This window comes from Dromiciops gliroides, chromosome 1, assembly GCF_019393635.1.
Source record: "Dromiciops gliroides isolate mDroGli1 chromosome 1, mDroGli1.pri, whole genome shotgun sequence".
In the NCBI taxonomy this organism is placed as follows: Eukaryota; Metazoa; Chordata; class Mammalia; order Microbiotheria; family Microbiotheriidae; genus Dromiciops; species Dromiciops gliroides.
This window is the reverse complement of record NC_057861.1, coordinates 418,762,057-418,834,145: the sequence shown is the minus strand read 5'-3', so window position 1 is coordinate 418,834,145 and position 72,089 is coordinate 418,762,057. Positions and strand designations below refer to the sequence as shown.

Below are 72,089 nucleotides of genomic sequence, written 5' to 3'. Positions count from 1 at the left end.
TATCAGTCTCTCCATAATTAGATTGCAAAATTCTGTTATTGGGACTGTTCAAATGATAGAAACTGCTAGATCATGCACTAAGCTGGCATAGCCTTCAAGAACCAAGGATCACTGCTGTGACATCATAAAATGTAAGTATATGAATTTGTGTGTGTGTGTGTGTGTGTGTGTGTGTTTGTATTGGTCCCTATCATAGGAAAATGTGAAAACTCTTTGATTTTTGAAGATGTGCTAACTCCTTCAGGGTGGTACTGTAGCTAATTTTAAGATTAAAAATGGTAATGTGACAAATTCATTCATTTATTCCACAAACATTTATTTAATTAGACATTTATCATGTACCAATTTTTGCACCTCAGAACACTGAGCTATGTCCTTCTCTTCCCATCAATATTATAACAGAATCACAGGATCAGAGTCAGAAGGGTCCACAGTAGCTATTTGGTTCAACTTGTACCTCTATGACATGTATAGTGGGTAGAGCATTAGAATTAAAGTCTGAAAGACCCAACTTCATATCCTGCTCCAGACATTTAGTAGCTCTGAGATTCTGGGCACTTAACCTCTGTCAGTCTCAATTTTCTTTCCTTTTAAGAGCTCAGAAAATCAACTTCATACTCATATGCAAGTGTTTTGGAAACCTTAGAGCATTATGTAAGTATTAGCATTTATGAGCATTTGAAAACCTTAAAGCATCATGTAAGTGTTTAAGTATGAGTATTTTGCTAGGAGACCTCCAATAAGGAAGAATCTATTACCAGCCACATCAACCTATTATTCTACTCTTGGACAGTAGTAATTATTAGGCATTTTTTGCTTAGAGCAAAACTAAATTTGCTTCTACAATGCCTAACTGTTGATCCTACTTCTGCCCTCTAGGGCCAAGTTGAACAAGTCCAATCCTTCTTTTATGTGACAATCCTTCAAAACCTTAAAGGCCACCATTATGTTTCCCCAAAGTCTTCTCTTCTCCAAAATGAACAGAAGCAGTTCTTTCAGCAGGCTCTCATGTCCTTCATTATCTTGGTTGCCTCCTCTGGATGCAGTCTAGCTTATCAATATCCTTCCTAAAATATCATCCCAGAAACTCAACATAGGATTCCAGATGTGGATATTGAGGGGAATGGAGTAAGCATTTATTAAACCCCTACTATGTGTCAGGCACTATGCTAAACATTTTTTTTAAATACTATCTCATTTGATCTTCACAATAACCCTATAACAAAACTTTTTATAGTTGATGAAACTGAGGCAAATAGGATTAAGTGGCTTGCCCAGAGTCACACAGCTAGTGAGCATCTGAGGCCATATTTTAAGGTGGTACAGTGGGTAAAGTGCCAGGCCTGTAGTCAGGAAGATGTCTTTATGAGTTCAAGTTTTTTCATGGTTACTATTTCACAGTCTTGACTCATATTGAGCTTGCGGTCCACAGAATTCTCCAAGTCTTTTTCAGAATTGCTCCCTAACCACACCTCCCCATCTTGCATTTGAGTATGAAGTTAATTTTCTGAGTTCTTAAAAGATTAATCTGTTGAATTTCATAGGGCAATGAACTTGAAAGCAAGAAGGCACTGGCACTGGCTCCTTTCCTGCTACCTTTTCCTTACACAGTTGACAATCAAGAGTGGGCTTTATCCCACTAGACACTTACCAGCTTTTTAGCCTGGAGCAAGTACCTTAATCTTTCTGTGCCTTAATTTTCCTCATCCTTAACATGATAGAATTAGACTCAGTAGCCTAGATGCTCCCTCCTAGCTTCAAATATATAACCCTATGCTGTTATCAAGGTCTTTGCAAAATCTTCACTTAGTCCTTCAGTGTTTTTATTGTTTTTATTAGAAAAACAATCATTACTTTGGTAACCCAGAAGTCAGAATCATAGACTCTCGGCATTGGAAGGAACCAGAGGTCATCCAGTCCAACTCACACCTAAACAGCCCCATTACCATATCTCTGATAAATGGTTATTGAACCACTACTTGAAGACCTTCAGTGATGGGAACTCACAGTTTCTTACAACAGCTCATTCTGGTTTAGGGATCACACTAATGGTTAGGAAGGGGGGGGGGGTTTCGGTGTACAGATTTGAACACTATATTCTAGATGTAGTGTAGCCCTACATCTAGGTGTTAGACTTCAGCTAATCAGCTATTATTTGCCCTTTTTGCTACCATACCACAGAGTTGACTCATGGAAAGTTTGTACTTGACTAAATCACCCAGGTTTTTATTCTCTTCTATTTTTCAGGCAATCTAGTACTTGGGTCACATTTTCTACCTTCTGTCCCAAACCATTTGTTCTCATTCTTTTTTCCCCTCAATCACTCTGATTTTATTTTTTATCTCTTCATTTCTTCCATCAACTCTAATAGAACATGTAGGCAAGACATTCCCCCTACCTACCCTGCCCTCAGTACTTCCTTGTATTTCTTGTGAAGTTACTCTCTTCTCAGTTAACTGAGTTTCTCTTAGGCCATTGTATGCCATTATTTTATTAGCAGTTTTATTCTGTTTTATTCACATCTCCAGGCTTCAGTTTCCAGATTGGAATTTTATGCAGAGCCAAGTTCTGCCCCCTCTTGAACTCTTAGATGGGGTAGGTAGGCCCTGGTCTTGTCCCTGTACAGTCTGGAAGCTGTTGCCCTGAAACAGTTCTGAACAGAGTGGCAGATTCCTGGTCTTCTTCCTTATTGTCTTTCACAGTCCTGGCCTAAGACAGTGAACTAGACCTTGACCTGGCCCCAGGCCCTGCCCTCTGCCTCCATCCCTGGCTTCTGTTTCCATCTCCTAGGGACCCAGGATAGGCACTGGCATTGGCCCCTTGCCTGTTACCTTTTCTTTACATGGGTGCCAATCAAGAGTTGACTTTATCCAACTGGACAAAGTTGGGTTTTTGGCCATGACAGACCCTGACAGAATATGGACCTCATGCTGACTTCAGGCTTCCTGGAGCGTGGAGAAACTCTTCCTGTTCTCCATCTTTTTGATTCACCAGTGTAGCCACTGAATACCAGAAATCCCCTGATTTCAAGCTTCCTGAAGCATCCCTGCTGAAGACTGCCTGAGTTCTTATGGTCCTTCTTTCTCTCCTTAGGCATTCACCTCCTAGAGATTGTCTTTGTCCCCTGTTTTGGTTCTGATAGGCTAGGTCCAAATTCTCATTTGTTTGTTTGTTTTAATTTATGGAATAAAACAAGCATTTCCACAATATAGTACAATAAAAAAGAAACTGCAAATCTAATGTGCACAACATGGTATTCCTATCAAATATACAACAAAATTATCGTGTAAATTTCTTTTTTTCTTTCCCCCCCACAGCCCCAAAGACAGTTACCATTAGACACAAATAGGTGTGTATGTATATATACATATGTGTATATATACATATATATACACATGTGTATATATATACACACATACATACAATTATATATATACATATATATATCATTTTAGCCAATCTGATAGGTATAAAATGCTATTTTGAGGTTGTTTTCATTTGCATTTCTCTAATCAATAATGATTTAGAGCATTTCTTTATGACTATAAATTGTTTTGACTTCATTGGAAAATTGCCTGTTCTATTCTTTAACCATTTATCAATTGGGGAATGGCTCATATCCTTATAGATTTGACAATGTTCTTTATATATTTGAGATATGAGATGTTTATCTGATAAACTGTCTATAAATTTTTCCTCAATTTTCTGCTTTCCTTCTGATTTTGGCCATATTTGTTTTATTTATATAAAACCATTTTAATTTAATGTAATCCAATTGATCCATTTTACAACTCACACTGTTCTCTCTCTTGTTTATTCATAAGTTACTTGCATACCCATCAATCTGATAAGTAATATGTTCTGTGTTCTTTCAATTTTCTTGTAAAATTTCTCTTCATATCTAGGTCATGTATCCATTTTGACCTTATCTTAGTAAATGGTGTAAGATATTGGTCTATGCCCAGTTTCCTCCATACTGCTTTTCAGTTTTCCTAACAACTTTTACCAAATAATGAATTCCCATCCAAAGTTCTTGTTGACTTCAGGGCCCCTAGAGTGCCCCCAAACAGAGTACTAAAAGGCTTTCAACAATCCTCATGTGCAATCCTTAAATAAATGGAGTAGCTTACTAGTTTTTCACTTTGGCTTTATTGATCATCACTTCATCCAATCCCTTTTTCACCTTTGAAAGTATTTCTTAGGGAAGCTGACTACCCTAACCGTAAACATCCATATCACCTTCTCGGCAATAAGTCCCACCTAGATTTTTTTTAATAATAAATTTTCTTATTTATAGTTTTGGGTTCCAATGTTTGTCCCTCTTTCCCTCCCTCCCTTTTCCCCTCCCTGAGGTGGTTAACAATCAGATATACCCACCCAGATTTTTAACTGAACTTTTGTCAAGTCATGCCCCTTCTATCCTCTACTAAAAGACCCTTTAAATACATCTTCCTGTAGTGTGGTTGTGAGTGCCCTAACCATCTTGGTTGCCCTCTTTTGGCCCCCTCCAGCTTGTCAATGTCTTTATTAATATGTGTAAACAATATACCCCAGGTATGTTCTTACCAGACACATTATTCTTCTATTGATGTATAGCCCAATATTAACTAGTTCTCTGGCTGCAAGGTCTTCTACAATTGATTCACATTGATTTTGTAGCTGACTAAATCAGCTACTTTCTTTTCTGTGAAGTTTTGTCAGGGAAAAAAAAACAGAAGCAATATAGACTTTCCTTCCCTCCTTTGGCAATTGTCATTACTCCATTGAGCTTCAATCAGCAATCTTCTTTCTTCTCTGATCCCCTTTCCACAAAAGTAGCTTTTTAAAAACCCACTCATTATTTCAACCTTCAGTTCACTCTGGGCTTGAGCATTATTCTTAAGCTATAAGTCTGTTCTTTTGCAATAAGCTTTAATTTCCATCACTTTCTCCCATCTTTTGAACCCTTCTATTTTATGTAAGGTAATCAATTAATTCCCTGGATAGTCATTTATTTCTGTCTATAGATACCTTTTCTTCTCCTGAGTCATCAAAAGCATTCTTGTGATCAGAATTCCATTTTTGAGAGTATCCCATTCTCAGCTCCCCTAAGGAATCTTAGAGAGTTCCTCTCAAGAAAGACATTTGAAAAATATATTTCCATCACAAACCTCCAGGATAGCCACAGATTTCAGCATAAAGTTCAGTCCAATCTTTATCAAGCAGCCCCTTTGAAAGAGCAACTTTGTAGCACCTTCTTGTGATCAAATTGCACTCCAGTTCCACCAAGAAATGTCAGAATGATTATCTTGCCAAGGAAAAATCTTCAGTCAACAATGATCACCGCTGAAAAAGTCAAGAGATTTTGACCAGGTGCAGGAGACATGGATAAATCTCTTTCTTTATTTATAAAATTCAATAAGTGAAAAAGGATTCTCTTTCACTTGCATCATCCACTACTACTAAATCTATTTTCCTGGAAGATTCCCACTCTGTCTCACTAAGAAAAGAAATAGAAACACATACCCAGAGGCCAAGTCCTGGAGTTTTTGCATAGAACTGCCATATGTTGTCATTATTTAGTCACTTCAGTCATTTCTGACTCTTCATGACCCATTTAGGGTTTTCTTGGCAAAGAAGCTAGAGGGTTTGACATTTCCTTCTTCCATTTTTTTTTTTGATGAAGCAATTGGGATTAAGTGACTTGCCCAGGGTCACACAGCTAGTAAGTGTCAAAGGTCTGAAGCCGGATTTGAACTCAGGTCCTCCTGAATCCAGGTCCTGTGCTCTATCCACTGCACCACCTAGCTGCCCCCTCTTCCATTCATTTTACAGATGAGCAAACTGAGGTAAACAAGGTTAATTGACTTGCTCACACATCGAGCAAGTATCTGAGGTCAGATTTGAAATCAGGTCTCCCTACTCCATGCCCAGCACTCTACCCAGTGTGCTACCTCACTGCCCCAGAATTACCTTATATATAAAGAAACAAAAAAGTGAAGTCATGAAAAGGCATGTCATCTAGGAGTTAATGCATATCTGAGCACTGAAGATAATAATTCAGTGCTAATTTTTTACATGTAATTGTGAAATATTGAATGAAATAAATTTTTTAAATATTTTTAAATGTTGATCCAGAGGTAATGAGAAAAGAAATGTAGCTCAGTAGTAAGATCATTAATCAAATCTTCCCATGTATTGATTATTTACTGGAAATGCTTGGGGAATTCCCATATCACTTTAAGGAAAAATGGAATAAATTCTTGGCAGGAGAGAATGACCAGAATTATGGGATCCAGAAAATAGGAGACCTCTTGGTACAACCATTTTCAGATGATAATAGAGAAAGAATGAAAGAACAATTTGAGGGACAGCTAGGTGGTGAAGTGGATAGAGCACTAGCTTTGGAATCAGGAGGATCTGAGTTCAAATCCGACCTCAGACACCAGACACTTACTACCTTGTGACTCTGGGCAAGTCACTTAAGCCCAATTGCCTCCCCTCCCCCCCAAAAAAGAAAGCTATGATCTATTTTGTTGTGGTCACAATAAAGCTGTCATTTGCTAGAAGGAACAGCTCCAATAAGACACACAAAAAAATCCAAAACATGATAAAGAAAATGAGCAACTTCTCCATTGTGAAACCTTGGTGTTCAGGACTGTATTCTTCTAGTGACTTGGCACATAACTTAGCACCCTGTGCTGGGGGGCACATTATTCAGAATACTGAAGTTGCTACTGAAGATTATGAAGGACTGACCCAGGCTCCTGGACTAATATAAGACATCATCATGCAAGTTGATTCTGAAGTAAACAAGTGTGAGAAGGGATAGCATCAGAAAGATATTTTTTGACAAGATGCATCTCAAGTCCTCCAACAAGCTCAAAATTGGATGGATTTTCCCAAAGGAGTAAATGCTACACAGGCTGCTCCATCTTGATGGAGTGCTGTGCTTGGAAACTTCATCAGGGCATCTGAAAGACGTTCTTGATGTCCTGTTGACTGATGCACTTTTGCTGCTATAAGAAAAAGACCTAAAATATGTCTTTGCATCTGTGGACTAAAGCTTCCCATTATTTCATTACAAAAATCAATTGTAAGAGAAGTAGCAAATGAAGAAAAAGCAATGTTTCTGATTAGTACCTCCTGAAAGGACCAGAAATGTATGCATACATATTTGAAATGTTTGTATTTATGCCTCCTCTAAAGAATAGAGAAATTTGTGGATGACTCAGATCCCCAAAGGTGTGGAAAGTTGTCTTGATGGGAATGAAGAGACATTCAATAAGGCCAAAGAAGAAAGAAAAAATGGTTAGGGCCCAAGCTATAAAATAAGAAGAATTCCATGAGCTTTTAATAAAGAAAGATGAGCTAATTACTCAAAGCTTTGATGAGAAAAAACAGATTTATTTGGAAATTTATGAGATAAACAGTTTTGAAGATCTTCTTTCAAGTTCCTGGCCTAGGTTCTTTTTCCAAGAAGGGAACCTTCAGAGAACCTACAAAATGAGATGATTCTGAAGTTAGCAATGACTCAAACTATGCATAACCCGAACCTAATCTGAAAACATTTAGGCAGTGTCAGCTGAGGAGGTGAAGATGGTGGTGGTGGTGAAGGTGATCTCTTATTACCAGAGAACAGAGACCTTAGTAGGCAATGACAGTCATACTTATCCAAACAAAAGACTCTTTCTGTCTGTTTTTAAGATGCTAATTTTAAGAAAAAGATCTGTAATAGCACCTGGTTCAAAAGCCTGAGAGGTCCACTCATGGCCTGGTGACCTTTCAGGAGATTGTAAAGAAGGACCACAGACAATTAAGGTAAGACAAGGGGGATTGGAACAACATTTTGTCAGGCATCATGGAATATGAATTTGTAAAGAAATACAGATGCTATAACAGTGTCTTCAGATGCAGTTGCTCAACAGGACAGCTACACTGAAAAGCAAAGAACCGTGAGGCAGATAATTGACTCATGGATAGAGTTCTAAGCCTGGAGTCACAAAGACCTAAGTTCAAATCTGACCTCAGATATTTACTAGCTATGTGACCCTGGGCAAGTCACTTAACTTCTATTTTCCTTAATCCACTGGAGAAGGAAATGGCAAACCACTCCAGTATCTTTGCCAAGAAAACTTTATGGACAGTATGGTCCACGGAGACATGAAGACTCAGACACAAAGGAATGACTAAACAGCAACAACATGATCCCAGACTGAGAAAAGCAATATAGACTGCAATGAACACAGGGAAATTTCCTATTAGAACAGGTGAAACAATGTAACTTTGACAAAGAGAGAGGAGAACTAAGCCATGTACAGAAACTTCAGAACCAGCTCAAGTCAGAACAGCAACACTGGGAGCCCAAGTGGGATACACTGAAGTCAGAGTGCAAAAATGAGTCCCATCAGTTTAGCCAATGGCTGAATCAGGATAAAGATGACTTGGACCATGAGGGTGGGGCTATCAGCATAACTTAGAGAGGCTCCAGGAGTCCCAGCAAACAGTAGAAAAAGAAAAGAAACTAATTGAACATCTAAAAAAACTTGAAAAAACAAAATACTGTAGCTATACTATCGACTCCTGAAGGGGGAGAGGTCTAAATCCTGATCACCTCTTTGAATTTCAGTGGAAAAGGCCTAGTAGGGGCTACAAATTTTAGTCCTTGAAAAGTCACCTAAATTGCTTAGAGATTACTTGAATTTCCATGAGTCACATATCCAGTATGTGTCAGAGATGGGATCTTCTTGGCTTCCAGGCTTGCTCTGTCTAATATACCATTCAGCTTCTCATACAATTCCTTAAATTGTAGTAATTTTGTCCCTATACTGATTCTCAGTCTGAGCCAGTAGCCAACACAAGACCAAGCAAATGAGCTAGATACAGGTAGAGACTGAGAGAGGACCACTTTTAGGGAAGCCAACACATCCCACAAACAGCACTGAAAACAGTCTGCCAGCTTTCTGACAGGAGCAGGGGGGTTGTCATAAGACTTCAGAAGCTCAAGTAATCAGGAATCTTAAGCCAGGTCCGAACCATGGACTGTCGAAACAGTAGCTAGGAAAGAACTAACACCCTTAGATAATTATGTATGGGGGAAAAAAGACATAGGGGCAGCTAGGTGGTGCAGTGGATAAAGCACCGGCACTGGATTCAGGAGGACCTAAGTTCAAATCCGGCCTCAAACACTTGACACTTACTAGCTGTGTGACTCTGGGCAAGTCAATTAACTCTCATTGCCCTGCAAAAAAAAGGGGGGATAGCTATGTATTCTTTAGAGCACCAGGAGCCACAGTGTGAGACAGGACCAACTCAGCAAATGGACACCCATGACAAGAAAGCTGGCTATGCAGGAGGCTTTAGACCAGTATGGTCTTCGGTATCCCAGTGGGGCCTGTCAGGGCCACAGTAGGTGACAGAAGCCTCTCCTAATCAGAGATGATATAAGGACAGAGTCTGGCTAAAAGCAGAATTATCTGTGGACCACCAGGAGACTGAGATAGAAATCAAGGATTGCAACAAGAAGGTGGGGCCAAAACTCCAGTCACTCTGTCTAAACCAGAAGCAGATCATAGAGGAGAGAGAACAAAGTAAGATCTAGCCAACTCATCCAAGGAGTCTCAAGGGGTTTGGCCCAAGGACAAAATCCCATACTGATAACTTAGATGGAAAATATCATCAATAGAAGAAAACAACAAACGCGTTGAAGAAATACTATGGGTTAAGAGAAGTCTAAGAGGTAAACCTAGAAGGGTAGAGTAACCCAACAACTGCATAAAGTAAAATGAGGCAAGAAAGATCAATTGTGGTCCCAGTGTGAAGGGCTATAAAAGCTAAATGAAGGAGTTTATTTTTTATTCTGGAAGCAATAAGTGGTCACTGGAGTTTATTAAGTAAGGACATGACATGATCAAATCTGCACTTAAGGAAAATCACTTTAGCAGCAGTAAGGAGAATAGATTGACATGGAGATAGACTTGAGAAAAGAAGACTACAGAGGAGGCACTTGCGATGATCTAGGCAAGGAGCAAGTTGGTGCAGTAGATAGAGCACTAGGCTTGGAATCAAGAATACTCATCTTCATGAGTTAATACCTCACCTCACATTTATTAGCTGTGTGACCTTGGGCAAGTCACCTAACCCTGTTTGTCTCAGTTTCCTCATCTGTAAACTGAGGTAGAGAAGGAAAGGGCAAACCATTCCAGTATCTTTGCCAAGAAAAACCCAAATGGGGTCAAAAAGAGTCAGACTGAAGCAACTGAAGCAAATCAACAACAAAAAGGCAAGAACTATACCAGTAGCTGATCACTGTTAGTGCTCAACTCCTCCCTCTTCAAATGATCAAGTATCTACTTATCTATTTAATTGTTATATCCCCCCAGAAGAATGTAGGGCTCTGTCCTGGACCTTTTTCTCTTTTCTCTCTTTACCTCTCACTCAACTTCCTCAGCTCCCATGAGATCAATTATCATCTCAATGCAGATGACTTCCAGATCTATATACTTAGTCCTAAAATACCTCCTGAGCTCTATTCACCCACCAACAATTTCCCTATTGAATTTCTTCATTTCTGTTGAGAGCATCATTCTCCTCTTAATCACCTAGATTTGCAGCCTTGGTGTCATCAGCAGCTCCGCACCACCCTCACTTCACAAATCCAATCAGTTGCCAAACCTCATTTCTATCTCCACAATGTCTCTCACGTATATCACCTCCTCTCTATTCACAAAGCCACAACTCTAATTCAGGATCTCATTACCTTTAACCTGGACTATTGCAATATCCTAAAAATTGTTCTCCATGCCTCAAACCTCTTCCTCTCCAATCCATCCTCCATACAACTGCAAAAGTAATTTTCCTAAAGTATAGATCTGACTATGTCACCCCTTTACCCCTACTCAACAAACTTCAATGGTTCCCTATTACTTCCTGGGTCAAATATAGATTCCTCTATTTGGCATTTAAATCTCTTTACAAACTATCCCTGTGTCGGGCCTTCTTACAGATTACTTCCCTATGTGAACTCTGTGGTCCAGACTCTTTTCTGTTGCTCATAGACATCTATCTACCATTTCCTTGCCTTTGCAAAGGCTGTACCCCAAGTTTGAAATGCTCTCCCTCCTCTCCTCTGTTGCTTGAAACCCTGGTCTTCCTTTAAGATTCTGTCAAGTGCTACCTTCTGTGTGAGGCTTTTCCTGGTCACCTGCAGATAGTCCCTCCCCCTCTCACTGCAATTATCTTACATCTGTTCAGTATTTGTTCAACATACACTCAGATATGTGTGTGTTGTTTTCCTCATTAGAATGTAAGCTCCTCAGACAGATTTCAGAAAATCCTGGAAATACTTAAGTGGACTGATGCTGAGTGAAGTGAGCAGAACCAGGAGAACATTGGACACAGTAACAGCAACACTGTGTGATAATGAACTATGATAGACTTGGTTCTTCCCAGCAGTGCAATGATGCAAAACAATTCGAAAGAATTCATGATAGAAAATGCTTTCCACATTCAGAAAAAAGAACTGTGGGTTCTGAATGCAGATTGAACCATACTGTTTCTACTTTTTTGTTGTTTTTTTCTTTTTTTGAGGTTTTTCCCTTTTGTTCTGATTCTTTTTTCACACTATTACTAAAGCAGAAATACATTTAATGTGATTGTACATATATAACCTATATCAGATTGCTTTCTGTCTTGGGGAGGGAGGAGGGAAGGGAGGGAGGGAGAAAAATTTGGAACTAAAAATCTCATGAAAACAAATGTTAGAAATTATTTTTACATGTAACTGAAAAATAATAAAATACTTTTATGATAATTTTTAAAAATGTAAGCTCCTTGAGGGAAGGGAATAGTTTGCCTTTGTCTTTGCAACCACAGCACCTAGCATATCCAGGTGCTTCAAATGCTTGGTGATTTGATTGACACACTGCTTGAGAAAATGGACTGGATTTTCTGTTATTTTTTTTCTATCCCTAATACCTAGCATGGCACCTTGCACCCAGCAAGTGCTTAATAAATGCTTGTTGAGGGGAAAAATGAAAATTAATACTGTGAAACTATACTGGCTGAGTTTGGTCCCAAAAAACAATTCTGAGAGTTCACCCTCCTCCCTTCTTTGTAAAGGTGGGGAATTACGAGCGCCAGACCCTACACATAACACTGAGGTTGTTGGTTCAGTTGAGGTGTTGACCAGTCTTACTGAAATTATTTTTTACCTCCTTTTTAAAAAATTCCTTGTTATAAGGAATGGATCCTTGGGAGGGAGAGAGGGAAGGGATATAATGGGAAATATCGGTGATGAAAACCAAAAGAGACTAATATAAATAAATAAAAATGTGTATTGGGTAGTCTTGGACTAAAACAACTTACCTAAAAATGAACAGATGGTTAATGGCAGAGCAGAGCTGGAACCAAAGTCTTGGGACTCCAAATTCTGTGCTCTTTCCATCTCACCACAAATTTGTTTACTCTACTACCCATTAGCAACTATTTCTTTTCCTACCTTAAAGTGCTGCTTTTAATATACTTCTTGTTGCTTAAATTAGGTTTCATAGCCCCACCACTCCTTTTTCAAACAACTATTGCTTGAGATGTCAAGATCTTAGGGACATTAGACCCAAGGGAAGGGGAAAGGAAAGAGAAAGGAAAGGGTGGGGAGAAGAGAAAAAAGAAGCATTTCTATAGTATCTACTATATGCCAGGTATTGTTCTAAGCACTTTTTATAAATATTATCTCATTTGAGAAGCATCCACCATCCATGATCTCTGAATCCTAAGGGACATCCTGGCAATTCAAAAATACATGTATAAGGTATTTGTGATGTGAACATTTTATTTACTGAGAGGGGCAGGAAAAGTGCATCATTTGTGAAACACAGTGAAAAGCAGCTTGAGAAGAAACAAATACTGCTGAGAGAACCTAAAAGCAGCTTCTCAGAGGGAAAATTATTGAATGATAGTAGAGATGACTGCAGTACATGTTGTTTCTCAGCAGCTAATTTGAATATGACTGTTTTCAGAACTTCGAGGCTTCTTGCTGGGAAACTCTGAATCAAAGAACTACTTTGGGATGATGGAATTACTGTATATGGACTATTTGTCAGATCTGAGGGAAATGTGAATTCTGTGTTTCTTGGCCTGGCTAGAGATGGATGATCACACATGAGAAGCCCTTGACTTGAGGCACTAAAAGTGAGATTAGGAGTCAGGGACTAAAAAAACTGGTCAGTAAAGAGATGAGAAAGGCCCATTAAAACAAAAATGTGGGCTGAGATTATTTTCCAGCCATAGACAGATTAAAGGGGGCTGTGTTGGGCTGCGAGTAAAGTCCAACCCTGTGATCGCACCGACAGAGACCCCAGGCATGCCACATCAGAGGAACTTACTCCTGAGCCTCTGAATCAGCTCCAGCACCAGTGTCTTCTGGAACTGAGCTTGCGGTTGGGGGAGAGGGTTGAACAGCTGGTGGGGGGGGAGGGGTGTCAGGGGTGTCAGTGGGACCTAGGGAGGGATTTGACTGTCCCACTCCAGCAGAAAACCAGGAAAAAATCCTGAATGGCAGGAGGCACGGGTGGGGGATGGGCTCAGACTGGTCGAAGCTAAGAACCACAGCACAGAAAGCTTTGCTGGTTAGTTAATTAGTAAGTTGGCTTGAGGTTATCTTCGGATCAGAGAACAGGCCAGGCGAGAGAAAAACCTACCCTCCCTCAAACCAAAACACCTGGGACCCTCTGAAGCTTGGGACAGTGTAGCCCCAGTGGGGAGTTAAAAGCCAAGTAAAAGATGGCAAGATGAGCAAGCAAAGAAAGTTGAGAATTACAGAAAGTTTCTTGAGCAACAAGGAAGCACCCTCAGAAGAGGATAACAACCTCAGGGCCCCTACATCCAAAGCTTCCAAGAAAAATATGAATTGGTCTCAGGCCATGGAAGTGCTCAAAAGGAACTTTGAAAAGAAAGTAGGAGAGATAGAAGAAAGATTTAGAGAGGTGGAGGAAAGAATGGAAAGAGAAATGAGAGCAATGCAGGAGAGTCATGAGAAAAAAAGTCAACAGCTTGAAAAGCTAAATGGAAAAGGAGATTTTAAAAGCTACTTGAAGAAAAGAATTAGGATTGAACAAATGGAAGCTAGTGACTTTATGAGAAACCAAGACACAGTAAAGCAAATCCAAATGAATAAAAAAATAAAGGGCAATATGAAATATCTCATTGGAGAAGCCCATTAGAAAGTTGAATGCATAAACCAAGAAATAAAAAAACAGCCCAGCTACTTGGAGCCTCTGCTTTTGATGAAGGGAGCTGATCTGATTGGAGGAGAGCTTTGTTTTTGAGAGAGTTCAATTGAGAAAAGAAGAATCCTTTGATGTAGGTGAAGAGTAGGCTGTGGGAAAGACTGTATTGCTCTCTAGCACCATCTACAGATTAAGTGAGGGAAATCTCCTCAAAGGCTGTCCACATTTTCCTCCATTGCCCTCTGTGGCAGCGAGGTGGTGAAGTGAATAGAGCTTTAAGCTTGGAGTCAGGAACATCTGAATTCAAATCTGGACTCAGATACTTACTAGCTGTGTGACTCTGGGCAAGTCACTTAACCCTGTTTGCCTCAGTTTCCTTATCTGTAAAATGAACTGGTGAAGGAATTAGCAAACAAATCCAGTATCTTTGCCAAGAAACTCCAAAATGGGATCATAAAGAGTTGGACGTGACTAGAATATGATTGAAAGTATTAAAGAGTGAGAGATAAGAGAGCAGAGTGGTAGGAAGTAGTTTCACACACCTCCTTCACAAAGATCTAGAAAATGTAACTTACCAAGTCCTATATGGGAAATCCAAGAAAAAGTCACAGTGAACTATTTTTCCAGACCAGCTCTGCATAAGAAATCAGAAAAGCCTATGTGTAATGGGGAGGAGTCTGGCTAGAATCATACCACAATGAGCATTCTAGCATCCAGGAACTGAAAGAAAACAAGGATATGCATCAGGCCAAGACAAAGTCCAAGACCAATACTAGATCACCAACCTTTCACAGGGTACAAAAACAGGTGCTCACTAGTAGCTCTGCCACTCATTACTCAGTTAATAACATAAATCCAGGGCCGACCGAGGAGGGGACCTAGGAGCAGGGGATGTGTTCTGGAGTAGAGAGTAGTAACTGACCTTAGGCAATGTACTGAACTAGGAAGAAGTTCAGAAGTAAGCAATAGCTGTATGACTGACCCCAGTTTCATTCTCCAGTCAAGTCTAACGCTTTCAATGGAATAACTACGGCACAAACCACAAACCAATGGTAAGTCTGTAGTTGCATCTCTCCCAGCCTTCAGAGCTTCCCAGATAAATAATAATAATTGATTCCAGCAGCAGTTTACTGGAACTCCAACCAGGGGCAAACCCACAATAGTGTTGGTCAGGTACAAGCCCAAGTCAAAAATGAGTGAAGCTCAAACCAAGAGGTTAGTTATCAGGCTTCTCCCCAAATCAGACCACTCCAGGAGCACAGAAAGCTTGCAGATCACCAGCATGGGTTGTCTTTGATATCCTGGAATTGTGGTAAGTAAGTGAACCACACTGACTCCATCTTATGACTCAGTTCTGGAGCTAGCTCAGTTCCCTATCTATTTAGTTATGGATCTACTCCAATTTCTGTCTTGTAAAAAAATGTATTCAGTTATGGGAATTGTGACAAAATGTTATTGCATTGTTTGATAACCTAGCCCTACATGGCTGGGAACCTGGGCCACTCTACCAGTTGCTTAGAGACCCTTAAATTAGGACCTAGGTTATGCTGACCAGAAACCCAGTAAGATCAAAAGACTGATACAAGGAGTTTTCTCACAAGTATCCATTCTAACAATGCATATGTCTTATCTGAAAACCAGTCCCAAGGACTGGTCAATCAATTATTGCTTCTTTGTTCCTCTGATTGAATACAGACACTTGGAGGTGGGGCATGGGACACCTCTATTTTTCTGATTTCAGGGAATTGTACCTGTTTTCTCTCTCCTTTCCAACTTGGAAAACCCATAATCTGTCCTCTAATTAGATACCAGATTACCTAATCTTCTATCCTGGTTTATATCCTCTGAATTGTTTTCTTTTAACATATAAAAATCTGTCTCCCCCAATATTCAGGGTCCAGTGCCAAGCTGAGGAGGCCTACTCCCAAATTGTTACGAAATTGGCATGCATTTCTTTAAGCATTGATTTATTTAATCAATATGTTTAGAAGTCCGAAGCTTTGTTTCTTCAGTAATTTCAGATTTTACCTTCCACAGAATAAAATAATACTTATTACACCCCCACTCACCCAAGAAAGCAGCAAAAGGACCCAAAAGACAAAATCTCAGCCTATACTTTCCTCCTGAAGTGTACAAAGTTTAGCCCTAATATAAGGTCTAAAGCCAAAGAAGTGTGCAGGAGGAATGAGAAAACAAAAGGAAAATCCAACCAAAAAGAGGTATCATGGTGACAAAGAAGCCCAAAGACACAAACTCAGAAGAAGAAAAAGACTCCAAAATATTGGGACACAAAATCTCAAAGAAAAACATAGCTTGAGCACAAGCCCAACCAGAATTTCTGGAAAAGATGAAACCAGATTTTGTAAAGAGCTAAAAAAATTTTATAACTAAATGAGAGTGATAGAGGAAAAATGAGAAAATAAATGAGAGCAATGGAAGAAAGATTTGGAAAGAGAATTAATAGCTTTGAACAAGAGCTACAAAACCTTACTCAAGGGGCAGCTAGGTGGCACAATGGATAGAGCACCGGCCCTGGATTCAGGAGTACCTGAGTTCAAATCCAGCCTCAGACACTTGACACTTACTAGCTGTGTGACCCTGGGCAAGTCACTTAACCCCAATTGCCCCCCAAAAAAACCCCAATAAAACACCTTACTCAAGAAGAAAACTTCCCAAAAATTATGATTGATTAAATGGATGCTAATGGTTCCATGAGACAAAGATAAATGTTAAAATAAAGTCTAAAGACTGAAAAAATAAATAAATAAAATTGAAGTCATTTAATAGCAAAAACAATTTACCTGGAAAACATATTGAGGATACATAATTCAAGAATAACTCATCATGTGAGGCATTCCCCATCAAAAAGAAGGTCCTAAACATATTTCAAGAAATCATAAAACTATCCAGATCTCTTAAAACCAGAAAGCAAAAAAGAAAAAGAAAAAGTCCACTGACCTCCTACTGAAAGAAACCTCAAAATGAAAACTCACTGGAATATTATAGCCAAAACTGAGACCTTCCGGGTCAAAGAAAATATACTTAAAGCAGCCAGACAGAAAGAATGCAAGTACCAAGGAGCTACAATCAGGTTCACACAAGATTTAGTAGCCACTACTATAAAGGAGCAGAGAGCTAATAATACTATATTCCAGAAGATGAAAAACTTAGGCTTACAATCAATAACCTCTCCAGGAAAAGTGAGTGTAACCCTACAGGAGGGAAATGTATTTCTTTAATGAAATAATGAAATATTTTGGATGATGCAATATGATTTGATAATGAAATTTTGTGTAAAAAATAATGAAATAAACTTTAATAGAATAAAGGATTGCAAAGCATTCCAGATGAAGAGAAGAGCTCTAAGCATAAAATCTAAAATACAAATAGAAGAATTCAGAAAAGCATAAAAAAGTAAACATTTGTGAGTAATTATAAGGGACCAAAAAAGGATAAATAGTTTACATTCTTATTTAGGGAGATGATACATGTATCCCCCTCATAACTTTATAATCATTGCACACATATAGATTCACATAGGAAAAACTAATCAGGCAGAGGATCTAGTAGTGGTTTGCTGTTTTAATGATTTTTTCTAATGGAAAGAAAGAGGTAGAAGAATACTCTTGTTGCAGGGAAAGGGAGGAAAAATTATCTCACATCCAAGGAGAAAGGGGAGGAGGGATCCTGCACAACATTTGGACTTTACTTTCATTGAATTGGTCAAAGGTGGATGCAGAAATACATTTCACTCAACAGAGAAATAGGAGGGGAAAAAGAGAAAGGAATGGAGGGAGTGAGAGGGAAGGTAGATCAAAAGAGGGATTAATCTTGAGTATGACAAACTCTTAAAGAAGAGGAGGCAGGAAATAAAAAGAAGAAAAACTGTATGACAATAAGATGAAGGGAAATAAACATTTAATTATCAAAGCCATGAGTGTGTGAGATAAACTAACCCATAAAATGAGAGCAATAGCAGATTAGATTGGAAAGCAGAATCCAGCAATATATTGTCTATAAGAAAAGCACTTGAAAGAGAAAAATACCAAAAAAAAAAGGTTTTAAATATTTGACTGGTACAAAATCTCTTATGCTTAAACTGAAGTAAAAAAGACAGGGGTAACAGTTATGAACTCAGACAAAGCAATAGCAAAAATAGGCCAAGTTCAATGGAATAAACAGGGAAAGCATATTTTACTAAAAGGTAGCATAGATAATGAATGAAAATTAATACTAAAATATATGCACCAAATGGCATAGAATCCGAAATTCTTAAAGGAAATGTTCAGTGAAGAAGCAGGAAAAATATACAATAGAACTATTATAGCTAAATCTAGAGAAAGAGGTTATGACCAAACAAGACTTGGAGGTTTTCACGGAATGTAAAATGGATAATTTTTATCATTTAAAAGGTTTTGAACAAACAAAACCAACACAGCCAAAATTAAGAGAGAAGCAGATAAGTGGGGAAAATTCTTTGCAGCAAGATTCTTAGATGAAGGCCTTTTTTCTAAGACATGTAGGAAACTGATTCAAATGTATTAGAATAAGACCTATCTCCCAATTGAAAGGTGGTCAAGGTATATGAATAGGCAATTTTCAGAGGAAGAACTATTAGCTATCAATATCCATATTTTTATATGCTCTGATTCACTATTAATCAGAGAAATGCACATTTTTAAAACTCGTAGGTACTACTTCAAACCTACCAGATCAGCAAAGTTGATCCAAAAAAAAAAAAAATGACAAATGACAAATGATAGAGGGGCTATGAAAAAAAGGAACAGTATTGCACTGTTGATGAAACTGTGAACTGATTCACACATTATAGAAAGTAATTTAAACCTATGATCAAAAGCTACTAAATTGGACATATCCTTTGATTTAGCAATACCACTACTAAGTCTACACCCAAAAAGTCAAAGAGAAAAATGACCCATTTGAACAGAAATGTTTATAGTAGCTCTTTCTGTGGTGCCAAAGAATTGGAAACTAAGGGGGTTGCTTATAAATTAGAAAATGGTTGGCCAATTTATTGTATGTATGTACATATATATTATAAGTACATAATATTGTGCTGTAAGAAATTATGAAAGATGTGGTTTCAGAGAAAATCTTGGAATGTACTGATGCAGACTGAAGTGAGTAGAGCCAGAACAATTTATACAATAACAGTAATATTATAAAGACAAACAACTTTGAAAGGCTTAGAAACTCTGATCAACACAGTGACCAACCACAATTATTACAGAGAACTAAAAATAAATTATGTCACTCTTCTTCTGATAAAGAGGTGATGGACTCAGAAGACAGATTTTTTTTTTAACATGGCTAATGTAGAAATGTATTTTGCTTAACTAGACATGTTTGTAAAAGCAATTTTGTTTTTCTTGCTTTTGCAATTTAGGTGGAGTGGAAACATAAAAGCAAGAAAATACATACCTAAAAATAAAACTTTTTTTAATAAAATGAAGGGTTTGAACTGGAGAATCTATAAAATCTCTTCTAATTTTAAATCCAAAGATTCTTTTTTAAAGGGTTAATGATATTATTGTGACTAACTTGAATAAATAGAAAGAATACTAGAGGGGTCTCAGGAACTAAAATTGTGAGTATTGACATATATTTCCCCAAACCTTGGTTACACCCTAATAAGTGAATTGTATTAAAGTTGCTATACGTCCCTATCATGCACCACCTCCTTTGTCCCCACAGGAAAAACACCCAAGAACCATCAGCTTAAGGTCAGGTATGGGTAAATTTTTTAAGAAAAGAAAAGAAAAACACATTTGACTCTTCAATACAAGATATGTTGGGCTAAATGATACAGTGAAGCCATAACACTGAATAGTTCTGGAGAAAAAGCTAAAACTAGATAATCTTGGGTTTTAAGGATTACATTCAGCAACCACATTTTCAAGAAGAAAATATTATAGATCTAGTGAGGGGAGAGATTCAGAGGTCATTTAGTCCAGTCCTGAATTTTACAGATGAGGATGTTATATATGAGGCCAAGGAAGGGAGGAGGTGATTTGCCCAAAGTCAGACAGGTAATAAGTATCAGAAATAGAATGTTTACTGAGCATTTTAGTTGCCTTAGCAAATTGATTATCAACTGACCAGCTCAACCCAAATTCATCCTGCCCCAGCAGGATCAATATGAGGCAGTGAACTTTAATAATTCTTCCCCTGTAAATGACAAGTAGAATGTCATAAATGTAGTCCACTAGGACAAGTATTTCTAATGGTTTCTGGCAAATATAATTCTGCCAACCATCTGATAATTATAAAATTTCCGCATAGGGCTTTCACAAGACTCTGCAGCGTCATCCTCTTTTTCCTGCAAGATGGTGATGATGTAGTCATGATTAATAACAATGTTGATGAAAGTGGGGGATTGGTAGATTGATGAATTTATCAAGTGCTGTAATGATTGGAATGATGCCGCCTGCTGGAGATTTACTGTAGCAAAACTCCGCCATGAGGAGAAGGCGTCTGAAGGCAAGACATGCAGCTCTTTGGCGTCAGGAAGTGGCGTTCGCTTGTGGGAGGAAGAGGGGAAGAGGCTGGCTCTCTGGCTTTTTTTCATCGGGACTCTGGTGGAGAGTAGAGCACGAAATGCTCTCTCCCTTTTAATAGATAGATGAATCTAGGCCTTTCTCTCTCTCTTTACCAAATTCTTATTCTCCTTAATAAATGCTTAAAAGTCTAACTCTTGCTAAAGCTTAAAATTTATTGGCGAGCACTCATTAGATATTTTAGACAATATAGCTAGAATTTTAGCCCCTTACAGTGCCTTCTGCATACTAGGCACTATGCAAACACTGGAGAGTCAAAGCCAAAAAAACGTGAAACAATCCTTACTCTTTCCAGCCCTCCTTTCCCAAGGGCTCACCATATTTTTACCATCCTTAGTATGGGTACCAAATTGGCCTTAGCCCTTCCACAATTCAGAAATACTGAGCTCAAGTGATCTACCATCCTCAGCCTCTTTAACAACAGGCAGTACAGGGGGCAGCTAGGTGGCTCAGTGGATAAAGCACTGGCTCTGGATTCAAGACACTTACTAGCTGTGTGACCCTGGGCAAGTCACTTAACCCTCATTGCCCTGAAAAAAAACACACACACAACAGGCATTACAAATATATGCCACTACTTCCAGCCCTCCTCCCCCTAAAAAAAATTTCAAGTCACTGCTAGATGGTAAACTTACCTGATTCTATGTCTACTACTACCATATCTTCCTTCTTTGAACTCATTAGCAGTTTGTGGTCAATATGTTTTCCTTGTTACCAAAACATGACAATGGCTCCTTAGCATTTTCTATCCTTGAACTATAGAATGAAAATCATAACCTTCACTGTAGGGATAAGGCATGGTTTAGGATATAAAAAAATCTTCACCTTCAAAAGAAAAAGATTCTACTATTTGACAAAAGCCAGTCCTATCCAAACATGACCTGGTTCCACACTGTGGTTTACGCATCTCCATACCAAGCCTCTCCTACTCTTCAGTATCTTCTCAGCACCCTACCAGTGATGCTCCTTATTCCTTTATGCTGGAGGGTTCCAATGACCAAACCAAAAGCACCACAATTCTGAATGCAGAATTTCTTTATCCTAGTAAATGCCAATGAGAATGTAGGCATGCACTGATGAAAGATACTGCCTTGGAAATGTTCTCTCTGCAAACAGCCATATCTTCAACCCTCAGCCAAAAATCTCTTCTTCATCTTCCTTTCTTCATGTCCTCCTTCTCTTTCTCTTCCTTCTACTCCTCCTCCTCCTTCTTCTCCAATTCACCCCTGTCTTGCTTGGGCAGCCTGATTGCTGAAATTAGTGTGACAAAAAGTCAGCTTTAGCCCTACTGTAGCTTAGAATGCCAGTCTTCACAGTAGCAGGGAAAACAGGTATTCACTATCATGCCTGGCAGCAACATTTCTTTACTGAACTTCATGAACAGTTGCTTCAAATTCTGTGCCTTGTGACAGGTTAGGAATCTAGAAGCCCAAATAGATATGATAGAGGTTTAAAATACTATATCAAGCCATACAATAACAACATTGTAAAAACAACTTAAGAACTCTGATCAATCATGATTAATCAATGACCAACCATGATTCTAAAGGGTTGTTGATGAAGAATGCTCCCTCTCTCCTGACAGAGAGATGATAGACCCAGGGGGATACATCAAAATACATATTTTTTCACCCAGCCAGTGCGAAAATTGTTTTAATTCAGTATGCCTATTTGTTATATAAATTTCCTTTTGGGGAAGCTAGGTGGCACAGTGGATAAAGCACTGGCCCTGGATTCAGGAATTTCTGAGTTCAAATCCAGCCTCACACACTTGACACTTACTATCTGTGTGACCATGGGCAAGTAACTTAACCCTCATTGCCCTCAAAAAACAAAAAAGAAAAAGAAATAATTTCCTTTTTTCTTTCTTTTTCAGTGGGTGATAAAGAGGAAGAGGAGGGAACAAGCATTTTATTAGGTACCTCCTATGTTCCAGGTACTGTGCTTTACAAATATTATCTCATTTGATCCTCACAACAACCCTATGAGGTAGATGCTATTGTTGGGGGTGGGAGAGATGGATTTTCATTATTTAAAAAAATAAAATTAATTTTTAAATGATATTATATTAACTCCATGCTCAGCCTGTTTGAGCTTTCATTCCTTCCTTTCTTTCTTTGATCTACTCATTCATTCATTCATTCAACAAGAATTTATTAAACATCTAATATCTGCAATGAACTGTGCTAGGAGAACATAAAACAAAATGAGTCCTCAATTATCAAACTGATATATTTCTGTATCCTCACTGTGTCTTCAAGCAAAGGATGGAAAACTGGTTAGCTTCATTTGGATGAGGTTCTTATTACAAATACAGATTATGCTAGATCATCTGTAAGTTCACTTCTGATTGCAAAAGTCTGTGAACTCCTTCTAGAAAGAACAAATCATTCCTGGTTCTGTCTTAGTCATATCCAAGGGATAATGAGAACTGACGTTTATTTACATAGCATTTTACTGTCTTCAAAACAGTTCACATACACTATCTTGTTGAATCATTCCGACAACCCTGTAAGAAAATATCGAAGGTATTGTTATCCCTATTTTACAAATTAGGAGACTGAGGCACATAGCAATTAAGGGTTGGCCATGGTCCCAGAGTTAGCAATTGGCAAAAGTGGGATTCAGACCTTATGTCTTGTGGTCTCAAATCCAGTTTGGCTGGGGTGTGAGGGTGGGGGGAGTTCCAGCCATATTTACCCAACTAAACAATTTGAAGAGATGAGGAGAGATTCTATCTGTCCTACATGCACCCTCCCTTTTTACTTCCTTTGCTTTTTCTGCTTACTGTTTACTTCTGATTGCCTGCCAGCAAGTTATCTATTTAACCTTCATCCAGATGACCAGGGCAGATCCTATCGCTCTACAAGCTCACTATGTTCCAGGCACTCCGCTAAACACTGGCAATACAAAGGAGAAAAAAAAAATCAAAAGCAATCCCTGACCTCAAGGAACTTACATTCTAATTGGGGAGCCAATGTGTCCATAAATAGATACATACTGAATAAATGGAAAGTAGCCTTAGAGGGAAATGTATTAGCAACAAAAATGGACTCCGTGTTCTGCAGAAGGATCAACTTGAACAGAGGTTTGAAGGAACCCAGGGATTGATTATAAGCAAAAGTAGTAAGGAAGGAGAGCATCCCCAGCGCAAGGGCAGCCAGTACAAAGGCAAATGGGAAATGAATGGGGTGCCATATGTAAGAAACTGTCATAGAGTAGGGAGAGGGGAGTAACATATAAAAATCATTGAAAGATAGGGAGGATCCAGGTTGTGAAGAGCTTAAATGCCAAATAAGGAAGTTGGAAGTCCATCATGTGTGCTACATCTTTTTGGAGTTCTAGGTGGGGTTCCAGGCAAGCCTGATAGACCCCTTTGGTCTGAAATGGGATGAGGCCAGAGAGAACCACACATACCAGCATTCACACTTTTTCTGTCTAGGATAGGCCCCCAATCAAGAAACCAATGCATCAGGGCATCGGAGTTAGAATATCATTTCTCCAGTTCCCCAAATTTTGAAATCTGGTCTGTTTGCTAATTTGCCAAAAACTTCCTCAGTAAAAAGTGACTCATAGAGAAGTAGTTTTTTACAACAACTGGAGACACAGTATTGAAATGCACCAGGGCAGGATACCCTGGTCTCTCTGACATTTCAAACACTGCCCAGAAAGCAAAAGACAGAAAGGTACAAAAGCAGAAGGTATGGGGTAGGGAGGAAAGGGAGATGAAAGAAGAGCCACAAAAAAGGATAATGTTTTACTTCTGGAAATGAGACTTCAAAATGATGGGACTCCCCCAGATCACCCCAGAGACTGAGTCAGCAAAGAATGATAAGCTGACAAGGCTAACTCATCTGACCTTGGAACAAAACCAGGCTTCCTTATAGCTCTGTCAGTCTGCTTTACCCTCCCAGACCTCATCACTCTTCTTCTTAGGGTCTCTGAGGCTACAGGAGCATTCCCACTGAGTGGTTTTCAGGGTGAAGACTATTTCCACGATTTAGTCCTTATCATGAGGAAAGGAAGGTCAGACTCTTAACCACGAAGAGAAATAAAACCAGAATTGCAACTAGGTTAGGGCAAATAGGGATTTGCCCCATGACACCCACACAGGGGAGAGTACTTCCTCCTCAAGGTCTTCTGCTGGCCGTTCTATGGTATAATCACCTCCAAGGGATCTGTCCCCTCATGGGCTCCCACCACCTTGACACTGTCTTGCAGGACTCAACTTCATTTCTAACCCCTATGGAAGAAAGAATCTGACTGTCCTTTTGCTAAAGATGATTGCAGCTGTGGTCAAATTGTCCTCTATGTCATGCCTCAACCCCAATACTGTGCTTTGTGCCATGTGAAAATATTGCTCATTACAGCTCTGAGTAAGAGATCTGTGGGGTATAAATGTGCTGGGGCTTTTCAAACTGTTTATTAAAAATCAGGCTTTTCCAAGAATTTTCTTGCCTGCCTGCTACCTGCATTTCAGATTTCCCAGAACAAAATAACTACTTTTGTTTAGTTTTGCCCTTAATAGTCTCATAAGGAACAACTAGGTGATACCATGGACAATGTGTTGGACCTGAAGTTAGGAAGACTCATTTTCCTGAGTTCAAATCTGACCTGACACATTTACTAGTTGTATGACCCTGAGCAAGTCACTTCACCCTGTTTGCATCCATTTCCCATCTATAAAATGAACTGAAAAAGGAAATGGCAAACCATTTGCCAAGTAAGTCCCAAAAAGGAAATGGCAAACTATTTGCCAAGAAAGTCCCAAATGGAGTCAGTCATGAATGAAATGACTAAAAATAGTCTCCTTGTCACTGTATTGCCAATTGAGTACATTTAAACCCTTTATCCTTTTCTCATAGGTACATATCACCTTAACAAAGGTCCTAAAGCAACATGGTAGCCTAGAGATAGACATAGATTCACAAGGGCTATAAAAGTACTTATAGGTCCTGTCCAAGTACTGGTAGTTACTATACCACTACTGGTAGATCCTATCCAAGCTGGAAAGATGATGAAGGCAGCCCAGAGATGGGCAATGTCATCCAGGAGACAGCCTGGAGAATTGCAGGGAGAGTCATCTCCAAAATGATGTTCTTTTGGCCACAACAACTCACAGAGATCATCTCCAGCTTAGAAGGAGTATCCACATTAAATCAAAAGGAACATCCACACTTAAATACCCTTGAAGTATTTAAGCAAGTCCTAAATTCTTAAGCTTTATCTTCTGAGCTTTATCTGAAATCTAACTCAGGAAAATATATGTATTGTGGATTGAGTTTGTCCCTCATCTCTATCCTGTCCCTATGACTGCTGAAAGAGAAAAAAAAAATTGTGCTGGTCATTGTTCCCAAATCTTTTACCTTCTGATAAGGGCAGAAAAGAAAAACCTGAATTCAGAGAGAAAGATAGTGGAGTGGAAATTGTCAGGGAATTGAGGGTCAAGTTTAGTCACTTACTGTGTAAACTTGGGTGAGCCTGTCCTCTTGTATGCCTCAATTTCCTCATCTAGAAAGGGAAAGGGTTGGACTAAATACCTTTTTAAGTTCCTTCTAGCTCTAAATAGATGATCCCATGACATAACTTCAGCCAAGATTTGACCTTCCAAGTCATTAATAAGGTGTGCAAAAGGATTTGTTCAGTGAGAACTGAGGCTACTATTTAGGAGTCAGAATGATGTCATAATGCTTCCAAGACTGGAATGTCTTCCTGTGTCACTGTAGGAAGAAATTAATTTTTGTTGTTTGCCTAGTTGTAAAACCGTGTTGAAATTCTCTTCTTCTGAAACTGGTTCTGCTTTAAAAGAAATAATAATAAGGGCTAACATTTATGCAGTGCTTCTAATGTTCCAGGCACTGCACCAAGTGCTTTACAATTGTTATCTCATTTTATTCTCACAACCACCTGGGAGATAGGTGTTGTTATCATTATATTCATTTTACAGATGAGGAAACTGAGGCAAACAGAGGTTAAGTGACCTGCCCAGGGTTACACACCTGGGAAATATGTGAGGCTGGATTTGAACTTGGATCGTCCTAATCCCAGGCCCAGCATTCCATCCACTGTGCCACCTAGCTTGCCTAATATAATCACTAGTATTTACACAGCACTATACCATAGTTTTGCAAAGTATTTTACACATGCTGTCTCCTTCAGTCCTCACAACAACCTTAAAATGTAGGCGCTGATGTTGTCCCTATTTTATAGATGAGGAAATTGAGGCAGAAGGTTAAGTGCCTTGTCTAGGGTCGCACAGCTAGTAAGTACCTTAAGCCAGATTTTCATTTACTTATTTATACACATCATTTCCCCCTAGTGGAAGGAAAAGGAAAGAAATGAGGGGATTTGACAAGGGGACCTTTAAGGATCCTTCTAATCTGAGTCTACCTTTTCAAGAGAATAACTAATAAGAATAATGCTGCATTGTAGCAATGATAATAGCTAACATTTATATAATATTTTAAAGTTCACGTAACACTTTAAATGTGTTATCTTCTTTGATAACCATAATAACTTTCAGGTAGTTATTATTTTTATCCCCATTTTACAGACGAGAAAACTGAGGCTCTTTAAGTTACTTGTCCAGGGCTATATGACTATTAAGTTGCCTTAGGCAGGATGCAAAGCCACTAGGTCTTTATAACTCCATCTTTTGTTCCACTATGCCAAGTGGATTCCGCTCTTTACAATATTCACCCTCATACACTCTATAGTTCAGCCCAATTGTCCTACTAAATATTCCACTGCTCAAGAATATCCATTTCACATCTCAATGCCCTTTGTACATTTGCTTAGAATGCTTTACCTCCTACCTTCTGCCTCTTAAAAGACTAAGCTCACTCACAGACTTCTGTTGTTGTTGAGTCATGCCCAACTCTTCTTGACCCCATTTGGGGCTGTCTTGACAAAGATACTGGAGTGGTTTGCCATTTCCTTCTCCAGCTCTTTTTCAGATGAAGAAACTGAGGCAAACAGGGTTAAGTAACCTACCCAGAGTCACACAGCCAGATTTGAACTCAGGGAAATGAGTCTTCCTAACTTCAGGCCTGGTACTCTGTGCACTATGGTGCCACCTAGCTGCCCCATGGCAGGTTGTTCCACCTCCTAGAAGAAGCCTTTTCTAATTCTGATCCCATCAGTTACTAATTCTCCAAATCCCTTTCCCACTAAAAATGAATGTGTATTCATTTGTACATTTCATTTATGCTCATGTATATTTTGTATTTTCTTCTCTGTGAATATATCATTTCCCCCTCAGGGAAGGAAAAGAAAAAGAAGGGGGAGAAAAGAAGAAGAGAAGGGAAGGGAGGAGATAGAAGAAGGAAAACTTTTCCTCCCCATTTCCCCCACACAATGCTGCCCTTTGTTACTAAGGTTCCTCACTGGAGCCTAAGGAATCAATACTGGTTCTGCCCTCCTTTCCCCTCCTCTCCACTCCCCTTGCTCCTCTTCCTCCTCTTAAAGAAATTCAAATCATTCTCCAGTAGCCAGAGTCTTTGGGAAAGATCTCAAGCAAAGAAACTCATTTGCCTCATTTCTTGCGGCAGTTTTCTTTGGACTCTTCTCTCTGGTTCCTCAGAGAACATCCCCTGTCCCCACCCAAAGAGAGTATACCAGTGGAAATCCCCTGAGCTGAAGATCAGAAGCTAAACCAAAATATTGTGCCCTTTTTTGTTCTTTTGCTTCTTTACATCTGAAGGAAAGAGATAAAATCAAAATGATAGTCCATTTAAGTGATAAACAAGAGAATTTAAAGAGACATGACCCAGTTCAGCTCCCGATTCATGGGTAAACTCAACAGAGGGAGGTATACATATAATATTGGGAGTGCATTCAGTGCTAGTTAACTTGACAGATTGCGGTTTCGTGAAGGACTCACCCCCATGAATAGCCCATATTGATTTTTATCACCTAATTTCTTATTTTTCCTAACCAGGTTCTTGAATTAACAATATTAAAAGGAAGAGGGTAGTTCTTATTGGGGAGCACAAAGATCCTGAAGGGACTATTTAGAATTTTTCACCTCCTGATCCTTTGAAGAAAACCTCTCAAAGGCGGTGCCAATTACCTGGACAGCTGCTGCCCTTCCTAACCACTTTGTCCAACATCATTCCTCCATTCTGCACTCTGGAATATTCTGGGGAGTCCCACTGAGTCTAGAAAAAAGCCAGAAGCAAGAAAGTTCCCTTCTTGTTGAGTGTCTCTGTCCCAGTTGAAAAGGATCTTCAATGCCTGGGGTTAATCATAAGCCTCTCAGAGAGCAGGCTTCACAGAGCATCCCACAGACATCCTCATCCCTGCCTTTCTGCTTGGATAAGAATGAGGAAGAGACAGACTAGCTCGTGCAACACATGGACTTTAAGCTAAGGATCATTTTTAAATTCTTAATGGTTTTTAGAAACCCAGATTCCAAGCCTATGCAATAACAGGTCTAGATGCAATGTGGTAATAGTGGGAAAGATGCTGATGCTGACCTCCTGGACCCAAAGCTTCCTATTTATCTGACAGATCATAGGATCAGATATTTAGTCCTGGTGGGGACCTCAGGTCTTACAAAATCACAGGAGCATAGATTTAGAGGAAGAAGCCTTTGGAGGTCATAAAATGAGGTCATAAACCTCACTATTTTACAAATGAGGAAACTGAAGACCAGAAAGTTCAGTGATTTTCACGAGGACACATAAGTAGCCAAAGAATGAAAAAACTAAGATTTAAACCCAGTCCTGACTTCAGACCCAGTGTTTTCTTCCTCTAGTCTAGCTCTCCCATTTTACAGATAAGGAAACTACTGCCCGGAAATATCAAAAGGTTTGCCCAAACAAGGGCGAAAAATAACATGGCAAAGGGAGAAAGTGGCAAACAGAAAAGTCTGAAAAGCTAACCATCTCCTGTGCACATACTGAAACCTCTGTCTAGATCTCTCTTAGGTGCCCCTACTCTGTGACTGACCTCTTCCCCCTAACCTGGTCAACAGTTTAGTTCTTACATTCCTATGACTCCAGTCAGCTGGCCCTAATCCTATCTCATGGATCATAGACCACACTCCTAGCTCCTAGATCAAGATTAGTTTAATAGATGAAATATGGCAAGAGTGTTAGCTTTCTCACTCTTCCTAGAACCTACTTCCCATTCTTATAACTGGATGTAGAACTCTGGGTTAGCAGAAGGCATTTCTCTGTGTAACCAGGAGACTTTCCATGAACCTTATGCTGACTTGCATTAAACTTGTAGTGGCTTCCTTCATTTTCCCTGGAGGTTTCTATAGTTTCCATCCCAGAAATTCCTAACTCACACTTGACCTTTGTATTTCTGATTGATTTGCCTGAAGTAAATTCATTGACCAATAACTATGGCTCATCTGACCCCTTCGAAGTGGGTGTTGGTTTCATTACCTCTTGTCCTAGGACAGTATTTAGCCTTATTTCCACCCAAAAGTCATGAATCCAGTAGATAATACATCTCCATCTAGACCATTATATTTTTAAACTAGGTTTCCCCAACAAATATTGGGGGATAAGTCTAGGACTTAGAATCAGAAGCCCTAGGTTTGAATAACAGCTCCATTCACATTTCTGGATCTTCTCACACCTGCAAAATGAGAGCTGGACTAGATGACTTCTGGAGTCCCTTTCCACTGTTTCTGTGACTGAACTCCTGGAAATATATTTCAAAGTTCCTTACCTCAATCAGACCTCCATGTAACTATTTCTGTACTATTTTTGAGGGTCTTCTTTTGAATCCGGCTTACTTGCACAAAGGAGATGTGCCAGTTTTCATGGCTCAGGTAACCAGACACTCATTTCCCATATTGTTTTTTGATCATTCATCCCACCCATTTTTTCAAATCCCATCATTACAAATAGATAGCTTGATAGATGATAGATTAAAATGTAGATAGATAAATTATATAAAGTATATGAATATATATATATGAAGATACACAATATATGTGTATACTAATATGTAGATATGAATACTACTGTTTCTCTAGTACAGGATAATATCTATCCCATAGAAATTTGTGTATATATAGACTATGTATTATAGATATAGATATATACTATAGATATCTACATGAATATACATAGCTAATACCTACATATAGATATAAATTTCTATCCTATCTATAGGCAGAAATTTCTAATACAGAGAGAGAGAGAGAGAGAGAGAGAGAGGCTGGATTCATTATTTTCTTGGTATAGAGATTTCCCTATCCAAAGAGCCTCCTTCTATCAATGCAGATATCACCTTCTCTCCAACTTTCTAATCCTTGAGCATTGCCCAGAGCATTGTGACTTGGCCAGAATCATGTAATCAGTATGTTTCAGAGGTGGAACTTGAACCCCCAGTCTTCTGATTCCAAGACCAGGTATCTATCCAGTAAACCTCATTTCATACATATGTATGTATGTATGTATTTATGCATATATAAACCTTGCTTCATAGATATACCACACACATATTTGTTTGTTTATTTAAGGGATTGACCTTAGAGAAGTAATATGTAAAACACCTGTCCCAAATAAGGGAACAGCCAATTCTTCTCATGGAAAAGGTTTCTAGAAAGTTATGGTTTTAAATCAGGTTTTTGTAAATCGAATGCAACGAATATTTCCTAAGCACCTGATGTGTACCAGGCACTATGCTAAGTGCAGGGGATACACGAAAAAGCAAAAGTCAGTCCTTGCCCTTGAGGAGCTTACATTTGAATGGATGTACAATGAGCTGACTCTTAAAGGGCACTAAGGAGGTAGTGTATTTAAAAGAAATCTGTGATCATTTCTTTTGGAGGGTACATGATCTCCCTGTTCAGGTAAGGAATCATACCCTTTACAGAGCTGGAAGGGCATTGAGAGTCTTGTCCTCATTTTTTTTTTTTTTCAGTTTTAACAATAGGGATTTTGTATCCTGAGTGGAGCCCACCTGTTTGGCTATTTCTCATCAGCAAGAAGATGAGCCACCTAGGTACTTGAATGGGACCACTGCCTTGGTGTGCAACAAGTTTCGAGGTAGGGAAAGACTAGAAGAACCCCTAAGAGCTGCAGTAAAAGAAAAGGCTCATGAGCCCCCATTTCCAATGGAAGTCAGCAGTCATTTCAACTTACTACAATTCAACAAGTTCTCAGGCTTCCTGTTGCTGACACATCTTCGTTTCTCATATGTTTATATTTCCTCCTAGCTGTGGTTAAGCAATACAGAGTTACTTAGTGTTGGTTTATAAAGCTGCATCCCCAGCTTTTTCTCTCACTTGCACAGGCACAGATTCTCACTGGCTCTGGTTCATTCTCTCTCTCTCTCTCTCTCTCTCCCCCCCCCTCTCTTTCTCTCCCTCTCTCCCTCTCACTCATTCTGTCTCTCTCACTCATTCTCTCCCTCTCCCTCTTTCTCAAAATGACACTTCTCAGTACAACTATTGGTATCATATTCTTTTTACTTCACTCTTCTTCTGGAGAAAGTGGCTTCGGACAGGACGGTGAGTCATTTCAAACTTTTCTTTAGGATTATGGGACTCTGACGTCTTCTTTCAGGTTGTTCAGAGCCAGGAGAGTCTTAGGGACTTAGGCATGTGCTTCTCATCAGGACTGAGAATTTAGATGATCCTTTGAAAACTAGATCATTCTGGGCATTGGAGAATAGGCCCTCATATTAACCCCTGCTTTACAGTTTAACTCCTAAATATCCAAGAAGAAATGAACTAGCCTTTCTGAAAGGCTCCTCCAATCTGAGTGGATACCATTTCTCCTAGTGAAAAGATACATGGAGGGCAGCTAGGTAGTGCAGTGGATAAAGCACCAGCCCTGGATTCAGGAGTACCTGAGTTTAAATCTGGCCTCAGACACTTGACACTTACTAGCCATGTGACCCTGGGCAAGTCACTTAACCCCCATAGCCCTGCAAAAAAAAAAAAAAGATACATATACATAAATATATATTTCATGCATTTATGAGTTATTTAGGTCTTATTTATATAATAATTATATTTAAACAAATTTGTCATATTAATTATTTATATAAATTGATATATATATATGTTACTTATAAAACAGTTATTTAAGGATTTAAAATACTAAGTTATATGTATTAGAATATATCTAGGTATATATAAATGTAATAATATAGACAATTATATATGTCATATGTGTGTATGTGTATATTAGATCTATGTTTGATAGATGTGTAAAATATAATTATAAATCAAAAATAAAATCAAAATAAATAAATGTTTTAAAAATAAAATAAAAGAGACATGTAACCTCCACAAGCAATAGATTTGAAGAATTCCTCCAAAGTAGAAAACTCCATGCCATTGCACTTTGTGAATTTATTCAATAGAGCTTTAGGGAACTCCCAAAGTATGGACTTGGTGACAAAAGCACAGTGCTTGAAAAGTCCCCAATAAAGCTTGAAGTTTTTAACAGAAGAGATCACAGAATATTGGCACATTAAGGAACATTAGAGATGATACAATTCAGCCCTTTAATTCTACAGTTAATAAAAAAGTCCAGAGAGTTGAACTGGATGACCTCAGATGTCCGCCCATAAAAGAGGTTCCACAAAATTTGCCCTGCTGGAGAATGGGTAGCAGAGGGCCAGAACACAGCTCTCCTGTCTCCCAGGCCATTGCTCTTTCCACTGTACCCCAGAGCTTGGCTTTAAATTCTCTAGAAAATACTAGACAAGAAAGACACACAATTTCCTTGAAATCAGCTTACCAGAGATTCTGAGTGAGTTAATTTTCTTTAACAAGCCACCATTAGTGAATCTGAATGAGGGGTTAAATCATTGCTGTGATTATCCTTGTGCTGAGAAACAGAGATACAGAGTCACTGCACCAGTCCTTAAGACTTCCAACAGACAGTTGACAAGAAGGAAGGAAGCAGCAGCACTCTGGGGAGCCCTTCATGCCAATTCATTCCTGTAAATTAAGTTATTTTACCTTGATGATTTGAAGCCTTTCCCAAGAGATGGATTCAGATGAGCTCTAATGACTCAGTTTCCATATTTTACATTTTATAACTACTAAACAGGGAAATCACTGACATTTTCTTGTCACAGGACAAAAGTCACAGAGTTAACATTTTTTTCACAGTCTGACTACAGTATGAATCATTTCACAGAGATGCTTATTAGTTCATTATAAATGCAGTCTTGTGCTTTGAACAGAAAATGAATGCTGAACCTATAGGAAAGCATGTTAACACACGTTGTGATCTTAAATGATCTTTCTTACATGATTGCTCTTAAAACCCTGAGTTGTGACTCAAGGGGAAAATTTGGTTCTAACTTCTGATGAAAAGGGGAAAAAATACTACATATGCTTTTGGAGGGCCGTTACCTCAGCTCTGAAACATTTTAATTTGGGAGTGATTAGATACAAGTCAATAAATTAATCAATTCTTCAGTTGCATTTATTTAGCCCCTATTATGCCTTAGACATTAAGTTAAGTGCTGGAGACACAAAGCTTATATTCTATTATGAAAAGACAACATACATGACCACAGATAACTAAATATAGAATGTTTGCAAAAAAAAACACAGAGTAATTGGTTAGGAAGAAGCTAACCACTGAGCCTATAGTCAGGAAGACCTGAGTTCAAATCCAGTCTTGGACACTTACTAGCTGTGTGACCCTTGGCAAGTCACTTGACTTCTGGTTACCTTAATCTACCAGAGCAGGGAATGGCAAACTGCTCTAGTATCTTTGCCAAGAAAACCCCATGGACAGTGTTGACATGCTATGGAGTCTCAGAGAGTTGGACACAACTGAAATAACTGAACAATAACATCAATTGTTTAGGAGGCACCAACAACAAACAGATTCAGGAAAGGCTTTTTTTTTTTTTTTTTAGTGAGGCAATTGGGGTTAAGTGACTTGCCCAGGGTCACACAGCTAGTAAGTGTTAAGTGTCTGAGGCCGGATTTGAACTCAGGTACTCCTGACTCCAGGGCCGGTGCTCTATCCACTGCGCCACCTAGCAGCCCCAGGAAAGGCATTTTTTAAAAGAGGTGATGCTTCAACTGAGCCTATAAGGGAGCCAAGGATATTAACATCAATAAAGTCTGAACTTTGGAGATTTTATTTAAATTACCCTCTGAGACATCAAAGACTTTTCAGCCTCCTTGGACACTGAGAATTCCAGTAACTTGCCAGATGCTGTTTGCAGAGAAAACAATGAAAACTCCCATAATTGATGGGATGATGGTTCTCAAATAGCTTCCTTATACTGTGGCATCCTTTTTATCCATTCACAATTATACAACTGTTATAAGTTTACAAAGTTTCTTCGTTACAATCACTATGATGGGTTGGTAGTAACAAGTATTATCTCCACTTTATAGATGAGTAAACTTAAGGCTCAGTGAGGTAGAGAAACATGCCCACGGTTACACAACTGGTATGTGTCAGAACCAAGATATAAGATGATAAGTCGAGATTGCTTCTAAAAATGAGCACTTTAATGAAAGGATGATAGACCCTGTGTACCATATAGCTAATACACTTAGGTAAACTAAGTTCCACGGAACATCTTTATAACACTAGTGCTGATCACATGATAGAGGAAAGTTATATTGCTCTGAGTTTGATGCATTTAGAGAGACCTAGTCTAACCCATAGAGAGGGATCATGACATAGGGCAGGTCTTGGAAGACCTAGGTTCAAGTTCTGCCTCTTATAGAGCTATGGAACCATGGGCAAGTCACTTCTCAGTGCTCTAGGCAACTGTCCGAGACCATAAAGTGCAAACGAGTAGCAGATGTGCATCAATGAAGGGAGAGAGGAATATCCATACTAGAAGTTCCTTCATGCCCATGAAATCACAGGTCTGGACCACCCTGTGAACCCCAACCCCCCAAAATTTGTTCCATAGCTTCTCTTCCTTTGTGGATTAACAAGATGTATTATATTGACTATGTGTGATAGAATTATTGAAGGTTAAAAGAGGAGCTGATAGAATGATGGGAAAGGAAATTCTAGGGTCAAAAATAAAGAAAGGCAGAGCAGCTAGGTGGTGCCGTGGATAGAGCACTGGCCCTGGAGTCAGGAGGACCTGAGTTCAGATCCGGCCTCAGACACTTGACACTTACTAGCTGTGTGACCTTGGGCAAGTCAATTAACCCCAATTGCCTCACCAAAAATAAATAAATAAATAAATAAATAATGAAAGGCAGAAGGAGAAGGAAGAGGAGGAGGGTTGTAGGAGGGGGAGGAAATCTTTTCTGTTTAGGAATGCAAAATATAAGGAGGGAGATGATTGATTCTATAAATTCATGAAGTGTGTTTCAAGTCAACCTAAACTTGTACCCTTTGAAACTTGAACAAGGTAAAGGAAAACAAACAAGAGAGAAAGCTTCTTCATATGATGGTTTAGAAATGTAAAAAACTCCTTGTCCTAAGAGGTAGTACTAACGGCTAATAGAAGTGGAATCAAATAGCTGTGATAAGCTTATGAACCAGAAACAGTGACTAATAGAGGTTTGAATATGTCTACTTTTCAAGGCTGATGTCAGGGAGAGGAAGAAAGCTTGTCCCTTGGCCCTCTGTTGAAAATAATAGCCTTGGACTGAATAGTCTATGAATTTGATGCACTGTAATCTTTCTTACCTTCACAGAGAATGTTTCACAAAGAAGTTATGCCTTCGTGAGACTAACACAGAATTTTAAAATTGAAAGGGAACTGAGAAATCATCTAGTCCAACCTATACCCAAATAGGAACACCCACTAAATTTTCTAACATACCCAACAAATGGTCAATCCGACCAATACTTGAAGACTTCCAAGGAGGGAGAATCCATAGCCTCTTGAGGGAGACAGTTCCATTTCTGGAACTAATCATTAGGAAATTTTTCCTGACATCAAATTTAAATTTGTCTCTTTGTAGCTTTCATCTATTATATTTGTTTCTACCTGTTGGGGACAAACAAAATAAGTCTCATCCCTCTTTAATATAACCACCTTTCAGATACTTAAAGTCTTTTCATCTCTGTGCTAAGAATCTCCTGTTTTTTGTTTTTGTTTTTGTTTTTTATTTAGTGAGGCAATTGGGGTTAAGTGACTTGCCCAGGGTCACACAGCTAGTAAGTGTCAAGTGTCTGAGGCAGGATTTGAACTGAGGTACTCCTGACTCCAGGGCTGGTGCTCTATCTACTGCGCCACCTAGCTGCCCCTGAATCTTCTGTTTCTTAAACTTAATTCTCATATGACAGACTCAAGGCCTTTCCATTCTAAATCTAGGATCTTTTCACCATCCCAGTTTCCCCCTGAAAAAATTTATCACATCACAATCTGTCAGTGGGGTTGCATATCTTCATTTCAGCTCAGATCCCATAAAAGTGAGTAAGAAAAGTGACTCATTGAGATAAGAGTCCAAATCATAAATAGTGATAGTCAGGAAGACATGGGTTCAAGTACTACCTCTGAAACTTACTAACTGTATACCCCTTTCAGCCTCAGTTTCCCCATCGGTGAAATAGGGATCTGTAGCACTTATCTCATAGGATTGTTATGAGAATAAAACGAGATAACGTATGAAAGCACTTTACAAACTTTTTTTTTGTTTTTTTGTTTTTTAGTGAGGCAATTGGGGTTAAGTGACTTGCCCAAGGTCACACAGCTAGCAAGTGTTAAGTGTCTGAGGCCGGATTTGAACTCAGGTACTCCTGATTCCAGGGCCGGTGCTCTTATCCACTGCGCCACCTAGCTGCCCCACTTTACAAACTTTTAAAGCTCTACATAAAAGTTAATTGTTATAATTATAGGAACAGGTGGTACAATGGATAGCACACATTGAGCCTGAGTTCAAATCCAGCCTCAAACACTTAACAGATGTGTGACCCTTGGAAAGTCACTTAACCTATGTCTCCCTCAGTTTCCTCATTTATAAAATGGAATAGTAATTGCACCTACCTCACAGTGTTGTTGTAGAGATACAGTAAGATAATAATTATAAAGTGCTTAGCACAATATCTGGCAAATAGTAAGAACTACCAGAGTGTTAGTTCTTCTTCTTCTTATTATTATTATTACATACATGTCAATTGTTATTATTAAAGGCAGTTAGGTGGCACAGTGACTAGAGTGCTGGGCCTGGAGTCAGGCAGAGCTGAGTTCAAATCCAATCTAGAAACTTATTAGTTGTGTGACCCCGAACAAGTCACTTAACCTATTTGCCTCAGTTTCTTCAACTGTAAATTGGGACAATGATAGCACAGACCTCACAGGGTTACTGTGGGAATAAAATGAGATAATATTTTTGAAATGCTTAGCACAGTACCTGGCATATATAGTAGGCTCTTAATAAATACCCATTCCATTGCTATATTATTGGCTTACTGGATCTTTTCCTCAAATAAAGAAAAAGAAAATTAATGGCAATATTAAATTCAGATGCTAGGTTAAGAACCAAAACAATGTTATGCATTATCTCTGACTTAAAATTAACCAAGCAAATAGATCAATTAAAGGAACACGGAAAATTTTAGTATTCGCAGGGACCCTAGAATTCACTTTACCTACCACCTACATGTTATAGATGAGGAAAATTAATCTCAAAGAGGAAAATTTGAACTTTATTTATCATCTTCCTCAATTATACCATGAGCCCCTTGAGAACAGAGATAGTCTTTTGATTTTTCCGTTCATATCCATAATACTTAGCTTAGTATTTGGCACATAGAAAGTGCTTAAGAAATAGTTTTTAATTCATTCAAGTGGCAAAGCTAAATAAGTCTGAATGAAGAAACTCATTCAATTATTGTACAATGTCTTTTTTTTTCTTTTACCTATTCAACAAACTCAGACAATCTGGATTTTAATTCTGTCTCTGCCACTTGATACCTATGTTACCTTAGGGGAATCACATCACATCTCTGAGACTCAGTTTCTTATCTGTGAAATATAGGAGGGTAGACAAGATAACCTCTTAGACTCCCTTGTATGATCCTGTCTGTGAGATGCTATGCTAAAAAAAAGTTGAAGGTACAATGGTAAATAAAAACTATCCCTTCCCTCTAAGATTTTGCTACCTATTATAAGTAATTGCATGTAACATAATAGTCTTTTAAATCATGCAATTATTCCTGGGCAATAGTTTTTTTTTTAACCTCATTCCTCTTTCCACTGACCCCATCCCATTTCGATTCTTTTTATTGTTTTATAAATAAAACCTAACTTTATACCCTTTTGTTCTCCCTGAGAAGTATCTTTTTTTTTTTTTAAAGTCTACTCCCTGCTGGATATCCCACATTTCAAATTAATTAAATCTCTTGCTTGACTAATAATCTGTGTGTTGCTCTCCAGATGAATTTGGAGATGAAGAAAAAGATGACTATGAGTTCACTTGCTACAGCCAATTGCAAGTCCATGGCCAGCAGCATACTCTGACCTGTTCTTTCAATGACACGTCACTCAACAGAACCAATTTGGAGCTCAGGCTATGGTGAGAAACTATTGTGGGTTTGTTTTGTTTTGTTTTGTTTTGTTTTTGTTGGGAGGGTGGCAGTGCAGAGGTTAAGAAGTCTCTATTATGAGGCAGCTAGGTGGCACAGTGGATAAAGCACCAGCCCTGGATTCAGGAGGACCTGAGTTCAAATCCAGCCTCAGACACTTGACACTTACTAGCTGTGTGACCCTGGGCAAGTCACTTAACCCTCATTGCCCCCCCCAAAAAAATTCTCTATTAGTACCTCTGTATGTCATACTCCTGAAAAAAAAAACTTCTTACATTGATGCTAGAATTATACAAATTTGCCACCTCATGAATGCCAGAAATTCCCTTAGAATGAATGTTACTATACACACACATTTACTCATATATACATAAGTGCATGAATGCATACACACATGGATTGTGTGGTCATAAACATGCAGATCCTTAATTCATCTTCATGGTTTCTCCTTGGTGACTCTAGCTCCTATTTCCTCCTTAGCTTAATTTTAGAGCCTAGATAGTAAGAAAGAATGAAAAAAGGAATGTGTAAAAGAGAAGTACAGAAAGTGAAAGATGGGAGCTCAAATTCATTTAACAGAGTTTGCTACCCCAGCTACCAAACTATCCTGCAAATCATTACGGCTCCACACCCCTCTGAAGTTTCCCTATAACCACCAACTGGAGAAACACTCTGTTGAGCTTAACAAAGATTTTCCTCTTGGAGGACATATAGACGCATATTCTATTAGAGTGGAAAGGGATGTTTGAAATCATCTAGCTTAATTCTATCATTTCTTAGATGAGGAAATCAAGCATATGAGAGGTGATGTGATTTGCCCAGTCACAAGACTAGTTGAAGCTGGAGCCAGAACTAGAGCCTAGGTCTTTAACAATAGCAATATTAACAATAACTACTACTAATATTTAAATAGTGCTTTAGAGGTCTGCAAAGCACTTTACAAATATTATTTTGCTTTATCCTCACAATAATCCTGGGAGGTGGGTGCTATTGTTATCCCCCTGCTTGAGATGAGGAAACTGAGGCAGAGGTCTTTGTACTCAGAACCACAAAGCTAGTGAGTGTCTGAGGCTGGATTTGAACTCAGGTCTTCCTGAGTCCAGGTCTAGTGCTCTATCCATTGTGTCATGGGCTGTATCTAGTCCATTTTTCTTAGTAAGCCAGCTGCAGAACCACCTTGATAATGCCAAACAAGCTCCGTCTCATCCTTGCTGTTTATTTAGGTTGCCCAGGTATGAATGAAGTCCAGGGTTTCTATATAATAATTATAAACTAGGCCATAAGAGGAGGGGGCCATTTCTTTTTTTTTTTTTTTTTTTTAGTGAGGCAATTGGGGTCAAGTGACTTGCCCAGGGTCACACAGCTAGTAAGTGTCAAGTGTCTGAGGCCGGATTTGAACTCAGGTACTCCTGAATCCAGGGCCGGTACTTTAACCACTGCGCCATCTAGCTGCCCCGAGGGGGCCATTTCTTACCTGTTTCTTTCACGATATATCCAAATACCCTGCACATCTCTATGAAATATTTTTAAAACCCTTCATTTCCCCAAGCAAGAAATGTCCATTCCTCTCTACCTATCAACTCCTAAGTATAGAATGAGCAATAGAAATGAAAAATGCAATAGATTTCCATGATTATGAAAGTCCAAATTATAGAACCTCAATCCCCAGCCCTAGCTGAAATGAATGAAAGCTGAAATGGAAAACTACACAAAAACAATTTCAGGAAAAAAAATAACCAATTGAGTCAGATTCTTTAGCTGCCCTCTCACCATATTGCTTTGCATCAGCTGCAGATCTCAGTGGCTTTTGTGTTCTTAACAATGCTTTGCCCATAGTGGGTTCCTAATAAATATCTGCTTAATTAAATTAAATTTACACACAATCATGGATACAGTTGGGATCTGGCTTCTCATAAGTACCAGGAGAAAAGCTGCAAAAGGAACCAAAAAAAGTCCCATTTAGTTTGTGGCATAGAAGAAAGAAAACGAATCCAGAACTTGGGGCCTTGCTCTACCTCTTCCTAGAGAGTTGACCTTAGTCAAGTCTCTTCACCTTTTTCAGCCTCAATTTCCTTGTCTGGAGAAATGATTTATTCTCACCTCAACAAAGTTGTTGTGAACATGACATGAGATAGTACAGATGGGAAGTGCTGTTAGTTCAGCAGGAAGGCAACTTGCATTATAAAAATATCTTCTTGGCTGTCATTAATAACTAAGCTTTAATATATATAGTTTATTGTTGTTGTTTATTATATTATTTAGATAATATAGTAATATATTTTATAATATATAAATATATGCGATAGATTATATAACAGACTATGTGACACGATATATATCAATAATTTATTATTATATGTGTTTTATAGAGATAGAGAAAGGGATCGGGATGGAAATAGGGATAGAGAGAGAGAGAGAGAGAGAGATGATAGAGAGAGACAGAGACAGAGATAGAAATCTCAAATGCTTGTCTAAGGCTTCACTTCATAGTAGATGGTACCCTACTTCAAAAGTGGATGGTCTTCACTTTCAGCTTTGAAACATGTGATGTTTAAAATCTAAATTGTGGTTGCTTTAAATTAGAAGCTTCAGCACCTGTCTTTGGGCATTAAACATTTATTAAAGCATACAGGTGTTCAGAAAGTTAAGAAAAAGCCTATCTCCCATAGAGTTCCAGCCTGGTTGGGTTCTTCCTCTTTCTTCCTCGAGCCCTCCTCCAGGAGCCTGCTTTAATCAGGAACTGTCCAGCAAGCTGACTGGGGAAGCTTTTTATAGTTCTGGAACAGAGGCGGTCCTTACACACTGCTTCAAGCTGATTGGTTGGCATCATCCAAATCCATTGGTTCTGAAGGTGTTCTCAAGGTGACTCAAAGCAAATTCACAGTTTTTGTGATCATTTCACATCTGAGATAATTATGGGGATTACCACTGAGCAATATATACAGCACATGCAGTATGCCAGGCTTAAAATAGGTGGATGGGATATACGTCCATGCCACCGAACATATTGGAGGAAACTGAGTCAGACTTAATCAGATGCATGGGATTGAGACATCCATGGCATCAGGCACATTGTAGGGGAATAGAAGCCAGGTGTAGAATGAGATGGGTGGGATGAAAACTTCCAGCCACATGTGTAGTACCTGGACTTCATAAGTGTTTCCCCTTCTGTGAGAGTTCAATGCGTGCTCTTGTATGTATTCCTCTCATGGGTAAAGGCAATTAATGTCTTAAATGGTAAATTCCCATAATCCAAGTCTCATATGGATTTAAAAATTTGAGGATAATAATGATAGCAAAAAATGTGAAATGATCACAAAAACTGTGAATTTGCTTTGAATCAGAATATAAATTACAATGTACAATGATTCCAAATAATATTTTTTGCAAAAATAGTATTTCTAGAATTAATTTACACTTGTCATAGTAATCAACTTACCAAGGAAATACTTTATATAATTTGATGAAATAATCAGTTGGAAAAACAAAACACAATCTTAAAAGAATGAAAATCTCTATGAAAACAAACTCATACTATTAATTTCAAAATGTAGATACAATAGCATAAAAAGGAAACCTTTATGTAACATTTGAACTGACATTATTTCTCTGAGTGAATTTAGAGCATTTTTTATTTCAATATCTAAAATCTCCACATCTCATATTAATATCTTGCTGTCTACTTCTGCATTTCAGCAAAATATGTCCCAGTTTATGGCAATAGAAGCAGACTCTTGAAATATGATGATGATAAAGTTTCTCTTGTTTTTCTTCAACCCCTTTATTTTCTCTTTCATAATACCAATGCTTTATAAAGTTATTAGTTAAAGGCAAAAGCAGGTAAAGATAAATCAAAACAGAAAGTCCACAAAAATGAAGCATTAACATACTTACAAACATAACATTTCTTACCCAATGTGAAGATCAGAAGGTTGAGGGGTTCAGCAATCCCTTCATGGTCACCAAACTGTGATGTTTAAAATCTAAATTGTGGTTGCTTTAAATTAGAAGCTTCAGCACCTGTCTTTGGGCATTAAACATTTATTAAAGCATACAGGTGTTCAGAAAGTTAAGAAAAAGCCTATCTCCCATAGAGTTCCAGCCTGGTTGGGTTCTTCCTCTTTTATAGTTCTGAAACAGAGGCGGTCCTTACACACTGCTTCAAGCTGATTGGTTGGCATCATCCAAATCCATTGGTTCTGAAGGTGTTCTCAAGGTGTGATTACAATCCAGTTAACTTGAAGTAGGCTAATCAACAGTTAATCACTCTCACTTGATTCAATCAGTCTAGATTAATCTCCAGGTGGGTCTTTGAGTACCTACTAAATCTCATTATTTCATCACAAACACATCCAAGGCAGTGATATGAGGTCAACTAGTTCCAATGCCTTAGAGCTACTCAGTCAACTCTGATACCATCTATAATACAGGCAGTCCCAGCTTTCTGCTGCTGCACCCATTTTTTAACTGGATCTGTTATTGTTCATCCTTCATTTTCAAAGAGGACCAATAATATAACTACGTCTGTGATTTTATGACAAAGGAAATTCATGGTGAGAGGGTTTTCTCAAGGGAAATTAGCACATTCTCTGCAATTTATAGTTTTAGAGAGCTGCCTGGGGGCAATGGGAGGTTAAATGACTTCCCCAGGGTCATATAGTTAGGTTATGGCCCTGTGGAACTTGAACCTAGGTCTTCCTGGTTTCAAGGCCAGCTCTCTACCCACAATGTTACAGCTGCCTCCATTTCCCATCTTACCACTGCACTCATTTAATGCTCCCTAAATCAATGGTTCTTCTTCTACCCATCTTTGTGCTGCTTTTCTTCTTTGTCATCTTTCACAATCCCTCTGCCTCACTGGGTTATTGCAAAAGGGAAAAAACAAAATGAAATAGAAATATAATGTGAGCTGTTATGATTGTTATTACATCAGCTTATACTGGTGACATGGAACATATTAAAGAAAATTCAGTGGCACCTGTGGGAATGCTCAGTCAGCTTTGTGATGATCCTTCTTTCCATGTGCTTCCAGGAATACAGTATCACATAAAGGGAAAGGGGATGTGTTGCAAGTGCATTATAGACTCTGAGTAGGCAATGCAAAAATAGTGAATTGCAAATGTAAATTGCAATGCAAATAAGTCATTGTCACAGAAAAAAAATCATGAAAAAATTTGCTCAGCATGGTGCATGCCAAGTAATGGGTTGGCTTAAGTGACTTTTTTACTCTTCAACTGGTTGCTTCAGCACCAATTGTGGGCACATGTGGCGAATATTCGATCTACTTTTACTTGCATAGTATTTGGCCATGCTACAGCCCCCACACTCTGTTGAATATTTGGATTTATCCCACAGCATGTTTCCAATATTTCTATTCCATCTGTTTTATGGGTCCAATGAAGAAATATATGAAAAAGCACTTATTGGGGCAGCTAGGTGGCGCAGTGGATAAAGCACCGGCCCTGGATTCAGGAGTACCTGAGTTCAAATCCGGCCTCAGACACTTGACACTTACTAGCTGTGTGACCCTGGGCAAGTCACTTAACCCCCATTGCCCCGCAAAAAAAAAAAAAAAAAAAAAAAAAAAAAAAAAAAAAAGCACTTATTGAGCACTATATGCCAAGCACTGTGCTAAATGCTGGATGTCTAGATAGACAAATATGATAATTTCTGCTCTCAAGGAAATGACATTCTAATTAGAGGAGACAACACAAAGGGGACAGTTCAGCTTCAGGACAAATGGAAAAACAAGGAGCTCATAAGGGCACAGCAGCAGCAGAACAAATGGCAAAGCCCAGGATTCTTTAGAGGGCAGGAGTGTTTCTGTGCCATGGGGGTGGGAGATTGGGGGAACCAGACTAGCCAAATACCACTGGGAAGTAAGGAATGAGTGAGCCTGTGAGTCAGAATGGAGGAAGAATTCTGGATTCCCTCTGGAAGGGGTGGGGTTGAGGACAAGGTCAATGTCTGATTAGGAGAAGAAAAAGGGAAGGGAGCATTGGCAGAAAGGTCAGGGTGGGCTCCAAGTGACCTGGAGTATAAAAAGGGGAGGATGGTTCCAATTGGTACCTTCACCAGCTAGAGCTGTTCAAGAGAAAAAGATGAGTTATGGTGGGTTGTGATCCTGATGTAGGAGGCAAAAAGGGATTAATAGAAAAACCTAAGACCCAAGCTTTAATTCAGATATTAGCTCTAAAAGGGAGTCAGACCTCAGTTAATGGATAACTTATGCTAGGTTCTCATACCCACAGTGATCAACATCCATAACGGACCAGAACGGGTCAGGTCAAAATAACAATAAAGGAAAAAAATAACCTATAGAAATTCTAATGAAAAATGATTATATTTTGAAACTAGCCATGGGAATCAGAAAGCAACATGCGCGGAAAAGGCCAAATTTGTCCTCAGATTCACCTTATGATGTGTAAACCCCCAAAACACACCTCCACTGAAAAAGGTACCCACCACAGGGGTTGGTTTAGGACCCCCAGGAACTCCAAATTAGGATAAGCCCTTTCCAATATTCTGGTTCTCTCCCTGTGGTCACCCACAGAATTGCAATAAAACTTAGGAAAAGGAGTCACTGAGTCTTGTCATTCTTTTGGAATGACTCACGATCAATTGGACCCCAAATTTCCTGAGATTAAGAGTCTCATGCTCTACCGACTGAGCTAGAAATTTTGACAAATTGGGAAAAGGGAGTAATTGGAAAAGGGATTACGGAGAAAATTGGATGTAGCCAAAAAGAAACAAATGACTTTAAGAGAAAGGAGAATTCCGATAGCACTGACCTGGAAAAGAAAATGGGAGGTGTTTTATTGCAATACTGTCTGACCACAGCAACCCCCTTATTTGGCTCTTGGGTTCTCCAAGACGGAGTATGCATTGTGTTTTTCCCCTCTGTTGCCTCAGAAACCTCAGTCACATTGGGTGGGCCCCCAAAGTCTGAGGTAGGATTTTTCACAAGTGTGGTCTTAGTCCAACCCACCTTAAAGGGACAGGGAGAGAAAACATTCTGTATGACCCCTCAGGTGTATCCTTACAAATTTGGAAAAAAGAGAAAAAAGGAAAAAATTGGACATGGGTGAAAAGGACTTATTTGCAAGAGAAAGATTTAAGGTAACATACCTCCTGATAGAAGTAATATCTTATGGCTGTTTGTTTGCTTGTCTGTGTGCAGCTGCTAGCCTGCTTGTTGTCTTGTGCATTTATGTCTGTCAAATGTTGTAATTTTGTTGTACCATCTGTGGGGAATTTTTGGTTGTACCCCCCATAGCCTTTCAGAGTGATGGCTAGGCTCTGAAGGTGGGAGAAGGGAAGTCTTTGACTTCTGTAGAGGTGTGTGTCTACTTAGGAGTTTTGAATTTGGAATTGGGATGTAACTTTTTTGCTAGGCATTCATAGCCTTAGATGAGCATTGTCAAAGCTGGTTTGAAAAATGCTGCTACTTTGAAATCTTTTGTAATGGAATGGTTAAAAAAAACTCAGGAAATTTGGGGTCCGATTGATAGTGAGTCATCCCAAAAGAATTACAAGAATCAGTGACTCAGTTTCCTATGTTTTATTGCAATACTGTGGGTGACCACAGGGAGAGAACCAGAATATTGAAAGGTATCTCTCGAATAGTGAAAGAAAAGACAGTTTTATTTATAGTATAGATAAATTGATTATCAGTCTCATTATAATAATCTCCACCTTGGGGAGGTACAGGGGAGGGCCTGTTCTACTCATTATACTATTCTCCACCTAGGGGTGTTACGAGGGAGGGCTTATCCTAATTTGGAGTTCCTGGGGGTCCTAAGCCAACCTCCATGGTGGGTACCTTTTTCAGTGGAGGTGTGTTTTGGGGGTTTACACATCATAAGGTGAATCTGAGGACAAATTTGGCCTTTTCTGCGCATGTCTCTTTCTGATTCCCATGGCTAGTTTCAAAATATATTTTTCATTAGAATTTCTATAGATTGTTTTTTTCCTTTATTGTTATTTTGACCTGACCTGTTCTGGTCCGTTATGGATGTTGATCACTGTGGGTATGAGAACCTAGCATAAGTTATCCATTAACTGAGGTCTGATTCCCTTTTAGAGCTAATATCTGAATTAAAGCTTCAGGTTTTTGGTTGGAAAAAGAGTAGGAGTAGTAGTTAGTAACAGTGGTAGTGGTGGTGGTGGTGGTGGCAGCTGCAGCAGCAGTAATAGTAGGAATAGTAGTAGTAGTAATAGTAGGAACACTCGAAGCAGCAGCAGCCAATGTTTTTATAATGTTTTACAATTTCTAAAGCGCTTTATAATTATCCCATTAGCCATGGGAGGTAGATGCTCTTATTATCTCTATTTTGCAGATGAGGAAACTGAACCAGACAGAGGATTAATGTTTCCCAGGATCACACAGCTAGCAAGTGTCTGAGGCTGGATTTGAACTCAAGTCTTCTTGATTCCAGGTCCAGCACTCTATCCACTGAGACACCTAGCTATCTATGAGGAGACAGTATGCCAATGGTTCTAGGAACTGATGTGAAAACCTGACTTTGTAGTAGTTGGCATTAACTAGCAGTTGGATTAAGGTGCTTTTAAAAGAAGCTATTTGGGTGGGAAGATACATATATCTCTTAGGTATAATATAGAGTATGTGGAATCAAATCCACTTGAGAGGCAAAGGGCTATGACAGTGTGGCTGCTATCTTCAAATACATCATAGGATTTAAATTCATTACATTTCATTGGATTCAATTTCTATTATAAACATGACCTGGTAAATATCTTATTGAAGCACTATTCTTAATTTATTAAAGTAGGCCAACATTCAAATGACTTAAAGGGATAAAAAATTATGTTATTCCAGATTCATCCCTTCGGACTAAGAATATTACAGGTATAACTCACCAAAGGTCATTTATTGGTTCTATGAAAACATGACTTCAAATGAAGTGTGGAAAGAAAGTTGGGGAAAGAGAAATTAGTTCTATAGCAGCAACACTATAAAATGTAAGATCATTTCCAAACAGCTAAAATTTATATTATAAAAGTTTAGAATCTATCTATCTAGAAGCCTGAGATGATGAGATAGAATCATGGGGAATATCTGGGGCTGGAATGGGCTGTGCTGGTTGAACTTCAGCAGAGCTTTGTGGAAATGCTAATAGGGTGGCATCATATGAGGTTCTCCAGAGGTTTCAGGGAATTTCATCTGGATATAAGACATGAAAGGATGGAATAAATGACATCCACACTGGTTGGCTGCCTGAATTCTTGGCCAGGGAGAAATTTACCAAAGATCCCACACTGATCACACCTGTCTCCTTTGCCCCATCTACCTTGATGGAGAAAGGAGAAGCTATTATCTGGCTATCTAGTGCTCCTTTTTCCCCATGGCTCCTCTCTCCTCATAATTTGTGCTGCTTGATGATGCATAGCCTCCTTCAGCAGCCCAGGAAGAGCTGAGCTCAAATTCCCTTTCCTGTCTCCAGGCACTCCTTCCAGAATAGGAAGAAGACAATTTTGCCTTCTTCAAACTACACTTCCTAGAACTTGCAGTCAGGCTCTATGTCAGAAGTATATTGTAGTTGCACTACTTGGATGAGATGTTTAGCAACAGGAGTGAGAATTAAACACCCAACCTCCCCAATGGGCTACCATGCCCAGATAAGGGGATCAATGAGGGATGGCAAAATGGGAACCCCCAATTTTAAAGTGGGTGTGGTAACAGCATTTCATATGTAAGGATGCCTTTGATTGGTCTTTCAAATTCCCAAGACAGAACATCAACAAAACCGATATACTTAGCATTTTTTTTACACTGAGATTATATAGGATTTGACCATTGTTGCTTTGCTTTAAACAAATTTCTCTTGATAAACTATGTATAATGATCTTTTAAAATTATGCATTGGGTCAGTTTTAAGTAATTCCCTATGAAAAAATACTTTTAATTTTTTGGAAGCATGTACCACAGAATTTGATAGTTGGAGATTTTGCATATGAATGTGGCAGATTTACCTCAGAATTAATTCCCAGGTCTCATCCACTTCATAGGTAGGCAGGGGGTTCCCTCTTCAGAAGGTCCAGGAACCAATGCATAATATTCCAACTTGATTATGCCAAGAAAGTGAAAAAAGTATATGCAAAATCATTCTTTCATACCCAGAACCCAAATCCAACAGTTGAAGATATCTCTTTTTCTGTAAAGAAAGAGAGAAAGTACCCCCAGTGTAATCCCTACTTTGTTCCACCCCTTTATCTCTAATCCCAGGAAAGCATCATTTTCCTTTAAAAAAATGCTATTCCTCTTTCTTCTTGGTGTGAGTGGGGAATCATTGGTGCAGAATAAGACACATACTATTAGACAAAGTCTAACACTTGGTTGTACTTAGCTGTTTTCTTTATTTACAAGGGAGGGTTCTATAAGGGTGGGGTTTCATCAGAAAATTAGTCACATAAAAATAAAATAAATTTAAAAATAAAATTAGTCATATAAAAGTCATGAATAAAACATGCTCAATGCCCCCCCCCCAAAAAAATCGTTAAGCCTGGAATTCTATGGGGAGTGATCACAGCTTACTTTTTTTTTAATGGCATTACGTTATTTGTGGGAATGAGCCCTGCCCTTGGTTTGCCCTGGTCAGATTGTCCACCAAGCCTGTTTGGTTGGATTTATTTTCAAATCTAGGTAGTTGAGGGACAGAGGACATTCTTCTCCTTTAGTTTTCTAACAGCCGGAACCTGGCAGAGGGGTGGGCACCAAGAGAGGACAGGATCAGATTTACTTATTGTTACTGCTAGCAAGAATTCCTGGGTTTATGTTGGCTCTCTATCTCATTCCACAGTGGTGCATTTATGTCCGGCCCCCAATGTGTGATGATGATGAAAAGGGAAAAGGATTATTTTATGAAATCAAGATCATTTTCACTGATTAATACTGGTGATATGTGCGTGAAACTTGGAGAAATTGAGATGAATTGCAAAACACTGAAGATAACCAAAATAGGTAAGACCTTACAGAGCCTGAAGGGACAAGGTGATTGTTGTTTAAATTTCTGGAGATACTTTCCTTCAGGACAAAATCCCTTTAAAATGTGCTAAATTGACTAATAGTAAAAGCAGTTTACATCAAGAGTTCTGATTTTGACAAAGGACTAGGAAAAATACTTAAACCCTGAGGAGGTGATTATGGGGAAGATATACTAGAGGAGAAAAAGGGACCTGTCAGGAGGAACTGCACTTTGTGACCTTTAGAATGGATCTTGTTCAAATTGAATTATAGTTTTCTCACTTTATTTTTCTTGTATTTTTTTTGTGGGGCAATGAGGGTTAAGTGACTTGTCCCTATTTTTCTTGCATTTTTAAAGATATGGCTAATATTTTGGCATAATTTCACATGTATAATTGATATATTACTTGCCTTCTTAGTGGGTGGGGGAAGGGATGGAAGGAGAGAGAATTTGGAATTCAAAATTTTAAAAGTGGGGTAGCTATGTGGCACAGTGGATAGAGCACAGGCCCTGGATTCAGGAGGACCTGAGTTCAAATCTGGCCTCAGATACCTGACACTTACTAGCTGTGTGACCCTGGGCAAGTCACTTAACCCCCATTGCCCTGGCTCCCCAAAAAAAATTTTTAAAGAAAAGAATCTTAAAAATAAATAATATTTTTTAAAAAAAGAATGCATTTTGTTCCTTCTACCACCAGCAAAGTACAGTTCTCCCTTTCCCAACTTTTTCCTCATTTTCCATTATTCTTCTTAGAGTATTTTCTGCTTTGTTACTCAGCATACCACAAGGAGACAAACAAGATTCAAGCCCTAGCTTTGATACTTACTAGTTATGTGACTTTGGGCTAGCCACATAACCTGTCTGAGCCCCCATTTCCCTAATTATAAGTGGAAATAATAAGACTCAGTACCTATCCCATAGGGCTATAATGAAGCTAGAATGAGATAATGTATAAAAGTACTTGTGGGGGCAGCTAGGTGGCTCAGTAGATAAAGCACTGGCCCTGGATTCAGGAGGACCTCAGTTCAAATCCTGCCTCAGACACTTGACACTTACTAGCTGTGTGACCCTGGGCAAGTCACTTAACTCTCATTGCCCAGCAAAACAAAACAAAACAAAAAGTACTAGTCATTTTTATCTCCTTCAGTTGAAAGCCTATGCATCTCCCATTTAACTGTTTTGATTGACTCGACTGGCTACTGATCATTGTTAACTTTTATCAAATATATGTTAATAACTTCTTGATAACCAACTGATTCAGACTAGTTTATCAAGGCACATCATTGTGTTGTTGGAACCAAATAATAAGAGCTGACACTTATTTAATGCTTTAATTTGGCAGAGTGGAAAGAAAGATGGGTCTGGAGTCAGGGGACTTAGGTTCAAATACTTACTTGTTACTTACTTTCTTGTGATTCAATTTAACAAGCATCTGTCAGTGTATGCCAAGCACTGTATTGGGGGGAGTGGGGGAGAAGACAAACATCTAAAAATGCCTTCCTTCAAGGGAACTGACATTCTATTAAGGGAAAGCAACTCCTCCATGAAACCTTCCCTGATCCCCTCAGCTGAGAATGATCTCAACCTCCTCAAATATTCTTAGACACTCTGGATCTCTCCTTCTCACTCCTTCGATTCTGATATTTGTGTGTGTGTTCATATTATGAGCTTCTCAGTAGAATGCCTTGAGATCCAGGATAGTGTTATTTTTATCTTTGGGTCCTTCCTCGGCAGCCTAACTCACTTAGGCAATTTGTGTTTGTTGAATTTAGTTGAACTGAATTCATTGAATTGTTTGGGACCAGATTGTAGGGGATCTTAAATATTGGACTTGATTTTGTGGGCAAAGGGGAGCCATTAAATGGAAGAAATGCCAAAAGGGGAAAAGGAAAGGAGGGAGAGAGATAGGGAGAGGAAAAGTCCTTAAGGAATGGGCTTAGTTCCTGAGATTTTTAAGTGAAAGAGCAGACTACAAATGGTTCTTAAAAGAAGAGGGGCAGCCAGGTGGCTCAGTGGATAGAGCACTGGCCCTGGATTCAGGAGGACCTGAGTTCAAATCTGGCCTCAGACACTTGACACTTATTAGCTATGTGACCCTGGGCAAGTCACTTAACCCCAATTGCCTCATCCAAAAAAAGAAGAAGAGGAGGAGGAGGAGAATTTAGATTGGACAAAGGAGTGGTACACTAGCAACAGAGTCAGGATAAAAGACTATTACTTGTTCTTCAGTCTCTGTTTTTGTCCCAAACTCCCTTCTCCCTTTGCTTTTCTCATTATTATGTGTTTTCCCATGTGAGTGGTGTTTTAGTATAGATGAATTGTTCCAGAGGCTACAGCAGTTATTTGCATATGTTATAATAGCTTTTCTACAGAACCTTCAAAATAAGAGAGAAGTAGATTCAGTCACCACAGGAGATAAGTGTGTGCTTAATTGCTTTTCTCTATACCTCTAAGTTTGGTTAGATGCCAGACCTTCCATGGATCCTATCTCTGTTTGAGATCAACCCTGTAAACAAGCAGGCCACCCACTCAGCAGCAACCACACCTTCAGCTACATTGAGTGGGCGACCTCCGGGCTGGGGCAGAACAGGGAACCCTACAAGTGGTGGGCAGGAAACCTGGTCTCTCCAGCTCAGCTACCAAGCTTGGAAGACTCTTAGGGACACTTGCTATTTTAACAACCCCTTGAATTACAGAAACACTGCTTTTCCACAATCTTCTTTTATGTTCTTGATGGAGCCCCATCCCCTATTTTTTCCCCTTCCCTCTCTTCCAGGCTCAGTTAAGATGTCACCTCCCTTTTCGGGAGCATTTGGTCGGATGCTCCTGCCTGCCTCTGGCACTGACTTGAAGCCTTCCTTGAGCCTCCAAGCTGAAAATGATGTCCCCTTCCTTGAATCTCTTTAACCACTCCACTTGGACCTCTTCATTGCACTTTCTGTGTAACTCATATTATACATTGTAGTTATTTGGTTACTCATGCCATCCCCCGGCTAACTACATTCTAATTTCCTTAGAGGCAGAAAGCTATCTTCTTTCATCGTTGTATCCTCACTGACTCAATCATAGCAGGCTCTCATTTGGTCACTAAATTATCTATGCAAATTATTTGAAATATCATCCTTAGATGAAGGGCTAGGGAAGTAAGTAGCAATTTTAGCACGTAGGTTATACGTGACCATAGAGCAAGCGCAGGCTTGGGACAGCTCAAACCATGACTGGGTGAGTGGCAGCCTCAAGTTAAGACACTGCTCCCTGCCCATGGCCTGTTGCTTAAGGGAGGATAGGTAGGAAGAAAGAGAACAGATCAGGGCTGGCCAGACAAGCAATCACCTGGAAGCAACAAAGCGAGGTCTCTGATAGCTTCCTATTTTGACTAATTCTTCTTGCTAATAAAAAGTTAAGCTCTGTTGTTGTTATTGGAGGGGTTTTTTTTTCCTTTTTGAAGACTGCAAATGCTCTTGGTATCCTATAAGCACAGAGCTCAGGGTCTAAGACCTGACAGCCCTGCCCTATTTACAGCATGAAACATAGCAGGTATAAGTGACTTAATGGGGGGTCACACAGTAGTAGAAGGAGAACTAGAACCCAGATCTCTGTGTTTCTCTCTAGGTCAGACATCCATGCCACATCACTGCCTCCTGGGCCATGCCAACGTGATGCTTACTTGGGGCACCAAGGGTGCTTAAACACTGAAGAACATTACTCCAGCTGCCACTGGATGTAATGATGTTATTGAAACTGAGTTGATTCGTACTCTCCTTGGGGCCAGGCAGGGGAACGGAGGAAGGGAACACATATTTCTCATACACTGAATATGTGCCATGCAAAAGTGCTAAGTGCTTTATAAAAATTATGTCAAGACAAGAGTTAGGCCAGGAAATCAAGAGTGGGCTTCAGAGAAGAGGGAGTTCTAGAGAAAGGGGTTGCTTTTTTTTGTTTTTTCTTCCTATCTGCCCTATGTACTGACCTCTTTTCTGTTCTCATTTCTAGTTAAGCCTGAAGCTCCTTTTGACATAAATGTCACCTATCGCAAGGCAGCAAATGACTTTGTGCTAACATTCAATACAACACACTCAAGGAATGACTATGTAAAAGAGTTAATCCATGATATAGCTTATCACCAAGAAAAGAGTAAAAGCAACTGGATGGTAAGTAGATAAACTGTATTTTTTTAAAGCCTTCTTAATATCCAAGATGCATAGCAAGTATGGAAAATCTCCTATTTCGCCTCCTCTTCTTGCACAGTAAATAGACAATCTTACTGCATGAGAGATATCTGAAGCCAGGTGAGTTCTTAACATTTCAGAATCCCTTAAAGTTGTTCTGTTATCTATGGAAGTTTTGAACAAACAGAGGAGTCTCTGATGTCAGGTAGACAGAAGTTGGTCTAGATGCCCTTCCAACTCTGAAATTTGGGAGAATCTAAGTTATCTTCTATTGTGTGGCTTTAGGATATGCAGTGATGGTTTTTAATGGCTCTGTTTAAACCAAGACTCACTAATGACCAAGGCCAACTGGAGTAAGGCTTAGCAAACACTATACCTCTCCTTCCAGCAAATGCCAAAAGTTTGCTTGCAGGATCCCTTCCTCTGTTGTTTTTTAGTTGTGTAGGACTCTCTCTGACCCCATTTGGGGTTCTCTTGGCAAAGATGCTGGAGTGGTTTGCCATTTCCTTCTCCAGCTCATTTTTACAGATGAGGAAACTGAGACAAACAGGATTAAGTGACTTGCCCAGGGTCACATCGCTAGTAAGTATCTGAAGTCAGATTTAAACTCATGAAGATGAGTTTTCCTGATTCCAAGGCCGGTGCTCCATCCACTGCACCACCCAGCTGCCCACCTCCCTCTACTAGTCTGTAGCTGACACCACCTGCCTCCTCTGGACTAAGAATTTGAAAGACTCCAGTAGGTAGTTAGAGCAACAAACAGATCTTTTCCTACTCCCTGCTCCCTGAAAAGAATTCATCACCTTTTTAAAAGGTGCCTTAAAGGGCTTCCATTATTCCAATTACTGGGGGAAATAAGCATTGCTAGGGCTTGTGGAGGGGCTTTCAGGTGAACTCAAAGGGAAATGTTAATCAAGTTACAAAGGTTTGTGGAGGTATAGACAAGCCTGAAGTACAAGGGGAGAATCAATGTGGTTCCTCCCAACAGGCCTCAGGACAGGCCCAACTCATTTCCTCCTTTCTGATTCCTCCTCCCTTAGGTTCTGCCCAAAAATGGGCTCAATGTTCTGTTGCTTTTGGGTCTCTAATCAATAGACCTGCTTTAGAAAAGCCATCAGTGTCTTGGCCCTTCCAGACTCCACATCTCTCCACTTTAGGAAAGCTTTTTTTTTTTTATTTTCAGAAGCCCTGGCTTGGAAAAACAGTCACATTCTCATAATATCCCCCTACCCCAACCCCAAACCATTTCTCTTTTTCCCAGCTCCCTCCTGATCTTTGCCCATTGGGTCACTGGATAAGGAAGACTTCTCTGTCTCTAGTCTCCAAAAAATTATCTTCTTTGCTTCAGGCTGGTCTATATCTTCCCCTTATCTACTCTTTCCCTCCCCTCCCAGACTATCCACTTCTCCATAAACCACCATAATCCTACCTGCTTAAACCTGACTTACACATTTCAGAATCAAGTAGGGTCTTTCCTCCTGCCTCACTTCTCTTCTTCTTCAAAAGTTATGATCTCTTCCCATGTACAATCAATCCTTTTCTTCTATTTTATTATGCTCATTTCATTTGGTGTTTTAGATCAGATTTTATTTTAACGTCTTAAAATTTTTTCTTGTGTCCTCCTGCCATATTCCTGATTCTGGACCTCAATATAACAAATTTATAGGTTGAACTTCAATAGTAGACATTTCCTGGGAACAGTCAATAGTGAGCACCTTTCTCCTGCCCTCCCTTTCCCAGAACTGGCCAAACCCTGAAGCCCCAGCCTCAAGGAGAATGGTTTTGAGAGTCCTCATTGCACAATTATTTTAGAGAAAGACAAGGGAAATATAGTACATAATACAAAATGTATCCACACAAATGCTAAGCAAGGTGGACCATATCACTACAATGAACATGAAAGTGTCCCTGAATGTCTCCACTAAGTCATAGTCTCTCTTGGGCTCATGAAATAAATAGTGAAGGTATCTTTATTCTGGGCATAATGATATTGCTTCCCCTTTCCAAGCAAAGAGCACTCCTTTAACTGCCTGGTCCATCTTCCAATCACTTGCAGCTGGGCTCATGGTTTTCAAGGAAGAAGTTCCTTGATGTTTATACATGTGGTACCCTAACTGTGACTCATCCTCTACCTTCCTCAGCCTTCTCTTCTTTAGTTCAGAGAAAGGAAATAAAGTGATGGGTGAAATGGACTCTATTCAGAGGTCTGGCTTACTTAATCCATTTTCCTTTTCTTCTGGCCAAAGCTGACCATGAACAAAGTAGACCTATATAATGCAATGTGAGGAGTTAGGTCCACCTGCCCAGTGTAACACCTATTGGCTTACTAAAACCTGTTAGAGAACCACAAAGGAATTTGATCTTCAAATGATAAGCCCACAAGAACTCAACATTACTCAATCAAATTTGATGTGTAATACTTTGTTAAACTTGAATGTAACCTATTTCTTCATCATAAACAAGAATAACAAAAATTACGTCTTTTACTCTTCAGCACATAAGCGCACCCTATAATCATGTAACACTTCTGGAGAGAAAACTACAACCAAATTCAACATATGAAGTTAAAGTACGGTCATTTCCTGGTGGAAATTATTTTGGAGGGTACTGGAGTGATTGGAGCCCCAGTGTATACTTCAGGACACCACTGAACCCCAAAGCAGGTATGAGATGACTATGTTCTGTTTGTATCTGTGGGCTATCTTTATGAAGGAAGGAAGGAAGGAAGGAAGGAAGGAAGGGAGGGAGGGAGGGAGGGAGGAGAGAAGGGAAAGAGACAAGGGAGGAAAAAAGGTAGGGTAAAGAGGAGGGAAAGGAGGGAAGAAGAAAGGTGAGAGAGAGGAACGGAGGGAAGAGGGAAGAGAGGAAAATGGAAGGATTTGTTACGCACCTATTATGTGCCAGGCACTATGTTAAACACTTTTAAAGTGTTATCTCATTTGATCCTCGCAACTCTGGGAGGGAGTGCTATTATCAGTCTTATTTTATAGTTGAGAAAACTGAGGCAAACAGAGGTTAAGTAACTTGTCCAGGGTCATACAGTTAGTAAGTGTCTGAGGTTACATTTGAACTTGGGTTTTACTGACCCCAAGTCCAGTGCTCAATTCAATATGCTATCTAACTACTGCTATAATAATAACTGCCAATTATATAACACCTACTATGTGCACCTTACATAGATGCTCAATAAGCATATTTTGGTTGAGGTAACTAGGTGGCACAGTGGGTAAGAGCGCTAGACTTGTAGTAAGAGAGATCCAAGTTCAAATATTGCTTTAGACATTTACTAGCTGTGTGACCTTGGGTAGATCACTTAACCTACCTTAGCTTCCTCATCTGTAAAATGGAGATGATAATAGCACCTACCTCATAGGGTTATTGTAATAATCAATTAAGATAACCCATAAAGTGCTATAGAAATGCTAACTAACATTATTAGAAATCTAGATAGATTGATAGATAATAAATGGATGGATGACAAATGAGTAAAGATATAATAGATAAGTAGATGACAAATAGAGGATAGATGATAGATAATAAATGGATGGGGCATAGAATTGGAAGAGGAGGAGAAAGAGAAGGAAGAAGAGAAGGAAAGGGAGAAGTGACTATTCTGTAGGGCTAAACTACCCTCCCCCTCTCTCCTACCCAAGGCATTCCAACATTTGCCAGGTGCTTTGTAAGACAACCTGCTCTTCTTGTACCTTTTCTTTAGGGAAAGGAAGAATGAAGTAGCTATAATCTAAAGCAAGCATGAAAAAATTACAGCCTGTAGACTATAGTTTGCCAACTCCTTAAAGATTCTAAATCCCTGAGAGTCACCTAATGGTTATATAACATGATAATTTGTCAGTTTCACCAAACCCCAAATGAAAGGAACCCTAGTGTAGGGTGAAAATGGAGAGTATCTGACTCTGTGGTCCTGAGGATGGTAGGAGTTATCAGTAGTTCTCATTCTGACCTTCTTTTCTTCACTTTCCAGCTGCCAAGCTAGCAGTTTGTCCTCAATTCACCAGTAAACTCAGTGGCCTTATTAAATAGTCCTCTTCCTGTCTACTTCTTAGAATCCTTAGCTTCCTTCAAGGTTCAGTTTATGAACTGCCTCCTAGTCATAGCCTTTCCTGATTCCCCACCCCATTATTAGCATTCTCTCCCTTCTCAATCACCAGTGAATATATATCTCAATCAGCATTTATTAAGCACTCCCTTTGTAACAGGCACTGTGATAAGCACTAGAGACACAAAGCTAAAGAAAAAAAAAATCTACCCTGGGAAAAAACCTACCCTGAAGAAGCTCACATTCTATTGGGAGAGATAACGTGTATTAATCAGATTGTACATAAATGAATCTGCCTTGAGATGCTTAATAACAAATGACAGATAAATTGGAATCAGTGTAATTAATCCCAAATTGCATACAGAGAACAGACTAGAAAATGTTTCACATAGCAAAACAGGTTCAGGTATTAACCATGCAAGCATAAACATAGGATACCGCCCTCAGAGTCCCTTTAAGCAATGGGAACTTCTTAACTAGTTTGCATGTGTTTCTACACATGTTCTAATTTCAAATAATAATCATAGGTAGGTAGACTCCAATTTCCTATTAAGGTGATATAAGACAATTCATAAGTTACCAGTGATCACTAGTATATCTTATACATATCAAATTCTGTCACTAATTTAACTATTGCTTAATACCAATAAGTTCAGTTTAAAACAGCAAGATCTTATCACAGCTTATTGCAGTAATTTAGATGCTCTAATATTAATTTAGTAACTAATTGATTCAATATTGTTTAACAAACCTCCACTTTGTCTACTCTTATGCCATGAGAGTTACAAGGAAGAACCAAATCTAAGAATGAAACTCAAATATTCAGGGTCTCAGAATAGCTTTTTTCACCTGCAAGAATATTATCTGTGGACTCCTGGCTGGCTATCTGACTGCTTTCAAACTTTAGTATGGGTCATTTAAAAATTCCCCCACTGCTTCTCCCAAATTGATAAGCAGCCTCTTTCCATTTAACAGCACAAAGATTTATTTAGATGAATAAACTTAGGGATAAAGGCAACAAAAGAAGGAGGATAACAAGATTAAAATATGACCTGTGAATTTCTGCCAAGGAACTCTCCACTTTCTCTTTTAACTCTCTCTCCTGCTGCCGCTTGCGCTTACTCTTTGCCGAGCCTGCAACATTCTTAGCATCCCCCAAGTCTCCTTTCTCTGTAGTGTCTCTTTTAGTTCTCCTTCTACCTGTAAGCCCCCTTTCTTTCCCTACCGTTCCTCAGTCTCCTTAGCATCCTTGTATCCACCGACCATCTGACTTCCCCTGTATATAAAAGGCCTCTCTCCTTGGGAACCCTGGGGCCAAGCCCCCACACACATCAGGTTAATTGGTTAGCCACCCTAGGCCTCAGCTAGGGTCTTAAGGGGCCAGTGTGTACCATGCCCAGGGCTCAAGGGGGCTGTGCCCACCCCTGCACACCCAGGGCCTCCAGCCTCACCAGAGGCCAACAGGGGCAAGCCTGGGATCTCCAGGGCAGATCCCCTCAGGGTGGAGGGAGCTGGGGATTTTTCTCAGTCCAGCCTGGCTGGAGCCTCCTAAGGCTCCAAGGCCCACTGGGCTTCTCAACTCTATTGATGAAGCAGAGGGGAGGAGCACTAGCCTTTCTCACACAGAGAAAAACCCTGAGGGCCTAAGGCTTTTTAATCTCAGCCCAAAGGCAGGGTCCCCAAATCACAATAAATTCCCATACATCAATTGATAAAGTCTCACAAATCAAAGTACCTTTGGACATAATTGTTATCAATATCAAATTGTCTTTGCAACAAATTAGCTTACAAATAAAATAGCAGGCCTTGTAAATCACACAACTGTTAATTGAACACGTACACATTATATCCTGAATATATATATATATATATATATATATATATATATATATATATATATATATCTTTTTTCTTTTTCCCTAAGAAACAGCTTAAAGTTTGTCTTGATGTTTAAAAAATAAAAAGGAATATTCACCAACCCTTCATGAGATAAAATACTTCCAAATATTTCTCCCTTATTCAATCCTCAAAGCCAGAAAGGAACCTTGAAGATTGGAATTCCCCAAGATTAAGTTAAGGAAAGTTAACTTTACCCCCCACTACCACCACCTTTCTCTCATCCAAATGTGTTTGCTGTGGGGAATTCCTCCCCACTTTTAAACTTCTTCTAAACCAAAAAGTAAATATTCAATTAACTTATTCTTATTATAATAACAGATTTTTTACTAGGCCCTTTTAAAATTCTCTCATTATCTCTCTTTTTTCCTTTTTTTTTTTTGTTTCAAGTTATAGGAGTCAAAAACATTACAAGACAAAGTCAATCAGTTTTCAGCCAGAGCAGGTCTTTTATTTCTAGATTTTTTTTTTGTCTTCCTGTCTTTCAAGATAAGGAGCTGCTCTAAGGGTTTCCAAGTCCTATCCTCGACACCCCCCACCCTCAACCCCCCACTCCCCTTGGAACACCAAGCTGTATTTCACAAAGAAATCACATGAAACTTCCATTACTTTACTCTCTTCTTGATTTTTTTCCTTTAATCACCAGAAGCAAAATAATAATAACATGATCATGTAAGCATTAGCAGGCAGATGGCAAACCTGAGCATTGATGTACCTATTAGGTGATCACACATTTAGACTGAAAACAATAAATTCTTACATACTTGCATTCTGCTCATATCTTCTAGTTGCAACAACAACAACAACAAAAATGTTTACCAGGAGACACACATATGTAAGAGGTTTCACATAACAACTTATATATAATAACTGACACAATTGTTTACCAAATGATACACTATAAGAAAATCTAGAAACATAATACCTTAAAGCATTAGGAATTTTTAAAACTTGAAACAAAACCAATTAATTAGCAATCAGGTGTTCTTAATTCAGTTGCATGTTTTTGCTCTATACTTTATATAACACTTGCCCTATGCCAAGTACTTTACAATCATGTGATCCTCATAACCCTGGGAGGTAAGATTTATTATAGAAAACTAAAGTGACTAGTAGATTTCTTAATGCTAAATCTTCCTAATTTAACATAATAATCCTGATAGAAGAGCACACATACAGACCACGTTATTTCTTTTAGGGCAGATTTAGGTTTAAATCAAATCAACTGTGGATTTATAACTACTGGTAACATACTCTGCAAATTATCATCACCATAATACCCCTACAAAGAAAAAATTTGTTTCCTCCTTTATCTAGGGACCTCCACAGCTATATTAGTTATCATATAACAAGCTAAAGTTAAAACGGGCTGGCTTTTTCCTTTCCCTACAGCCAAATTTTCTGTCCCAAGGCTTTTGTGGCCTATAGAAAAAGAACTTGGCTGAACACTAAGAAGGTGTGACTCATTCTCAATTTGGATAGTGTTAAGGGCTAAAATTCTAGCTAAATTGTCTAAAATATCTAATGAGTGGTCGCCAATAAATTATAAGCTTTAGCAAGAGTTAGACTTTTAAGCATTTATTAAGGAGAATAAGAATTTATAAAGAGAGAAGAAAAGGCCTAGATTCCTATCTATTAAAGGGAGAACGCATATCTAGCTCCCTTCTCCACCAGCGTCCCCAGGAAAAGAGAGCGAGACAGAGCACCCGGCTCCCCCTTCTTCCTCCCACAAGCCAACATCACTTCCTGACTCCAAAGAAAAGACTCCTGGTCTTGCCCTGGAAGACCTTCACTTCATGGCATAACTTTCCTATAGTAAGTCTCCAGTAGGTGGTGTCATTCCAATCATTACAATAGCACACCCAGACACTTCAGACTCCACCTCCTATAACCTACCTCCATAGTCCACTGTGCCTTAAATCCTATCTTTGAAGAAAAAGGAGGGAGAAACTATTAAACTCTAGTGATAACTTATTTCCCTCCCATACCCATTTTGCCTATAGAGGTTATGAGAAAATAATGGGGTTTGGCAGATACTCAAAGGTCCCACCTGGAGATTAATTTAAACTGATTCAATTAAATCAGAGTGATTGACTTTGCTGATTAGCCTACTTAAAGTTAATTAGTTTGTAACCATATTGTATTGTTCGGGGCAGCTAGGTGGATAAAGCACCAGCCCTGGATTCAGGAGGACCTGAGTTCAAATCCGGTCTCAGACACTTAACACTTACTAGCTGTGTGACCCTGGGCAAGTCACTTAACCCCAATTGCCTCACAAAAAACAACAACTTTGAGCTCAACTAAAGACCACCTTCAAGTCTAGTGAACCAATGGATATGGATGACGCTAACCAATCAGCTTGAAGCAGTGTGTAAGGACCTATAAAAAGCTTCCACACTCAGTTTGTGGGGGCAGTTCGTGATTGAAGCAGGCTCATGGCAGAGGACTTGAGGAAGAACCAGAGCAGGCTGAAGCTCTAGGCTAGATAGGCCTTTTCTTATCTTTCTGAACTCAATGTTTTCCTTTTACTAATACCTAGTATACTTTAATAAATGCTTAATGCCCAAAGACTGGTGCTAAAGCTTCTAATTTAAGGCAACCACACATTTAGATTTTAAACATCATAAGGTCAAGCCTTCTTTATCTGTCCTGAACCTCTTAAATACTCAGAGCAACTTTCCTTTTGCTCCTGGGCATCTCACCTTGCCATGTACATCTCATCCCCAAAGCTGGAGCCAAACCCACTCTCAACTAACAGAAATCTTCCTACTGCCTTCTCAACAGCTCCCTCTCTCCCTGCTCTTGGCACTTGCCAACTTCACAGAAAACCACTACCACAATCAATTAAATTCATACATATCCTGACAATATCTCCAACACAATGGACCACTAAACTGCTGGGTACCTCTCCCCTACATATCACAAATCACCTGAGGTAACCATCTTGAAACTATAGAGTATCACAATAATAATTTTCACCAAAAATGAGACCAGAATTGATTCAACTGCACCTGAATCTATTCTCCAAATGACATCCCATAGAACCTCAATAGACAATTTCATCTTAGTAACAATTCACCCAAGAACCATCCACTCCAAGAATTCCACATTTTCCATTGTGGTCCCTTCTATTCCTAAGCCATTCCACCACAAAATACATATGCATACATACATATACATATATATGCACATATGTGTGCATGTATGCGTATGTGTATATATATATACATATATGTGTGTGTGTGTATATATATATATATATATCCAAATGGCAGTATATAACAGGTTTTACTTGACTTTAGTTTGTATGAATCCCCCCAATTTCTTAACTAGATGGCCAAATCAAATTCACTAACCCTTTTGGGTGATTTCCTTTCTTTTGTTGGTTTAACTTAATAACTAATGCTATATTCAGTTTTCTAATTAGTTTGCAAAACAATGCTAGAAAGGAGAATTTCTTTCTGTCCCTCCCCGATTTTCATAATCTAGCCATAGGACAGGCTTCTAAATTCCAAGCACAAACTTACATTTTTTATTGACAGAAACTTGAACATGTAAGACAATTTCACACATTCACACATGAGTCACACACAGACACTCTCAGACAATTTCTATCCCCTTGAAACTTCCTTTTTCAGTCCTTTCCCCTTCCTGACTTATATTCTCTTGTCAGGGAAGAGAAAAGGAACTGTCTTTTAGCTTTTATCTACAAGGAGGCCCAGCTAAACCAGATAACCTAAAACTTGCCCCACCCCCAACCTTTCACCTCAAGACTATCCCAGCCCCAAAAAACAGCGCGTAATGGTGCCCAATGTGCTCCAGAACCCTTCCATGGGCACAGACACCCCCCACCAGAGCCAAGCAATTCAAGGCCAGAAACTGTCCCAGGCAACACGGCTCAGTGGCCAGGCCCCCCAAAAATCCTTCCCCACAACCTCCTTGCACCACAAACAACTCCCCAGATCACTCTGCCACAAAAGATTCAAAATGTAGCAATATATCAAAATCTTAGGCACTAGATGCTGGCTAGATACTCCTCCCTCCCCCATAGTAGAAACTGCCACACAGAAAAGGGGGGGGGGGTTAGAACACATGGCTTCCTCCGTTCTGATTTTAGCCTCCTGTGCCCAAATTCAAAACTCATTCATCCCAAAATGTTTTATCCCCTTTCCTTTTTTTTTACTCTCAGTACAAACAGGGTCTACTTGCTTGACCCATGTTCCCTAGAAGGGCTGTCTTTTAGGGATTTCTAAAGAGGCCATTCTTACTCAGTTCCTTCAGTACCATCCTTGGTGACTTTTCTAATGGGGACAGGGAGGGCGTTCCCTATAAACCACCCACACCTACAGACTCAAACTGCTTGACTATAATAACACTGCTTGGCTGTCATCTAAAACATCCTACATCCAGGGCTTTGCCTTAATTTCCCTGGCTCTCTTAACCACCCAGGAAGTACTCGACAACCCTTTCCTCCCCCTGGGGATCCACAAGCACAGACTTATATGTTTGAAATTCTTTTCTGCTCTGCTAAATTCTTTACCCCCTTTGTGAGCTCACTTAATCCATCTGCATTTCCAACATCTCCACGGGCTAGAGTTCCTTCTCTAAACCACCCAATGGACCACTGAAAATAGTTCAGCTAGACATCCTGTGCTGGGATCCGGAGGCCAAAATCTCCTTTCAGATCATAATTTCATAATAAATCTCACTTTGGCCTCCAAATTGTGAGAAATATCACTCAATAACTTCTGGAACTCAGTGTTGGTGATATGTCAAAGGCTCATTTATTGTCATTCTTGAGAGAATGGGCCACTCCTTGTCCATCTCAGGGGTGACCAAAGATGCAGGCTCCCAGGCCCACTTTTATCTCCTCTCATTCCTAATATGAAATGGCCCCTCCCTTTTTCAAGGATTACAATCTACATGAACTGGCTTATCAGGACTTGGAATTCCCACCCCTCTTCCTGAAAACTTCCCATGGGAAGTTTTTCTATTGACTCTCCCAAAGGAAATTTCTCTATCTGCGAATATTAGCATTTGAGTGTCTGCTTCTATTCTCCCAGAGGAAGTTTTCTCAATATGAATATACAATCTGAATGCTTTCCCAGACTAACCCTCACCTGTGGATACATTCTCCCAGATGGTTCTAATTCATACTTAGAGGAGTCAACCCATCCCCGATTCTTCACAATGTTGATGAGGAGGAGGAATTAAATAAAATAATTTTGAGAGACAAAGTGTTTTGGTAAATTACAAGCCATTTTATTAATCACAGCCATCATATTATTGACAAAAAAAGGACTCCTTAACTTCTCATTCCATCAAAGAGACCACATGGCTTAAGTTTATATGCCTTTAGACAAGATTTGTTCTATTGCTTAGCTTTTTAAACTGTGGGTCATGACCCCATATGGGGTTGTATAACTGAATGTGGTGGGGAGTCACAAAAAATTTGGTGACAGTAAAAGGTTATGAATACCTATTTTATATACCTATATGCCTGGGGTCCTGTGAAAATTTCTTGGGCAAAAAGGGGTTTCAAGTGGAAAAAGTTTAAGAAGCCTTGTTCTATTGAATAGCAATCAACTGTAACTGGCTAACAATTTAATGAGAGGTGCACTTTACAAAGAGAAGTGAGCTTACTCTAATGAGGGGCTGAGAATGACATCATGTAGCTCTTGGACAGAGAAACTATCCCTAAACCCAGACCCGCCCGGCCCCCCCAGCTTTGGGCAATCTAGACAAAAGGATCTGTCCCCACCCAAGCTTGACTGAAAGGACTTCACCTTAAACTAGAGATTCCTTGAAAGGCTGTGGCCATCAGATAGAGAGGATTAGCTCAACCTGCAGAGACTGAATTCTTGAAATGAGGATAGAAGAGGGGAGGGGGCAGTCTCTGAATCTCCCCAAATCATTAGTTATTAATAATAATTTCTCACATTGATAATAATGATGATGGTGATAATGTTGATCATGTTGCGTTGGGTGGACTTATTTTTTGGTGTAGTTTCCCCAACGTGGTATCTTTGAGGACCCTGCTACTACACTGCTACTCAAATTCTTATTGAACTACTATTTTTTTCTTTTATGAATGTCCCTGTAATTATCCCTCTATTGAGGGATATTTTTATTTAATATTTTTAAAATGAAAAACAAAGCCTTTAATACATGCTTCACAAAACAAATTCCCATATTGGCCATGACTAACAATCTCTCTCTCTCTCTCTCTCTCTCTCTCTCTCTCTCTCTCTCTCTCTCTCTCTCTCTCTCTCTATCTATCTCTCCATTTTAGATCCATCCCCTCTGGCAGGAGGTGAGCAGCTTGTTTCATCTTCAGTCTCCTGGACTCAGAGTTTATCATTTCATTAATCATGATGATATGGTGGGAAAATGGGGTACGGGTTGGGGTTGGGGTTCTTGGGAATTCCTCTTTAAAGAATTACACCCTCTTGCACACAAAATGTAGTTAGAATAAGGTGATAGTTTATTTAGGGCCAAGGGAAGGGAAGGGTGGGGGGAGGGAAACCATGAAAGAAATCCTTGGACTTTTCATGGGGAGATTCGGCATAAAGCACATGGCTCAGAGGTACCAAATCTCCTCGAACAGGAGACTGGAAGGTACTTTTATAGAGGACTGATGGGGGTGGCCCGTGAAAAGTTCCTTTAGTGAGAGAGGACCATCCCCCACTGGTGGTAGCTGGGGGAATTGGGTGAGGAGTGGAGGACCATCCCCCACTGGTAGTGACTAAAGGAATTGGGTGAGGGGTGGCTTTGGATCCCTCTTCAGAACACAAAGGCCGAAGCCACACCCAAACTTATCTCCCCAGGGTAAGGGAGACCAGAATGAAGGGTAGGAATCCCAAGCTAGCTCAGTCCGATTTGGTTCAGTTTATCTCTCTAGGCGTTATCTGTCCTCTGGTTTAGTTTCTCAAGGAGAAGATTCCTCGGTGTGCCCCAGAGAAATTCTGGGGTGCTCTGCGCCCCATGACAATAGTTATAAAATCTTTCAAAGTTATTTTTTTCTATAATCTTATTGTTGGATGAATTGTTATCCAAGTTACAAAATCATTTTCAAGAAAAAAGTGGCCTTGCCCACATAAATAAGTAGATAAAGAGTATCTCAAAGCCATGTGTGACTGTGGATATTGATCAAAGGATAAATAATAATAACCTTGTCCTTGATTTCCAGAGATGCCAGATTCTGGTATGATCGTCATTATCATTCTGAGCTTCTTTTCTGGGATCCTGGGGATTGTTGTGATCTGTTTGCTATGGGAAAAAAGGTGAGGATCTCTTCTCATTCAGAGTGATTATATTAAGGCATTGTAGGAATTAAAAAACCAACTGTCCTTGCTCAATTACAGCTCATTCTCAAGACCCAGTATTTTTTGTTTGTTTGTTTGCATAATGGATTGAGGGCTATAAAGGCTTTAGAGTTCATTTACTCAAACTTCCTCTTTTTACAGAGGAGGAAATCAAAAGGCCAAAGAAGGTGAGGGAGTCAAAGAGCTAGGCTTGAACCCAAATCCTCTAACTCCAAATTCAACGTACTTTTCACTATACTAGGCTGCCTCCCTTCAGTCATTTTTGGGAAGCCAAAAATAATAAAGGAGACATAAGATGAAGTCCAAGAAAGATCACTTTAAAGTTATATCCTTGAATAATGTGAACAATTATTTCTGGGTGGTCCTTTTGGCCAACTTTGGGTTTCATGTCTACATCAAGAATATTGTGTTGATGTTCATCTTTACTGCTTTGCTAAGAGTCTTTCAATGGCTCAGAGTTTACTGCTTCCTTTATGAAAATTCATACCTAGTAAATCTAACACCAAGGCTAACACTTTTCCCACTTGTTGACTAGCACCATAAGATAATGAGGCTAAAAGGGACTTTAATGATCATTCAGTCAATCAACATTTAGTAAATACCTACTATGTGCCAGGCACTGTGCTAAGTATTAGAAATACAAATACAGGGGCAGCTAGGTGGCCCAGTGGATAAAGCACCGGCCCTTGGATTCAGGAGGACCTGAGTTCAAATCCAACCTCAGACACTTGACACTTACTAGCTGTGTAACCCTAGGCAAATCACTTAACCCCAATTGCCTCAACAACAACAACGACAAAATACAAGACAGTTCCTACTTTCATGAAGCTTTTATTCCAGTGGTGGAAGATAATACATAAGAAGAAGATGAAAAGGCAGGAGATGGTAGAGCAAAAGATAGCCCTGAGGGGGTGTGTTAGAGAAATTAAAGAGAGTCAGGAATGGACCCTGAAGAGAAATGAAGGCATGTTTGGCCTAGAGAATTTTCTTTAAGTGGAGGGTTCTTGGAGGAAGAAGCTGTGGGGCTAAAGCACATTTCCAGAGTGAGAAGTCAAGTCCATAAAGGCAAGGTATAGAAGCTTCTGTGGCAGGTCAGAGAAAGTCTTGAGTGAGGAGTGGAGCCCATAGATCATATAATCATACCCCCTAATTTTACAGAAGATAAAGCTGAGGCCTAAGGAAATGAAGACTTGTACCTAATCCCATAATCAGTTAATTACAGACCCCCAATCTCATAAATACTTTTGTTGATTTGGTCCAGAGCTATGATTTCATCATTGTAGAGAAATCCCTATGTGGAGGCTTCTTTCAACAATAGATTCAGTCCTAATTTTATCTTAAAGGGTTGTCTGGGAGGCAATTTGGTAGTGCAGTGGAGAGAGTGCTGAATTAAGAATCAGGGAAACCTGAGTTCAAATCCAGCCTGCAACATTTATTATAGTTCTGTGACCCTGGGAAAGTCACTTTACTTCTGGTTGCCTTGATTTCCTCATCTGATATATGGAGTTAATAATAATAACACCTACTGGGGCAGCTAGGTGGCGCAGTGGATAAAGCACCAGCCCTGGATTGAGGAGTACCTGAGTTCAAATCCAGCCTCAGACACTTGACACTTACTAGCTGTGTGAGCCTGGGCAAGTCACTTAACCCCCATAGCCCTGCAAAAAAACAAACAAAAATAATAATAATAACACCCACCTCTAAGAGGATAAAAAAAGATATTTGTAAAGAATTGTGTAAACCTTAAAGCACTATATAAATATTAACTATTATTATTAAATAACTTACCATGGTCTGTTGGTCTGTATCAGAGGAAGAAGACCCAAGTCTTCCTGATTCCAAAACTGGCCTTCTATACACTTACACCTCTTATGAATTTTTTTTTTTTTTGGTGAGGCAATTGGGGTTAAGTGACTTGCCCAGAGTCACACAACTAGTAAATTTCAAGTGTCTGAGGTCAGATTTGAACTCAGGTCCTCCTGACTCCAGGGACAGTGCTCTATTCACTGCACCACCTAGCTGCCCCTCCTCTTATGAATTTTGATCCAGTAGGAAATAGAACTGCTATACTATGTTGCATCTACAGACTATTTTTATTATTTCAGAATTAAACCCGCTTTGTGGCCCAACCTCCCTGACCACAAGACGACTCTGGAACAGCTGTGTAGGAAACCACAAAAGGTTGGCTTTTTTTCTGTAACTTTCAGGACATTGGACAAGTAGATCAGAGCATCCCAGGGCAGGGATTATAGGATAAGGGGTAGTGGAGCCTGAGGTTTTGAACCTTTTCTAAGACACTCTCTAATGACCAGGAGGATACTATGAAAAAGTTTTGGGGGAAGAAGACCATAACAAGATATTAGTCTCATTCTCTTGTCCCTGGATTTCCGAGCCCTGTACAACATGACCAAAGCAACTCTGAATAAAGGGCACCTCCAGAGACCTCATTTACTATACGAGAATGAAAGAAACTGGGGGGCTTCCTGGTGAGTTAGTCTAGAAAAAAGACCAGAAAATCACTGCCCAGAGTTTATAACACTTTCTGGAGGCTTACCTGCTAATAACACCACACTTTTTCATCTGCTATGGGGCACTTTTATAGTCTGTGAAAATATATACCAATCCATTGTCAGAAAAAATGATTTTCAAGAACTCTTGTTAGCATGTTCTTCTAGTTCAATGTCTGAACCTATTATCTCTTTTGTGGTCTAGAACTTCAACATCAGTTTCAATCCAGAAAGTTTCCTGGACTATCCAATTCATAAAGTAGATGGTATTCAAGCCAAAGAAGAGGTGGAAGGTTTTCTGCAAGTCCCACTCCCTCGAGATATCGATGTCACAGAGAGGATTGGACTCAGCCCTGACTGGCCATCTGAGAATAATATCATCCCACCAGTAGCTTATGGAGGAAACTCCCCCCCACCTTGCCTGCATGGGAACTTCAATACATGTGACCTTTCTATGGTCATGGCCTCAAAGTCACCCAATCATCAGGAGACCAACAAAAATGAAGCTCATTTCTGTGGGGGCCTGCTTCTTAGCTCTGACTCCAGAAATGGTGCTTTGACATTCCCCTTTCCACTCAGACTAGGAGTCTTGGCTCCAAATCCAACTTCCCAAGGACAAGCCATCAATGCAAACCTGAGGTTAAGTCAAGAAGAAGCATATGTCACTATGTCCAGCTTCTATCAAAACAAGTGAGCCTTAAGGAATCCATGATTTGAAGCATCACAGCCAACAGATACAAAAGAGGAGGCTGCTTGGAGCTCCTGTTCTCAGCCTGATTTTCTAGTCTCTTATATTAACTCAACATAAAAAAGAAAAGACAACTTTTCTATTTGCCATGCATCTACACATGCCAAATTTTGGAACACCTTTTTGGCCATGTCCTAGTTAAGTGATGCTTCCTTCAAACAAGGTTGGAGTGCCATTACTTCTGTTGTTCTTGATTTCAAAAACAAATTATTAAGCTATTCAATTCTTTGAAAAAGGAAGCAAAAGAGAAAAGGAAGAATGAGAGAGGGAAGAATGAAAGGGAAGGTAGGAAGGAGGGAGGAAAAAAGGAAGGAATGAAGAAAATGAGGGACAAGTAATGGATGAGACCTACAAGTATAAACCTAGGATACATTCTCATAATCAGAAGCTGGCAAGGTGGACATGGAAATGGAGACCGCCAAAGACATGTTTCATTCTGGCTTTTCTCCCAGCTGCTCTGAACCATCTGTCACATATCATTTTGTGATTTACTGTAAGGGGCCAAAATTCTAGCTAGTCTGTCTAAAATATGTAATGAGTGGTCACCTATAAATTAGAAGCTTTAACAAGAATTTAGACTTTTAAGCATTTATTAAGGAGAATAAGAATTTGGTGAAGAGAGAAAGAGGCCTCGATGCCTAACATCGATCTATCTCAGGGAGCCTGCCTTTTTGCTCCACTCTCCGCGAGAGTCCTGACGCAAGAGAGAGAAAGAGAGAGAGAGAGCCTTGCCCCTTCTTCATCCCACAAGCCTCCTGTGAAAACTGGGAACATCCCATCCATATGCACACACAGCTCCAAGCTAATTGGCTGGTAGCTTTGATAGACAGTACCCACGAGCAAATGTCACTTCCTGACACCAAGGACCTGACCACATGGCTTGCCCTCAGATGCCTTCTCCTCATGGCAGAGCTTTCCTACAGTAACTCTCCAGCAGGTAGCATCACTCCAATTGTTACATTACCATTTAACCGCAGACAGTTTTTGGCAATGGAGATACCACACTCAAGCCAGACTTGCCATGTCTTGGGGAAGGTATACTAGTTCTAAGAAAAGAGGGAAATGAATTTTTTTCTGGTTCTCAAAATCATGTCTGCATAGTCTAGAGATATAAAATACAAATGATTTTTCAAGATTGAAGCATGGAATTACCAAATCTTAGCAATGA

At 39.4% G+C, this 72,089-nt stretch overlaps 1 protein-coding gene and 1 pseudogene across 1 annotated transcript; both read left to right on the top strand.

Moving 5' to 3' along the window:
- The first annotated feature begins 6,122 nt into the window (after positions 1–6,122).
- On the top strand, positions 6,123–8,459 carry LOC122750004 (annotated as a pseudogene).
- A 23,654-nt stretch (positions 8,460–32,113) lies between these two features.
- Positions 32,114–71,703, top strand: IL7R (interleukin 7 receptor). Its single transcript, XM_043996630.1, has 9 exons — positions 32,114–32,262; positions 37,175–37,188; positions 39,104–39,224; positions 50,055–50,215; positions 54,213–54,370; positions 56,883–57,051; positions 67,531–67,624; positions 69,772–69,847; positions 70,379–71,703. The coding sequence occupies exons 1-9, from the start codon at positions 32,177–32,179 to the stop codon at positions 70,865–70,867; spliced, it is 1,368 nt and encodes a 455-aa protein (XP_043852565.1). The 5' UTR covers positions 32,114–32,176; the 3' UTR covers positions 70,868–71,703.
- Positions 71,704–72,089: the final 386 nt, after the last annotated feature.

Excerpts from the sequence above, each read along its gene's own strand:
- IL7R (XM_043996630.1), top strand. The coding sequence starts at position 32,177 with ATGACACTTCTCAGTACAACTATTGGTATCATATTCTTTTTACTTCAC. Across the intron at positions 39,225-50,054 it reads AATTTGGAGCTCAGGCTATG|TGGTGCATTTATGTCCGGCC; the intron begins GTGAGAAACTAT and ends CTCATTCCACAG. Across the intron at positions 54,371-56,882 it reads AGAGTAAAAGCAACTGGATG|CACATAAGCGCACCCTATAA; the intron begins GTAAGTAGATAA and ends TTTACTCTTCAG.